The sequence below is a fragment of the Triticum urartu genome, chromosome 7 (genome assembly GCF_003073215.2).
Source record: "Triticum urartu cultivar G1812 chromosome 7, Tu2.1, whole genome shotgun sequence".
NCBI classification, from domain to species: Eukaryota; Viridiplantae; Streptophyta; class Magnoliopsida; order Poales; family Poaceae; genus Triticum; species Triticum urartu.
In genome coordinates, this window is record NC_053028.1 from 679,310,860 (window position 1) to 679,382,948 (window position 72,089).

General features: G+C 44.7%; 3 protein-coding genes across 10 annotated transcripts; all 3 read right to left on the reverse strand.

Moving 5' to 3' along the window:
- Positions 1-5,015: 5,015 nt before the first annotated feature.
- LOC125521806 lies at positions 5,016-11,714 on the reverse strand. Of its 8 annotated transcripts, none has more exons than XM_048686871.1 (7): positions 11,309-11,714; positions 11,060-11,232; positions 10,919-10,998; positions 10,730-10,826; positions 6,486-6,533; positions 6,063-6,245; positions 5,016-5,548 (listed from the first exon to the last, which is right to left on the reverse strand). In XM_048686871.1, exons 4-7 carry the CDS (start codon positions 10,772-10,774, stop codon positions 5,243-5,245), a joined length of 582 nt encoding a protein of 193 aa, XP_048542828.1. In that variant the 5' UTR covers positions 10,775-10,826; positions 10,919-10,998; positions 11,060-11,232; positions 11,309-11,714; the 3' UTR covers positions 5,016-5,242. The 8 variants fall into 8 exon arrangements, with proteins under 8 accessions (XP_048542828.1, XP_048542827.1, XP_048542823.1 ...); XM_048686870.1 differs by having other exon boundaries at positions 11,150-11,232; positions 11,309-11,713; XM_048686866.1 differs by having other exon boundaries at positions 10,919-11,014; positions 11,150-11,232; positions 11,309-11,713.
- Positions 11,715-18,035: 6,321 nt separating this feature from the next.
- On the reverse strand, positions 18,036-20,880 carry LOC125523433 (putative F-box/FBD/LRR-repeat protein At4g03220). The gene is made up of 3 exons (XM_048688468.1): positions 19,489-20,880; positions 19,091-19,244; positions 18,036-18,588 (listed from the first exon to the last, which is right to left on the reverse strand). Exons 1-2 carry the CDS (start codon positions 20,485-20,487, stop codon positions 19,119-19,121), a joined length of 1,125 nt encoding a protein of 374 aa, XP_048544425.1. The 5' UTR covers positions 20,488-20,880; the 3' UTR covers positions 18,036-18,588; positions 19,091-19,118.
- Positions 20,881-60,295: 39,415 nt separating this feature from the next.
- LOC125522938 (glycerol-3-phosphate acyltransferase 1-like) lies at positions 60,296-66,630 on the reverse strand. The gene is made up of 2 exons (XM_048687978.1): positions 65,743-66,630; positions 60,296-61,324 (listed from the first exon to the last, which is right to left on the reverse strand). Exons 1-2 carry the CDS (start codon positions 66,475-66,477, stop codon positions 60,464-60,466), a joined length of 1,596 nt encoding a protein of 531 aa, XP_048543935.1. The 5' UTR covers positions 66,478-66,630; the 3' UTR covers positions 60,296-60,463.
- Positions 66,631-72,089: the final 5,459 nt, after the last annotated feature.

The following is a 72,089-nucleotide window of genomic DNA, read 5'->3' on the forward strand; positions in this document are numbered from 1 at the left end:
AAACCTTTAATAGACAAAACTCTACATCCTAGCTAATTCACATCAAGAATAGAACAAGCAGAAGAATGGAAGGGTCTCAATCTCATCCTGTTCTTCTTGAGGATAATGGTATCGACGTCGATCAGACAGGAGATGTGCCGACTACAATGTCCAGATCAAAGAAATTAGTCTGACAATCATATATGCCGTGTTAAGAGGTCTGAATGTAACATCAATTTCTAGCTCCCAAAGCATTCAAAAATCTATTGAGATATGTCCCCATGTGATAAAAGGACTGCCTCTCAACTATGAAAAAGACAATCATAAAATTTATTCAGTTTCATAGCAGGTCTATTATTTGGATTTAACATTATGCCTTAAATATAATGCAAGAGTACAATTGTCCAGTTCATTCGTGTCTATGTCAGCTTCAATTGGCACTGCAAACATTACCAGTTTTAATATTTATCTTTGTTAATGTGAGCAACTGAGCTACGTTCCGAACTGTTCTAAAAGTAGATGGTTAATCCAATGTATTCTGTTTGTACATCAACATTTGACACGCCCAACTCGGTGTATATGTCATTTACCGGATGTTGAAATTACAGTTTGTATCTTTGTTCTGACGCTATACTTGAAATCTTTATGTTTTCAAGAAATAATCTATTACACTTCTACAAAGGAATGAAAATGTACAATTCTGTTTGCGGACATGCTTCTTCTACTTCTATTTAAGGATTGCATTTACTATTATTTTAGAAGATAACACCGACCAAATATCTGAGAATCCATTAGTACGTACATGATAATTAAAATGTAAATATTCAGACCAAAACATCAGATCAAAGGAGATTATATTCACTTAAACTTGACTGAAATTAAATTGGAAAAAGCCATGTAGTACAAGACGACAGCAACAACAGACATGTAGTGCTAGCTTCCAAGGATTCATTTCAGTACATGAAGAATTAAGGGGCAGTTTTGTTCAAAATAACAATTAAGGAGTGGCCGTTTACATACTGATGTACGCATACAAATGGACAACCAAGGAGAGGCCATATACTGCAAGTGCCATTCACATCCAGACGCATACAGACTGAATACAAACTGAACCAAAGTACCAAACCAAGGTGCTTATCCATATGTATGTATGTAACAGATGCTAGTGCCATCCAGATTTGGGGGTAGAGAGAAGGGAAGCTCACCACGTCCACGTTTCAAGTGTCGCGTACATGAGGAGGCGAATCCACGAGCGTGAGGATGAGCTAGACAACGCCGGATGGGTGGACGGGATTTGGGGACGGGGGTGCCTGAGCTGTACCGGTGCGTGTCCTTGGAGGTAGAGGACGAGAAGGAGCACCGCCGCCATCATCGACCGGGACAAGGTTGTCGTGCCCGCGCTCATCCCGAACAGCCGCTGCAGGCGTGCCACGTCAGCACATCCTACGGCAGGAGGGCCTCCGCGCGGCCCTGTTCCAGGAGCACCATCCAGCAGGTGGCAGGGGATGGAGAGAATCCGCCGGAGCCACGCCGGCGACGAAACCCTAGCTAAGAATATGGGTTGAGAGCGAGCGTTGGTGGCCGGGCGTAGTGAATCTAACCGGAGGGGAGGAAAGAGCGGAGCGAGGGGAAGATGGGGGTGTGCTGGGCGCCGGCCATAGCTGACAGAAGTCGCCTGAATCGGGCGGCGGCGCCGTGGAGTCGCAAGGAGTTGTGTGGGAGAGAGATTGGGGGCTGGCTGCGCGGGAGGAAGGGAGGGAGGAGTGGCCGAGCAGGTTTAGGGTTAGCATTTTATACGCGGGACTGTTAGTCAGGCTTGAGCGGGCTTGAGCGGGCCTGTGGGGCTGTAGCAGTCCATCCATGACAGTTTTCGAAAACGTCATCAGAAATCCGTCATGTATTAACAGCTTTCTTGTAGTGTGCGTGCAAACCATCAGGCCCGGGTGCTTTAATATCTTCAATACTAGAGATCGCTTTCTTCACATCCTCCGCTGTATATGGGGCCATGAGGAAATTATTCATCTGGTCTGACACCTTCCGCTGAACTCGCTCCATGATAACCAGATTAGTTTGCTGAACTTCAGAGGAGAAAAGGTGAGAAAAGTAGTTTAAGATATGGGCATTTAAGTCATCGGTACCTTCCAGCCAATTCCCAGCCTCATTCCTTAATTTCTTGATAAAATTCCTATTCCACCTCGCCGAAGTGAAAGCCTGGAAAAAAGCAGTGTTGCGGTCGCCAGCTTTTAGCCAAGTTGTTCTGGACCGTTGCCTCACTTCGATCTCTTCCAATTCCAACAAATACTCGACGAGTTCAGATAATTCTCTTCTCTTTTCTTCATTATCATCATCCATAGGTCCCGCCATAACTCTCTCAAGATCTCGTTGTGCTTTACGCAGACGCTTTTTTGGCTTTTTGAGAACTCTCTGGTCCCAGTCGTGGAATTGGTTATGCATTTTATTCAGCTTGTCATAAATATTAGTCACAGTTGGATCGACTGTAACATCATTCCACGCCGCCGTCACCGTCTCCTCAAAACTCCTCTCCCTCAACCAACGTGCCTCAAATTGTTTTACTTGTATGTTATTCTGGCCGGCTGTTGGGTGTGTGTAGAACTCTGTATCCACAAGAAGGGGTCTGTGGTCAGAGTGGTTAAATTCCAAGTTCTGCAATGCTGCATTAGTAAACAAGCTCGCCCATGCATCATTCACCAGGCCTCTGTCTAGTCTTTCCCTTATTCTTCCACGTCTCCATGTGAACAGGTCTCCGATGGAGCCCATATCATGTAATCCACAGTCATCAATTGCTTCTTGAAAAGCCTGCATATATTGTGCCGGATGTGGATTGCCTCCCTCCTTCTCATGAAGAAACTGGATTTCATTGAGGTCGCCAATCAAGAGCCACGACAAATTCTGACTCTGGTGAAGTTGCCGCATACGTGACCAGGTGAGATGCTTATTCGCCCATCTAAATTCACCATACATCCCCGTCAAACGTCAAACTGGATTGTTATTATTATCCTCCATTATTACATAAATGAACATAGTATCTAGAGCAAGCCTACGTACATTGATATGATTATTCCAAAAAAGAACTAAACCACCACTTCTTCCATTACTCGTGCACACAAGTTTCTGGTCCATCTTCATCCTCCTCCTTAAACATTCTGCCGGATAGCTGTCAAGGTGGGTCTCCGACAAAAACACCACGTCAGGGGAACATCTTCGCTGGACATCCAGCAGGTCACGCACTGCCGGGGCGTTCCCAAGACCCCGACAGTTCCACGATAATATTTTCATTGTGTCTGGTCATCCCCCTCTCGGGAGGATGCCGATATCTCATTGGTTTGCTGCCCTGCCGAACTGTCTATTGCTTCTCCATCAACTCCTTTATACTTCTTCCTGTTTGCATTCTTCTGAGGCGTGCTTGCGACCTCCACAGTAATCCCTGGCATTGTTTCTCCTTCAAACTGATCAACTATCGCTGCCACACTTGATGTCTTAGCTGTACTTGGGACCAACGCCAAAGTGTTAGGCTCGCTCGATTGTGTATCATCTGCTGTCCGCTTCCCCAGAACTTGAACCTGACGCATGTCTTGTTCCTCCGTCTCCTGTCCCGACCCTTGCCCCGGTTCCGTATGAGAGGTAACCGGATTGTACAGCGCGTTATGACGCCATCTCTGCATTGTATCCCTCCCCGCTGAAGCAAAAGGAGGGGCTCCTCGGCCACGTCCAGGGCCAAAAGTTGGTTCATCTCTCCCTCTTTCACCTCTCCCGCGTCCAGGGTTCCTCCCTGCACCGCGACCTCTACCTCGGCCTCTTCCTTCGTCAACCAAAAGGAAATCCCCCCACTCCAGCTTGGATACATCATGTTCCCCAGTGCCACACTCCTCGTACCAATGCCCCATTAGACCACAGTTGCCACAGTAATCGGGTAGTTTCTCATATTGAACTTGGTAGAAATCTGTTTGCTCATTCTTTGTAATTGAAACAAATCTGATGAGCTTCTTCGAGACCGTAAGCTCAACTCTAACCCTCACGAACTCCCCTACAAAGCCAGCAGGCAGAGTTGTTTGAACCTCTAGCACCCTGCCCATTCTGCGACACATACCTTTGATTGCTGCAGGAAACAAGTAGTTATCTGGCAGTTTCAGTATCCTTGCCCATACCACAAGCTTATCCAGCACCACCGATTCCGGCTTCGTGAACCCATCATATTCCTCTATCAGAACCCCCTGGTTCCTAAACAGCCATGGTCCCTTATGTATTGCCATGTTCCAGTCCCCTAAACAGCCGAACTGTACCATGAACAGGTTGTCATCAACCCTGCGCCAGCGGACATCCCTGGCTGGGTTCCACGCCGATCTCATATCTGCATATAGAGCAGACGGGCTGAACCCCTTATTGGTGTGCACCTTTGCGATCGCAAGCCACTTGGCCTCTATCTTTTCCTCATTGAGTTCATCTTCCTAGACAAATTGTTCCTCCTCGTCTTCCTGAAGCTCCAAATGACTCAGGAGTTCTTCCACAGGCTCCTTGCCCCGGCGGGTTCTGCCTGGTTCCTCCTGCGTCGCCATGATGACCCCGATCACAAAACCCTAACCCTAGATGGGCGAGGCTCCAAAGGTCAAAACCCACCTCAACCTTGCACTCGCAGCCTCCCAGGGATCAGATCCAAGGTAGGGGCGAAGAACGGGTGGGGATGATCGGCGGCAAAAGGCAGAAGCAGACTCTTGACGGCTGCACCGCCAGAGGACAACGAAACCCTAACAGGGAGGGTTAGTACTTGAGTTTCAGGTCGGTCCTGCAGCACAACCACAAATATGTTATGGCTAAATAATCTTCCAGTATCATTTCCATTAAACAGACGGCCAACCATTAAAAGAGTGCCAAAAACAGGAAAATATGTGACAGGCTAAAACAAAAGGCTTAAAAACCAAATCTTGACAACCAAACTGCTTATTACTGGACACCAGACACCCCCTTTTATCTAAAAATTACTGAACACCAGAAGAAACAAGGTGCAGAAGAGAAGCACATCATGCCAAAGATCACAGTCCAATCATGATCATCGCTGGAAGTAGGATTGTACAAATTACATCAGCCTCACAAATGCTGAAAAAGTCTTAAACAAGGTACTCGTATAGTTCAGTCTCACAGACACTGAAAACAAGTTCTAGAATTAAACAAGTTACAAAAGTTCAGTCTCACAAAAGTAGGCTCCGCTGAACCGACAACCCCACTACAAAGCGATAAAGTTGGTGCCCTAGTCAAATGAACAAGCTTTTCCATGCTGCAGGAATTCCATACATATTCCTGGCCTAGAGAAGCTTAACAGCTGCTGGCGAAGCTCTTTGGCCTTGCTTTTAGTCATTGAAACACGAAAATTTACTGTCATCCTCTTTAGCACTGTTGTCCAGTTGAATAACCTTTTCACAAAAGCGAGTTCATGTTCAGTTCCTCTCAGGCCACTGATTACTACTTCTTCGAGGCAATGGAGGACGAGTTCCTTGGTTTCCCAGTTTGATGGCTCGGCACAAATGCAACCTGATTGGCACGCAGAAGCGAGTGCCTGAAACAAGAGGCATATCAGCTAGAGATAAGAAAGATGAAACTAAGAAATAATTAGACAGCATGGATACTCTTAAATATGTCCAAAACAAAATTTACAAAAGAAAATAAAACAGATAAATTAATTTGGAGCCAGCAAATTGCAGAAAGTATAATTGCTCTATGCATATAAGAAATCGTACAACCCAACATTATTATCTCTACCTAATAATAAAGTACGGAGTGTCAGTGCTATATATCATCAACCAGTACAAAAGAAGTTTTTTATTATTTCAGAAGAAGATCAAAGGAGGGCCCAATTTCTTTGCTGAAAATAAGACCCCATCAGTTTATTTTGGCATTTCCAACAGACTGGTAATCTTTTCTACTAACAAAACTTACTACAAAGCCATGAACCCAAGTAATAGTATATTACTTCGTCAAGCTTGATAAGCAACACGTCAGTATCTAACCCTGACCAACAAGAGTAGGCCAACTCGTCACTAGGATTTGCCACAAACTAAGAATAGTGTTACCTCCTGTTCACTCGGCATGTCGACAAGTTTAATCTCCAGCTCTCTTACGCCACTAGACATACCGAGAACATGGAATGAGCTGGCTCCAAAGGAATGACCACATGCCACTACATGTAGTGTCAAGCTGGTAATGTTAGGAAAGTTTGTCATCTCCTCCATCAAGAATCGGCCGTTGACTTGAAGCTGTTGGATCACATGAGGTCATATAAGGATAGCGACAGAAACATCTCATTTTTCTACAAAGTGACTAGCTAGATGGTATTTTGTGTGCATTGATGTGAATTTTCAATTGTGTACATTTTCTTAGATATTCCAAATAACATATTCTTAATTAAGTTTAACACCAAGTTTTCTTATAATCTCTATTGGCTTGCTAGAATGCATGTTACAATAATCGCATAACTCAAATAAGAATAAACTCACCGGTGCATAGACAAGGTAGAGACCAAGTCTGCTGATGTGGTCAAAACGCTGCAGAAGCATCAAGCAATGACGATTATGTGCAGAAAATGTATATTGTCCATATACAATTAAATATTGCGTTGTCAGCTGTTGGAGATGTGACATCTCGCCAAGCAGGACAGAGCTAGGATCATAAGAACTCTTCCAATCAAGTGTCACCAGCTGAGGGGCTGAGATGTTGGCAATGTGTTGGCTCCGATTGAGAGCATCAGTGAAGCAACTCTGTACTGCTAAGTCTTTCAGAGCCAGCGCAACGACATTGAGCTGGTGCAAGCCAGGGAGACCACTGAGCACCAATTCTAGGAGAGACTCTGAGTGGATTGTGAACTCTTCCAGACCCTTGACACTGCCAACGCAAAGACGCGTCAAAGATGGACACCGTGGTGAAGAAACAACATCACCGAGGCTAGAGGGACCATGGAGCTGGATCCCAATCAGCACCAGATCGGCGAGCCGGGTAAATATGCCGGAAGGCGGCAGGGTGAGGCCGATAGAATCTAGATCAAGCACGACCTTGGTTGCGTTCTGAAAGCAAGGCAGCTTCAAAGGAGAGGCGGCGGAGGTCTCGTCCATGTTCCCCCTGTTGTGGAAATCTAGGACACCAGAGAGGCGACGGGCGTCGATGGGGAGCCATGCCGCGACGGATTCAGGGGTGGCCTCGATGGCGTGTACACCGCACGTCAGAAACACATGTACACTATGGAAGAAACGAATGTACTCGGCTTGGTGAAAGGGACCCAAGGTGGCGGCCTAATTAAAGGATTGTGTCCTGGGTGGTGATATGTGTTTACAATATGCTGATGATACCCTTTTGTTTTTAGAGAATGGCAGTAAGGCAGCTTTGAACCCAAAATGAGTATTAATCTGTTATGAACAAGTTTTAGGAGTGAGATGAGTTAGGTTTTTTTATATATTTTCCAGTGTGTGGTCAGTGAGTTTCTCATTAAATATTGGACACGACTAGGGAGCACACGTGTGCTCCCTAGCATTCCGGAGCACACACCCAAAAAAGGTAGAGTAAATTTTTGTCTTAATGCTATGATGCAAAATCCACTTCAAAAAAGGAAAGATTTTGTCCCATGTGCAATTATTTTATGTGTCCAATTTTTTTAGAAGTCATAACTTTTGAACGGAGCATCAAAATTATGATCCGTTTTTGCCGTTAGATTCTTGGTGGCGAGCTCTTCAAAACTAGATCCAATATCGATATGTTTCGACGAACTTTTTTTTCTTCGGGAAACTTTGGTGTCACTGGGAGGCAACTTTTGTACTACCGTAGGCAACTTTCGATTAGGGTGTGCATCATCGTCACCTATCATACGGATGTTCTTTTGAGTTGGTTATGATGACTACCAAATTGTCTAGCATCACGTGTAAGTTGCGTACCATGACTAGCTATCAACTTTGCTGCTATATGAAGCACTTGTTGCCAGTTTGCCTATCATGACTGTGTATCGACTCAATGCTCTTATAAAGTTGGCTATCATGATTGTCAAGTTGCCCGGCATCACCTATGAAATTGCTTTTGATGAACTTATTTTCTCAAGCAACTTTGTTTCCACAGAGAGGCAATTTTTGAATTACAATAGGCAACTTTCACCCCAATGTTCTTTTGAATTGGCTATAATGACTGCCAAATTTCCTAGCATGGCATATAAGTTGCCTAGCGTCAACTATGAAGTTGCTTTCGACGATCCTTTCTTTTTTTCTCAAGCAACTTTGGTGCCACGGAGAGGCAACTTTTGGTTAGGTTGTGTATCATAGTCATCTATCATCCTAATGTTATTTTGAGTTGGCTACCATGACTATCAAATTGCCTAGCATCACTTGTAAGTTGCCTACCATGACTACCTATCAAAGTTGCTGCCACATGACCCACCTTGTTTTTTATCATGATTACATATCAACTCAATGCTCTTATAAGATGGCTATCATGACCTCAATTTGCTTAGCGTAACCAATGAAATTGCTTCTGACAAAAATATTCTCAAGCAACTTCGTGCCACGGAGAGGCAACTTTTGTTTTACAGTAAACAACTTTCGCTTAGGTTGTGTATCATGGTCACTTATCATCAAAATGTTCTTTTGAATTGGCTACGATGACTACCAAGTTGCCTACCATCACCTATAAGTTGCCTACCAAGCTGCCTACCATCACGTGTAAGTTGCCTACCATGACTACCTACCAACTTTGATGCTACATAACGCACCTCGTCGCTAGGTTGTCTATGATAGCTACATATCAAATCAATGCTTTTATAAGTTGGCTATCATGAACGTCAACTTGCCTAGCGCCACCTATGAAGTTTCTTTTGATGAACTTTTTTTCTTGTCAGATATACAACTTTGGTGACGGGAAGACAACTTTTGAAATAAGATAAGCAACTTTTGGTTAGGTTATGTATCATGGTCGCCTATCAGCCCAATGTTCTTTTGAGTTGCCTAATATGACTAACAAGTTGTCTAGCATCACATGTAAGTTGCGTGCCATGACTACCTATCAACTTTGGTGATACATAAAGTACTTTGTTGCAATGTTTCCTATAGTGACAACCTATCAACTCAGTGCTCCCATAAGTTGGCTATTATGACGGTCAAGTTGATTAGCATCACATATTAAGTGGCCTTCGACAAACTATTTTTTCAAGCAACTTTGATGCTAAGATGAGCAATTTTGGTGCTACAAGAAGCAAATTTGTTGTCAAGTTGCCTATTATGACTATATTAAACTAATGATTTTCTAGTATGGCTATCATGACTCTCAAAACGTGCTTCTCCAGGCAACTACCTAGTAAACGTTGGCCACAAGATTAGAATGATCGACCGTAATGTGGGTGAGGAGGCGGTCGGGGCATGCTGGCGGACCCCATGCGTGGGGGAGGGGTCAAGGACCAGAACGGCGAGGTGGCCATCACGGAGCACGAAATGGTCGAAAGGTGTGGACACAAGTGGTCTAGGCCAGTGAACCGACATTCCATCATAGACCTCCACCCCCCTATTACAAAACACACAAGGGGCTGAGCTAGGTCCATGAATTAGCTCTTGATGTTTAGGCCTCCTTTGGTTCCTTGGAATATTGTAGGAATTATAAAGGATAGGAACTTTGTAGGAAAAATTTATTTGAAGCCCTTTAGTTTGTAGGATTGGATTCCTATTCCTATGTAGGATAAGAATCAATCCTTCAAATTTCAAAGGAAAAAAAAAACATTAGCCTAGACTCAATGGGAAAATTCCTATTCTATGCATGAAATGACATTTCTTTGTTTATAGGAATTGAGATGCATGTCATCTCACTTCTTATGATTTTCCTATTCCTATAATATTCATACCCTATGAACCAAAGGAGGCCTTAGACTCCCTGGTTGTGCATTCGTTTTGCTAATAATCTTTGGCAACTTGTGTTTTACATGCATCGGCGTCCAAAAAATCTGATCATACATGTAAGAAACTTTTACCGAGTGATTTAGGCAAGTAGTATTTATATTGAGGCAACTTATTCCATTGGAAATTGCAACTTTTGTGCAAATTAAAACAACAAAAGCAGCGCAGCCGGTGGAGCCATCTAATTCGTCCAAATTCAGCAATAGTGCATGCAGCCGCTGTGACAAATCAGACGAGTTACAGATCAACTGTACAGCTACAAATGGCAAACCAGCAAAAAGGTCAAAGGTTCAGATTTGTAACAGCGACATGTTCCTGGTTCTAAGCAAGTCTAATTGCAGGAAGGCAGGAGAGTACTATTTATATTGAGGCAAAAACTACATTCAGTACTTAAAAGACTACTATAATCAACCCTTTATGCTCTCTAGTATATCAATTTTAAAAATGCAAAATGTTGTAACTACTACAACACCTAAATCAACAACCTAGGAGGCACGTTATACCCATTTGGTTATTTATGCCAACACCTTCTATTATTTATTACAAGAAGAAAATGTGCTCCCAAAACACCGAGCACAAACCCATACCAAGTTAGTCTCCTCGATGCACCACGGCCAAGCTACAACGATGCAATCCTAGGCTGCATGCAGGATAATGCATATAATTTGCAATCTTTTATAGGCAAAATAAACGTACACTATGTCTACACTTTAATTTGCTAGGTGGTTTTGCACGACAAAAGGAAAGGGCAGCCTCCCTACTGACACATACTTTCCTAAGTGTTTTTTGAGGGAATACTTGCCTAAGTGTTGGTTACAACTTGCCTGATCCCACAGAAAAATTTGCCTGAAGAAAAAATAGCTGCTCATGCTGATTATTCACTTTGATTGGGTTACCTAGTGCGAAGCAACACACACCAGTCTGCATCACAAAACAAAATGAAAATGGGCAAAGTTCAGAATGCACCACGAGTTCTACTTCTATTACAGATACAAAGCCAGTTCAGAATTTACAGCGAGTATACGAACAGCAGAACTTCTCGAATTCCTTCACTGTGGGAGCACACTCCACCTTCTCAAGCAACGCTCACCACCTAGCAAAAAAGTGCCCTGCATCAACACACAGGCAATACAAATAAGTTCTGAAAATTGTACATTTCACAAATCTTTTCTTCTTCAATCTCATCGGTGGTCAGGCCCTTGTTTTTGAGGAAGGAGAGGAACTTGATGGCGTTCTGGACGTACTTCCCTCAACGGCTGCGTCTGCAGCAGCGCCTTGAAGGCTAGCTGCGGCTGCATCTCGCCACCGTCGTCGTCTGCTGCTGCTCCTGGTGGTTCCGGACAGAACTGGTTGATCAACAATCACATCAAATTGTAGAATTGAGAGAAGATGGTAGACCTTACGCGCAGAGCTGGCACAACATGACCGAGGGGGAAGCCGACGCCGTAGGGACGCATAACGGGCTGGCGACCGGCGGCGCAGGAGATCAGGGAGCAGGTCCTGCCGGGCGCGGCGTGCGACGGCCGAGCACTTGCTGGGTGCGGCGCTCATCGCCGGGACCGGGAGTAGGTAAGAGGAGGAGGCGACGGCCGGGGTTGTGCTTGGTGTGGCGCGCGGCGCCAGGAGGAGGATCGGGGCGGCAGCCGCGTAACCGGGAGGAGGAGCACGACGGCGGAGGGATGCGTGGCCTGGAGAAGGAGCGGGCAACGAGCGCATCTCAGGGAGGAAGCGCAGGGCGGCTGGTGGTGGGACGACGAGCAGGTGGGATGAGTGGATAAGGTGCGGGAGGTGGGCGACGCGTATGTTGTTTTGTCGATAGCGCGTGCGCTCGGGATGACTAACGAGCACATCTGCACTTTTTAGAATTTAGGTTAAATATTTGGGAAACCCACTACACCGACGACTTACAATTCCTGATTGATAAAATCCTAATTAGGATTGCTCGATGGAGAGGCAAGCTTCTTATTTAGGAAAGCTTACTCTTGGGAAGTGTTATTAGCTAGAGGTTGAGCGAACCAGCCCTCCCTCCTAGGGTTCTCGCGCCGCCGCCGGCTCCCCCGCGCGGAGCCGTCGCCGCTAGCCCTCTCCCGCTCCACATCCCTGTTGAGGAGGATGTGGATGAGGAGGTCGTCCGGCAGCGCGCTGAGCCGGTCCTCACCACCTCCAGCGGCAGCGGCGGATAGCTTTGGACGACGATGCTCCGGCATGCGTTCCATGGAAGCACGAGGCAAGAGGTATGTGATGCGCCATAGGTCACATCACATCGGGCCGCCGGTGGGTGGGGATGAATGGGAATGGGTCGGGAGGAGGGAGGAGGCTACACTCAGTCGATTTGGGGGCTAGGGTTTTCTTCTCCTGGGATTGGGGATCGAGACTCTGGGATTTTGGGAACTGTGGTTTCGTAGTCCTTCTTTTTTAAGCTGGATTGTGGTTTCGTTGGACCCCATTGGTTTTTGGAGAACATTTTTTTATAATACCATGAAAAGGGTCATGCGCTGCAACAGAAAAAAAAAACATAATCTCGAATGGCCATGACAACATTTGGCTACATCATTGAAATACACACTCTCAATTTCATGAAACCATGAACAACTTATGAAACCATGAACATTTTTTAAAAGACTCGTGAACATTTTTCGAATTGATAACCACTTTTACAAAATTTCAAACATTTTTTAAAATTAAGACCATTTTTTGAATTCATGAGCATTTTATACTATTTGCAAAAAAAAAATTAAAATTGCGAAAAAAATAAACAATTTTCTTGAAACAGCGAACATTTTCAGAATGGACGAACAATTTTTGAAATTCACGAACACTTTTTTCATTGAACGGACACTTTTTGAAATGCATGATTATTTTTTGAATCAGCGAGCATTTTATGGATGAATATACTATTTTGTAAGTTCTGAACAGTTTTTAAATTTTTAGGATATTTTCCATTCATGAACATTTATTGAATTGGAAAAATTATGTTTCATTTTATTAACATTTTTAACACACGATTTTTTAAAAAATAAATAACATTTTTATTTCCCAAGCATTTGTTTTAAAAATTTCGAACATTTTTTTAATAAGCAAAGATTTTTTAGTAAAATGGTGAACATTTTTTGAGTTAACAAATATTTTACTCCCTCCGTTCATTTTTGTAAGTCGTTTCAGACAACTCAAAATAGGCTGTTTTGCACATTGTCTGAAATGTCTTCAAGATCTTATAAAAGTGAACAGAGGTAGTACAATTTATTGAACATTTTATTTAAAATTCACATTTATTTATTTTTCGGATTTTTTGTGAAGTCCCGGATTATTTAAAGTAAAAAATGAAAAAGGAAAAGAAAAGGAGAACAGAAAAACGAGATTTAAAATACAAGCCGGTCGGACATGGGCCATCGCAAACGGGCGCGCTGCATATTCTCCCAGCGCGCGGAGCGCAGTATAGGAGGTTCCTACTCCATGGGTCGGCCCAAGCGAAGGATTCCCCTGTGTAAAACGTTATTTATGAGTGAGGGCTTTTGGCGGGCGACCTCCATGATGGTGGATACTTTAAAAAATACAATAATTACATTTTGGAGTTTAAAAAAATTCTGAAAAAAATCTACACATTAATATGGATGTATTCTGCATGTGTATAAAATCTCACAACGAAATACATTATGGTGAGAGGTACACAAAAAAGAGAAAATCATGCATTTCTAATGGTGAACAGTGTTTGCGCTGTTCATCAGTTTGAAAACCGCGATTTGTCTTTTTTGTGTAGCTCTCATCATAATGTATTTCATGTTAAAAATTTACACACATGTAAAATACATCCATGTTAACATGTATGATTTTTTCAGAATTTTTTGAAACTTTAAAATATGATTTTGATTTTTTCAAAATACCCATCTCCATGGAGGTCGACCGTCATTGGCATTTTGCGGTTATTTATCACTTATAGGGGGGACCCATATTTTGTAACTTTAGGGTAATTTTCATGACGTGCCGCCAAAAGCAATAGTCTCTTTATTGCTAGGTAGGTATAGATACTAGCACACATGCTGAAACTGTCCATGCAGAGGCATTCGCTCTAATGCACACAATCTCTCTTGCTGAAGCATAGGGAATGGGTCGGGTTGTGTTTGAAACGGACTGGTTAGGCCTGGTTAGCGCCATCTCCACCGATGTTTTGGATCGTTCAAGTTTGGGTGCCATATTTTGGGAGACGGGTTTCTTCTTCAACTAGATTTTATCCAGTGGAGCATTGTGCACTGCCCACGCTCTTGTAATATCCCAGCACACATGCTGGCATCTATGGGTAGGCAGGGTACACATGGGAGCCAATACGTGTGGCTCTCGAACTTTCCCCCTCTTGTAACCGATGCAGTGGCCGCCGATTTGGTCGGTCCGGCGTAAAGCCATGGAATGCAAGGTGTTCCAATTCAAGAAAAAAGGTATAGATACTAGCACCTACATCATGCATCTTGCAACGGGACAAAAAAAATACCGTATGATCTCACATGTGTCACAAGTTATACTTTTTCTCGTCCATGTCTATAGTGGTTGCAGTGCTCATCTGATTACAATATGTTCAAATATAGTCAAGCCCAAGATGGTGAGCTCGGACACAACATAACACACCTGCCATTGAACAAAAACTTTAAAATAATTTTTAACAAATTCCAAAAATGTATGACGAAAATCATAATTTTCAAAAATATGACCTGTCAGCCTCTCTTAAACCAAAAGGCATGTCTTCGTTCCTATGTAAAAGCTCAAGGGAAACTCTTCGTCCAACATTAGGCCCAAGAGGACATTTGAGTCCTGTGTGGGCTAAAGATAGACCGTTCTGGGCCGGAGAGTAATCTTCGATGGCCAATGGGCTGGAGAGATTAACTTCGGTCTAGCGTAGACCGAAGAGTTGTCTTCGTCCAACCTCCAACCGAAGAGACTAGCTTTGTCACTCACCTTTAGGGGCCTTCATGACTCTTAGGTGCTCGAAACACTAGCTATTCGGGAGGCGTTAGCACTCTCAGAGGATCTCTATCTCAACCAAATTATGGTGGCCTCGGATTGCAAGGTGGCGATTGATGCGATCAGGGAAGGAAGCCTAGCAAATTTCGGTGCTATTGTCCAGGAGATCAAGGCTAGAGCAGCAACCTTTATTTCATGTTCTTTTAGTCATGAGTATAGGACCTCCAACACAGAGGCCCATAATCTCGCAAAGTATACTTTATCTTTAGGGTTTGGCCGTCACACCTGGCTCGGCCAGCCCGGCGACCTTGTCTTTGTACCCATGAACATTCTTATTCAGTAATAAAGCTTTGCGAGATTCTAAAAGAAAAACCTCCAACCGAAGAGTTCAGGATAAGGCTGGCGCGGCCGTCTTCTTCCTCCCGACTCGATCCACCTCTGTTTCGCCACCTAAACACTGCCACCTACCAGATCCGCTAGAGGAGAGCTATTCCCAACAGCCAAGTACCAAATCTAGCCACGAGGAAGAATGTTGGGGTGTGGATGTTGCGTCCTACGGGAAGGAAGGGGTGGTTGCGGAGGTCGCTTGGGCAAGCTCCATTTGTAATGTCACATCCCAATTTTTTCACTAAATTTAGGATGTGCATTTAGAAGCATTGCATCCATTATTTCATTGCATATTTCGAGTTTGAAAATCAAATTTTGGCCAATTTTTAAACCCTGGGTCAAATTGGAGTTTAATTACTAGCCATAATGTTTTTTTGCATAAAAGTTTTTCCAAAATTGCATTAAGGGCAGGAAAGTAATTCCTAAGATTCACATTTGCCCTATTTTCTTGTTGTTCAATTTTTATAATAGTTTGAATTTGGGCGATTCAGACTATAAGTAAATCCTTGTTTAAAAAGAAATAAGAAGATAAAAAGGAAAAAACAAAAAAAGAGAGAAAGAAAAGCCCAACGGCCAGCTTGCAAGCCCAACACACGCACCGGAGAGAGAGAGAGAGAGAGATGAAACACATGAGATCGAAAGGTTGTCGCTTCTCCTGCATGCTCTCTCTCTCCCTCCTCCCCCCTCTCATTGATACCACGACCCGCCCGTCGGGCCACGTCATCGCCTTCAACCTCTCATCCACAACAGCCACACTCATGACCCGAGCGCCCCACTTGCCACGACCTCGCGTTCGTGCCATTCGTGGACGCGCACAACCCTGTGGCGCCATCCTATAAAAACCCTGGGCCCCTCTATCTCAAACCCCTCGCTCAATTCCACCAGAGTGCCACCAGGCTGCTCACTGCACCACCTCCATCTCCGCCACTACCGTGATCTCTAGCAAGCTCAGGCTACCGTTCGAGCAACCACTGCCACCACCACACCCCACGGCAGTTTATGCACCTCCTGGACATCAATCGCACACCCAACGACCACTGGAGCATAGACTTCATCGACACCCGAGCTTCTCCATCGCCGCTGCCGTATCTTCTAGTATTTATTTCTCTTTGTACTTCCAATATCTCTTTATTTTTTGTACTTCTTTTGTTGAAACAACCAGCCTCCGCATTGATTTCGATCAAAGAAACTGCCAACCATTACAAGAGTTATGAAAACAGGAAAATACATAAGGTAAAACAAAAACATGAAACAAATTTAAATACCATCTAGCTGGAATATGTCTACCCGCCAAGCACCAACAAAACTAATTACTGGACCCAGGGGATCCAGAAGAAACAAGGTGCAGAAGCACATCATGCCAAACATCGCAGTCCAATCATGATCATCGTAGGATTGAACAAGTTACTATGCTTTAGCCTCACAAACACTTAAGAAGTCTTAAACAAGTCAAGGAGCAGAGGAGGAGGCCGTTTAGGGGGAGCTCGGGTGGAGGAGGAGGAGCTCGTTAGGGGGAGCTCGTGCGGAGGAGGAGGAGCTTGGCTGGGGGAGTTGGGGCTGGCCCTCTTTGTTGTGTCCTATGGGGAGGAATTAGTGGTTGCGTGGAGGTCGTCGAGGCAAGGTTCATTTGCGATGTCACATCCAATTTTCTTTTCTAAATTTAGGATGTGCATTTAGAAGCATTGCATCCGTGATTTCATTGCATATTTGGAGTTTGAAAATCAAATTTAACCAATTTTAAACCCTGAGTTAAATTGGAGTTTAATTAGTGGCCATAATGACTTTTTGCATAAAAGTTTTTCCAAAATTGCATTAAGGGCAGGAAAGTAATTCCTAAGATTCACATTTGCCCTATTTTATTGTGTGTTCAAATGTTTAAAATAGTTTGAATTTGGGCAACTCAAACTATAAGTAAATCCTTGTTTAAAAAGAAATCAAAAAAGAAAAAGGAAAAACAAAAGGAGAGAAAGAAAAGCCCAACGGCTAGGTAGCAAACCCAACACACGCGCTCGCTCTCTCGCACGCTCCCTATCCCCCCCCCCCCCCCCCCCTCTCCCCCCCCCCCCCCTCTCTTATTGACACCAGGACCCACCCGTCTGGCCACATCATTGCATTCACCTCTCGCTGCGACCCACTCGCCATGACCTCGCCTTCAACCTCTCGCCCGCAACATCCGCAACCATGACCCAAGCGCCCCACTGGCCACGACCTCGCATTCATGCTATTCTTGGACGCACACAACCCTGTGGCGCTGTCCTATAAATACGGACCCCCTCTCTCTCAAACCCCTCACTCAATTCCACCGGAGCACCACCAGGCTCCTCCCATCTCCACCACTACCGATATCTCCGGCAAGATTCTGGCAAGCTCAGGCTGCCATTTGGCCAACCACCGCCACCACCACACCGCACGGCACTCTATGCACCTCCTGGGCATCAACCGCATGCCAAACGACCACTGGAGCATAGACTTCAACGACACCCAAGCCTTGCCGCGCCAACTATGACGTGTCTTTCAGTATTTCTTTCTCTTTGTACTTCCAATATTTCTTTATTTTTTGTACTTCTTTGGTTGAAACAACGAGCCTCCTCATTGGTTTGGATTTAAAGAAACTGCCGACCATTACAAGAGTTATGATGACAGGAAAATACATAAGGTAAAACAAAACAGCATGCAACAAATTTAAACACCATCTAGCTGGAATATGTCTAGCAGCGAATTAAGCACCAACAAACTAATTACTGGACCCAGGGGACCCCAGAAGAAAAAAGGTGCAGAAGCACATCATGCCAAACATCAGAGTCCAATCCTAATCATCCTAGGATTGAACAAGTTAGTACACTTAAGCCTCACAAATACTGAAGAAGTCTTAAACAAGTTGCTAGAGTTGAACAAGTGTAGAATTAAACAAGTTACAAGAATTCAGTGTCAGAAATACTGGAAACAAACAAGTTGTTGGACTCACACAAATTACCCAAGTTCAGTCTCACAAAAGTAGGTTGCGCTGAACTGACAACCACTGCAAAGCGACAAAGTTGGTGCGCTAGTCAAATGAACACGCTTTTCCACGATGCAGGAACTTCATACATATTCCGGGCCTAGAGAAGCTCCTTAACAGCTGGAGGAGCTCTTTGCCCTTGCTCTCAGTCATTGACACATGAAAATTTAGTGTCATCTTCTTTAGCATTGTTGTCCAGTTGCATAACCTTTTCACAAGGGCGACTTCATGTTCTGTTCCTTTCAGGCCATGGATTTCTACTTCATTAAGGCAATGGAGTTCGAGTTCATCGGTTTCCCAGTTTGATGGCTCAGCACAAATGCAAGCTGATTGGCACGGAGAGTGTGTCTGCAACAAAAGGCATATCAGCTAGATGAGAGAGATGAAATTAATAAATAATCAAACTGAATGGATACTCTTAGATATGTCCATAAAAAAATTCACAAAAGAATAAACCAGAAAAATTAATTTGGAGCCAGCATATTGCAGAAAGTATAATTGCTATATGCATAAAGGAATAATACAGCCAACTTATTATAAACCTTACACAAATTATCATGTATTGTGCTATCGTCAACCCATGCACAAAAAGAAGATCTTTATATTTTCTGAATAAGATCAGGGTTCCTATTTCTTCTTTGCTAAAAAGATGACCCCATCAGTTTATTTGGCATTTCCAACAGACTGGTAATCTTTTGAAGTAAAACCTATTACAAGGTCACAAACCCAAGTAGGTAGTATATTACTTCGTCAAGCTTGATAAGCAACACATCTGTATCTTGCCCTAACCAACAAGAGTAGGGTAACTCGCTGCTAAGCCATGGGCACTATAAACTAAGAATAGTGTTACCTCCAATTCGCTTCGCCTGTCGAGAAGTCTAAGCTCGAACATGGAATAAGCTGGCTCCAAAGGAATGTCCACACGCCATTACAAGCAATGCCAAGCTGGTAATGTTAGGAAACTTTGTCATATCTTCAATCAAGAATCCGTTGTCACATTCGATCTGCAGGTTCGGTGGAAGTCATACAATTGCATAAGGACACACACATCCGATTTTTTTTTAAAGAGTCACTAATACACAGTACACAAGTCCACCTTCCTGCGGACTGTTGTGAATTTTCAATTTAGCATCGTTTCAAAAGTACTCCAAACGACATAATCCTGAAGCAAGTTTAACTAGAAGCTATTTTGTTTATAATCTCTAGTGACTTGCAATAATGGCATAACTAACATAAGAATGAACTCACCGACATCCGTGGATAGATAAGGCTCAGATAAAGTCTGCTGATGTGGTCAAAATGCTGCAGAAGCATCGAGCAATGACGATTTTCTGTAGAAATCACATCTGGTCCATATGCAAAAAGAGGATTGGTGGTCAGCTGTTGGAGATGTGGCATCTCATCAAGCAGGATGGAGCTAGGATCATAGAAACTCCTCCAATCAAGTGTCACGAGCTGAGGGGCTGAGATGTTGGCAACCGGTTGACTTTGAATATTGGTGAAGCAATTGCATACTAGTAGCGTTTGCAGAACGAGCGCAACAACATTGAGCTGCTGCAAGCTCAGATCCCTCAGCTCCAATTTTACGAGTGACTCCGAGTGGATTGTGAAATTATCCAGACCACTCACACGGCAAAGGGAAAGGTGCTGCAAAGATGGACTCCGTCGTGAAGACACGACGTCACTGAGGCTACACGAGCCATGAAGCTGGATGTCGCGCAGCCAAAGATCGGTGAGCCGGGTAAATACGCCGGAAGGCGGCAGGGTGAGGCCAGTAAGACCTAGGTCGAGTATCATCTCGGTTGCGTTCTGAAAGCAAGGCAGCTTCAAGGGAGAGGCCGCGGCGGACACGCCGTACATGTTTAGCCAATTCTGAAGATGTAGATGTAGGACACCGGAGAGGCGGCCCGCGGCGATGGGGAGCCACGCCGCGGCGGATTCGGGGGCGGCCTCACCCTCGATGGCGTCAACGAAGAGGTGGCGGAGGGCCGGCGCATCGTGGGCGGCGAGGGCGGCGCGTATGCCGTCGGGGTCAGTGCCGAAGGGAAAGTGGAGCTCCGGGAGGAGAGCCCAGACGCGGCGCCAGCGGCGTGCGAGGACGCTGGCCCGAGCGGCGACGGGGGCGTCCCTGAGCTTGAGGAGGATGTGGATGAGGAGGTCGTCCGGCAGCGCGCTGAGCCGGTCCTCGCCACCTCCAGCGGCGGCGTCGGAGAGCTTTAGCTGCCGATGCTCCGGCACGGGCTCCATGGAAGCCGGAGCAGAGGGATGCGGTCGCCGGTGGCTGGGGATGGGGGATCGGAGTCACGATTTGGGGGCTAGGGTTTTCCAGCGATTGGGGATTTGTCCGACCCGCTGACCTTGACGGGCCTCATTTTTCTATTTTTTTAGTTTTTTATATGTCTTTTCTACTCCCTCCATTCCACGTTGTAGTGCTTCCTCTATCCTCGTGCTTCAACTTTGACCGTAAATTTAACTACCAAGACCGATTGCGGCGGAAGCAAAAGTTATATCAGTGAATTCGTATTTGAAAGAAGTTTTCAATTATACAATTTTTTCTTCCACCGTAGTCGGTCTTGTTGGTTAAATTTATGGTCAAAATTGGACCTTGGGAAGCGCAGGCGCACTATATTTTAAAATGGAGGGAGTATTTTTTAGTTGAGAGTACACCTTAGATGCACTATAGCTTTATATAAGACAAAGGTTAAAATTACAAGAAACTATCATCTCGCTACGAACAATGAGCGTAGCACACATATCACTTCCGAGCAAGACCAAAGCCGGACGACCCACAAAGCAAGTTACCATACAAAAGAGCTTATCCTCAGCTCACACACAACACCGCATCTCAACCAATGCCGGACGCCTATGAAGTGTTACAGATGGAGTGAGAAAATATTCGGGAATATTCTCCCGGTTTCCGGCATTTATCGGACAGGCGATCCGGAGGGGGGAGGTTCCACGTTTGCAGTGTTAAGAGACACGTGACAGATGTGTGGATGGCATATCCGAGTTCATCATATTTTTCTGAGCAATTTTTATAGAAAAATTATTTTTACCGAGTTACGTTTATTTCCTATTTTTTTTAAAAAAATTAAACAATTTCTGAAATTATGGATTTATTTAAATAATTCGAATTAAATAGCAAAAAGGCTATGTGCACCTAAAGGACACACAGCCAGAGAGACTGACTAGTGGGCCTGGTCAACTATTGACTTAGCAGTTGACTGATCAATGTGTTGACTGGGCCCATGTGTCATTGACTATTAGTTTACTAATTTAGTTTAATCTAATAGGTGGGGGCCCAGTGTCATAGACTAATTTAGGAGGGGGGTTGTCTAACCTAACAGTGGGGTTAGCCCCCTCCTAATTAAGCTCGGTCGGGGCCCACTAGGCAGGGGCACAGGGCCACCAGGAGATTGCTGTGCACGCGCGCACGCAGCACAGGATGCCGGCGGGGCGAGCAGTGCCCGCGGCCATGAGCAGCGTGTAGGCTGGGCTACGCGTGAGGGGCGGTGCGACTTGGTCGGGGCGCGCGAGCGCGCGGCCATGGGCGTGAACGGCACGCGGCATGCAGCGGGGTGTCGTTTACGATGGCGAGACAGAAGGGGGAAGAAGGAGGGTCGACGGAGGGCCTCACAGAGGGTCTGGCAGTGTGCTCGGGGAGGTCAGTGAGGTGCTGCGGGCGTCGAATCGAAGCGGCGATGGTGAGCTGGAGCTTCAGGCGCGGACGGATCTCGAGAGGTGGAGAGGGGAACAAGGGGGACAGGGATGCCCTATCCTCGCCGGCAGGGAGGGGCGCGGGGGGGGGGGGGGGGGGGGGGGCGGGGGGGATGGCCAGCGCGTGGCCTGGCGCAGCCATGGCCACGGGATGCCTGCCACGATCATCATGTACCAGGAAGGAGATGAGTGGGGAGGTGGGCTGGGCGTCTCGCAGCCCACATGGGCCTTTTTATTTTGTTTTTCAGTTTCCTTTCTGTTTTTCTTATTGTAATCTGCTTTGCATTATGTTTTAATATTAAATGAATTTTGTTAAATATGAGACTTGTCACAAAAGTACTTCGCAATATATTGGACTTTCACAAAAAGTTTGAGGGCAATTTGATTCTTCTAGAATTTATGGTGGAAATTAAATGAGATAATTGGCGATGTTTGGTCTAGCTTAAAATAGGTCACGGGCATTTTAATAATTCAAATAATGTTGGACTATTCCTGAAAATTATTTAGTGAATTTTTCAACCCAGCGAACATTTTTGTTTCACCGTTCGAACAAATAATAATTTGACTTTATTTTAAATTTGAATTCGGTTTGGATCAAAGTGAGGTTTAGAAAATTAATTGCTTTGACATGGCACCAGTGTGTGTTTACTGTAGCTTAACTACCGGAGTGTTACATGGCATAGCTACCGGGATCGTGAGCATGTTGGTTTCCTAAAATCGGCAGATTCTTTGAATCAGGTGACACTTTTACAGTACGAGTAACACTGTAGAAAAAAAAAAATGCAGTTTAGCATGTTCTGAATTTATTCACCAAGCTCCATTTAGAACTTACAGAGTTTACTGGTTTGAAGAGCCATCTGTGAATAGACCTCGGCGGTATCCTTGTCCGCCTGTGCAAAAACAGGAAGTCAAAGCATTCATCAGGGGCGATGCTAGAGGCCACGAACTACACCTGAGCCCGAAGATGAACCGTGCACACTTACATGCATGGCGATGTTGTGGACTTGGCAGAGCACCTGCGACGGGAGGCTTGTTGGATATTTGTGTGGCTTTCAACATTTACTAGAAGGGAACGCGCGCCTTGCCGCGCCGTTCTTCTTCCATTATAAGAAAAATGAGAAATTAGATATATACGTTTATATATGTGCATGTGCTAAAGGATTCTAGTTGCAATGATTTTGAAGTGTTTCTATGCATTAGAGAACATATCTGTCATCTTTAATTTCTAATATTCAAAAATGAAATTTACAGCGATTGTGTGAATATGCATGCATTAGTCACTGCATGTATACTTCAGGATATGTTTCTTATTTATTTGCATGTGCATGAAGAACTTACATCAGCAATCAGGAGACGCATGCATGAATATATATTTTTTCAAAATAAAGCAGGTAAACGACTACATATGGCATCTCCATGAGAAGCTCTGAACAAAATACAATTTCATAACCATCTCAAAAATAAAAATACAGGTTCATTGACAAACTACGACTTCTCTTTTGTTCCAAGTGCATGCTTTATTATTGGGGCAATAACGTTTGAACATGATTGCAGAGGTCAGGCTTCATTTCAGGAGGAATAAAAATAAGGGTGAATTCCATATATGCCACTCAAAACTTGTCTGTATCCGCATATGCCATTGAAAATTTCCCTCTGCCAAATATGCCACCGAAATTTTGCACCGCGTACATATATGCCACTACCGCTAGTTGACTGTTAGTTGACTGTGTAGAAGCTCTCACGTGATGTCAGTTTTTTCCAGTAAAGACCATTATACCCTTTGAGCCATATGTTAAAAAAATGAAACTAAGATAAAAAAAACTGGCCAGTTGCGCTCGACCTGCATCCATCCCCATCCGCACGACCTAGCGCTCGTTCCCTAGTCCACACGACCTGCATCTTGACCTAGCCGCCGCCGTCGACGGAAGCTGCCGCCGGTCCCGTGCAGCCTCTCCGCCGCTGGTCCCCCACGCCCTCCCCCATCCCGCATCCCCACCGGACCCGAGCAGCCGCAGGTGCCCGTCCCACCGGACACGAGCAGCAGCTGCCGCTCCCCGCCCCGGCGGTGGAGGGGCTGGTCTCTGCCGCGGCCCCCTCCACACGCGGTGCCAGCAGGATGGCGCCGCCGGCTGGCACATCTACATCGATGGGAGCACCGCAACAAGCACCCCCAAAGGCGGCGACGGATGGCAGATCGGTGGCGACGGGAGCACATCAAGTACCATCGGCAACCCGAATGGCAACGGATCCTCCTCCTTGGCTCCCAGCAGGGTATAATTAATTCTTCTGCACATTGTTTGTTCCCGAAATTTTAAATTGGTAGCAATCGATTTAGTTCATTGCGGTCTGAATGGTGGTATCCTGTTCATTCACAGGATGGATGCAGCTTCATCATTTTTAATGAACATGAAAATTGTTGGCTCTCATTTTAGAGAGGGCATCAGTGGCTATATGTTCAATATGGTCATTGACTCTGACACGACAAATTATAAAGACATTGTTGCTGAAATTGAAGAGAAATATCCGCGGCGTATGAATGAAACAGTGACACTTCATTATTTTGAAGAGTCCAACAGAACAATCCATGAATTAAGTACTGACCATGACATGCTTGCTATGTTTGCTAAGTTTGGTAGTAAAAAAACAATTGAGATGAGGATTACAGTCCATAATGTCAATGCTAGACCTGATAAACCTGAATGGCCAATAGAAGAGAGTGTTGGAGTGGATGTCCCTTATGTTGGAACTGACTTAGCAAATCCATTTGAGGAAAATGAGCATGTTGGTGTAAACGAGGAAGACATGTACTCAGATGATAGTGACAATGAAGGTGATGCTAGTGATGTGCCTTGTAAAGATCCTAACTTTGTGCCCGACGATAGGGAAAAATCTTCTTCTGATGACATATCAGAGGATGAGGAGGATGAAATTAAAGATGCTGAGCCCGTTGACCTTCCAGATTTTTCATATGATAGGGAAAATCCACCAATGACAGAGGGCACAGTATATAGTGACATGCATGAGTTTAGAGTGGCAATAGCTCAACATGCAATTGCACATGAATTTGATTTTCAAATTGACAAGACTGATCCTTCGAGATTCAGGGCCCATTGTTGTGATGAGAATTGCAAGTGGAGAATTCACGCCGCTAGGATGGATGAGGGTAGCATCAAGGTGGTGGTAAACAAACATGGTCACACATGCTCAAGCATAAGACAAGATGAAACATCCAAACATGCAAACCAGAATTGGGTGGCTGATAGAGTCAAAGTTTTGACAAGTTGTATAGCTACAAGGCAGAAATTGATAAGTCTTGCCCTGGTAGCTCTTTTGTCATTGATCATGAAGTATCGCTTGGAGCGAGAAGGTTCACAAAGCTGTTCTTTGCATTAAAGCCATGCATAGATGGTTTTCTTGCAGGTTGTAGGCCATATTTGGCTATTGACAGCACTTTCTTGACAGGCAAATTCAAAGGTCAATTGGCAGCCGCAGTTGCTGTAGATGGCCACAATTGGATATATCCTCTTGCTATTGGAGTAATCGACTCCGAGACAAAGGAAAACTGGGCTTGGTTCATGGAGAGGCTTAGAGATGCTATTGGCACACCAGAAGGTCTCACGATTTGCAATGATGCGGGAAAGGGTATTGATGGAGCTGTAGCTGACATATTCCCTATGGTTGAACATAGGGAGTGTATGTGGCACTTGGTAAAGAATTTTAAGAAGAAGTTTCGAGGCAAGGTATATGATGATCACCTTTGGCCAACCGCATATGCATGGAATTCTTATCATTTTAACAAGCACATAACAACTATTCAACAAGCAAGGCCAAAAGCAATATCCTACTTGCAAAAGAATCACATAAGGTTATGGACCAGGAGCGAGTTCACGACACTCTCAAAGGTGGACTATGTGACCAATAATCTTGCTGAATCCTTCAACAAATGGATCAAGCCTTACAAAGGAATGCATCTTCCAGAATTCATTGACAAGATGAGGCACGAGCAAATGATCATGTGGCATAAGAGAAGGAAGGTTTCTAGGAAATGGAAAGGCAGAATTATGCCACACATTGTGAAACAATTGCATGAGAAGAGCAGAGGTTTGACATTTCGGGTAACAAGAACTAGTGACACTGAAGCTGAAGTGCAGTGCAAGGCTGGGAGTGGTTATAGGCATGTTGTCAATCTCAGCAAGTGGACTTGCACTTGTAGAGAGTGGCAGGTTTGCGGACAGCCTTGTGTGCATGCTATTGCATTCATTGGGCATGTTCGAGGGTCTATAGAGGATTATGTTGATGATTGTTATAGTGTGGAAAAGTTTAGGGCTGCATATGAGCATATCATTCCTGGATTGGTTGACAAGTCTCAATGGCCCAAAGGTGATCATGGCTTCTTCCTAGAACCACCTATACTAAAGAGTGTAGCGGGGAGACGAAGAAAGAATAGATACAAAGGATCCGAAGAAAGGTCAAAAGGAGCTCACAAATGCCCAATCTGTAAACGATATGGGCACCATTGGCATAGTTGTAGAGATGGTGATCCTGAACAAAAGGCAGCTATGCTTCTTGAAAGGTATTTACTTTTCCTGTATTTACTGCATGTATTTACTTTTCCTGTATTTACTTTTCCTGAATTTATGTTTTTTGATTTTATAACCCTGTTTTGTTTTAAGGGGGCCACCAAAGAAGAGGAGAAAGAAGAAGAGTGCCATACAAGACCCTGAGACGGCCATGGTAGTTGCATGTGCTTCTACAAACTGCTCCGGTCATGGTATACCCATCTAGGTAAGATTGCATTAAACTTGCGTGTCCTTATATATATATATATTAGTGAGGTATATCTCCATCTATATTTGTTAGTTGCTGATTTGCACCTTTCAGAACCATGCAATGTGCTTACCAGATAAACATTATGTGTACAGATCTATCAAGGGTTCTAAATAACCAAAACATGCTTCTGGGGAACAAAAGGAAAAATCTAAGAAGAGTGCGCCGTGAAAGGGAAAGGGTAAGGCTGCCAAAGAGAAGATTGCCTCACGAGTTGTTGCTATTGGAGAGCAGACACCAAAAGGCAAAGAAAAATGCACCGAAGTTGCTCCACATGATAGCCCAGCCATGGGTACAAGAAGCAAAAGGGCATCTCATAGCCCAGCTATGAGCACTAGGAGCAAAAGAGCACCTGTTAGATTAGACTTGTAGTGCGTGCTCTGTTTCGGTGTATGTTTGACATTAAAACATGTTGAGACCTCTCTGTTTTGTGTTGTGATGAACCAATATGGTCTTGTGATAACTTTGATGTTTGTGAGGATATATTGCTCATGAGATGCAAATTGTGATTCTATGCTAATTAAGCGGAAATGCTGCCGAAATTTTGTTTTTTTGTGCTAACATTATTTTACTTGTTTTGTACTTTCATGCTGAAATTAATTAAAAAGTTCATCGCTCATCTTATATTCACGTAAAAATTATTGAAATGGAATACAATAGAAATCAGTATATCATTAGGCTAAATGGTCACAAGGTATGTTCAGGGGTAAAATCGTCTTTTCAACTGCCACTTAACAGTCAACTAACAGTCAACTCGCGATAGTGGCATATCTGTACACAGTGCAAATTTTCAGTGGCATATTTAGGGGAGGGAAATTTTCAATGGCATATGAGGGTACGGGCAAGTTTTGAGTGGCATATATGGAATTCACCCTAAAAATAATCATTGTAAACTGGGTCGGGGTTAATTTCTTGCAGACATCTTAATCACAATGGTAATCTTTGTAGATTCCTCCACATGCCAGGCAAAAGTCTTGTTTGTATTTGGTTCTGTCCCGAAAAGTTATTGTGTGACGATCCTTTAGAATTTAAGTTCCGCCATCAAAACCAGCCCACACCAACTGGCTGTAAGTGGCGACTTGTGGTGAGGAGCACCAACCTGCTGCAGAGTGCATATAGTAGGAAGAGAGAGCGCCATGGGGCATGAATAAAATGATGAGAAGCAGTGGCAAACCCACCGCTGGAAAGAACGGTTCCCCCGGCAACCGACACGCATAGACGCCCTCCGCCCCTAGAGAGAGCACATGCCGGCCGCATCACCGATTCCCCCTCCCTTTCCCAATCTCTTTGACCTCTCCACAAAACAGCAGTGACACATAGTGAAAAAATGGTTGAACAAAAAGTGTGAGAAGGTAGAGCTAAGTAGTAGATTGACGAAAAGCCAAATAGGGCGGCCGTAATGCTCGATGCACAAATTAAACAGATGCAAAGTTACTCTTAGTAATTGTTGGATGGACACATTAGCCGGCAAAAGGAAGATAATCATATGCCAAACAACTAATTCAGGCTAAACATAGTATCTGAACAAGATATATGGTGCCACATTAATAGATATTATTTCTACAGTGCCACATTCTCATATATATGGTGGTAACTGTAATTCTTGGGGCCCATCGGCAGCATCTCAAGCCTTGAAGAATCTGAGACTTGTCACAAACCAGATATAGGAAGTTTCAGAAGTCACTAAACAAACTTCTAGAGTTTCTCGTTGACAACTAATTACCTGGTTGAGAAGGAACCACCTCGTGCATGATCGATCAAGAATAGACGACTCTGGTCTTCTGATGAACAGGCTGTTATTCAGGAGCATAACAACTCGATAAAGATATCCAAAGGACATGATTGCTAGACAGTTAGGCTGGTAAAATTTCACAGCAGTTTAAAGAGAGATAATTATATCTCTAGAGTTTACGAATTTGTGAAGGCGAAGTTAACCCATCCATGAACAAAATCATTATGAATTTAGGAGCAGTAGCAATGAATAATGATTGAGAAAATTTATATAGGAAGGCGCTAACCACTGACATACACAAACCTGAATCATATGCCATATGTATTGCTATGCGTCTCTTAAACATTCTAAAGCCATTAGTTTTAACAAACATGCAAACACAGTGAAGATGCTCAGCTAGATAACTATGTAATAGTAATAGATGCTTCTCTTTTGACATTTGTATCATTGGAAGCACCCTGTAGGTAATAACTCGAGTAAAGACGTCGGTTTCACGGTGTATGGCCAGGCATAAGGTGACCTTGTGTACAACCAAGGGTCGGTGTACTGGCCCACACGTGGACGTGAAGGGCGTGATGACAAGCTTGTGCGCTTTGACCTGGAAACAGAGAAGATCATGTTGGTGGCGGCCAAGCACCTGCGGCCGCCGCCGGAGTTCCAGGGGCGGCCGAAGACCGTGAAGTTTTATAGGCCGGCGGACTCGACATCTTGCGTGATTACCTATGGCCGATGCTGCGAGTCACTACCGGAATAACCCTATATGCCTACGGCCTTATCTATGCCGACGGCTTTTTGTCGGGGCCGTCGGCATAACTCGAGCTACGCACACGGCCTGGGAAAAGCCGTCGGCATAGAGAAGCCGTCGGCATACCTCCATCTATGCCTACGGCAGCCGTAGGCATAGTTAGGCCGTCGGCATATATCGATCTATGCCTACGGTGGCCGTAGGCATAGTTAGGCTGTCGGCATAGATGTGGCCCTGGTGGCCCAGGGACAAACGGCGGGCTGACGCCGTCAAATCTATGCCGACGGCCCTGACGGCGGCCGTCAGCATAGATATTATCTATATTTTTTTACTAGGAGCTGCCACGTGGCAGAGCTATGCCGACGGCAAAGCCGTAGGCATTGCCGTAGGCATAGCCCCGCCACGTGGCACCTCCTGGCAGCCCCTGGCCGAGAACTATGCCTACAGCATGGCCGTAGGCATAGATATTATTTGTTTTTATTTTAAATTATTTTTATTTTTTAAGTTAAATTTTGTTTAATTTAAATCTAACTTATCTAAACTTAAACATACACAAATTATACATCGATTTAGGGTAGAATTTTCCATAGATTATGAATATCCAGTTTGTTTTTGTTTTTGAGTATGTTAGAAATGTGGCCTCCTGTACTTTTGCATATAGGTCCTTCTGCTTTATTAAAATCATAAGTAATTGATACTTGGATTGATTTTGACGAAATTCATATGGTTTTTTATCAGAATCTTGAAAGTAATTGTCCAGGGTTCGGCTGACCGGGGGCCTTGGGGGGGGGGGACAATGCCACCAGAGCATCGCGCCGAGTCCTCATACATGTCGAAAGATGTGGTGCCATGTCTAAAGAGGCAATACGCGGCTCCGGTGTGAGGTTTGCCCTCATGAACGGCGATGCAATCGAAGTAATCCTTCTGCGGTTTTGGCGTTGCATGAATATTCCTGAACACTTGAAGCGTAATCAATTCATGAGATTTTTACACAGTGCAGACACATATGATATAATATGTGTGGCAATTTCTTATATTTTTGTAAGATGCAGGAGTATGTGAAAAAATCCCCCACCATGGATTGTTCTTCGCATGTCTACGAGTGTGGTCGGGGGCCTTTGGGGGCTAGCTATGCCATCAAATCTTGCGCCAGGTCCTCTTACATGTCTGGAAGTGTGCTGTCAGGTGCAAACAAACGACACGCGGCTCCGGAATGTGACCCCCTTCACGGAAGGCGCTGCCGCCGACACTTGCAGGGGGGGGGGGGAATGGCCGCATCGGGTCGACACGAGGGGGGTCCGCTGGTGTGTTGGGCCCAGACCTTGTTTTGAAATGTTCCTATGGGCTGACCTATCACAACCAGGTGGAAAAGTACGTTGGTCAAAGGCGGTTCGGTGAAAGTCAAAGGCCTAGATCTTCGGGTCAACCGGGCTAGGATTAGGTCGGTCGGGGGCCTTGGGGGTATCAATGGTACCCAAACTTGCATTGTGTCTTAATATATGTATACAAGTGCGATGGAGGGTTGAAATAGCCAATGGAGGAACGGGCAACGCATTTCATTCACAAACCAGACACGTTCTCTCTCGATAGATAGATACTAACTCGAAGATGCTGCAGTTTACAAGCGGCCTCCGGTCAGGCTTTTGCGAAACGCGCTCAAACTTTTACCACACCCTACAAGGGGCATATGAAGACACTGTGCCCGGTCCCGGGGATTTCCGGCATCGTATGATTTTCCACAGATTTTTACGGCTTGATCTGGCATGCCACCAAGGTACATTCGCCCCCCAGTTGTGGGGCTCCTCCTTCTTTGGTTGCACTAGGCCTATGCATGCTGCAAATACATCATATATGATTTTACAAACCACTTCTGGACATCATTTCAGGTGGCTGTCGTGCAGATCTGCAATTCCCCGCATTGAAACCCTACAGATGCAGTAAATTTCTCAAATAATCCAGGCGGGCCCGAAAATTGCCATGTCCTGGCACGTGTCATAAAATGGCCCCCTTTGAGAGCATGAGAATTTTTGAGGTCAACGGAGCAACAGGCAGCGCAGTTCCTTCACAAACCGAAACATTCTCTCTCTATAGCAAGATACTAACTCGAAGATGGTGCAGTTTACAAGTGGCCGCCGGTCAGACTTCTGCGAAACGCGCTCAAATTTTACCACACCTTACAAGGGCCATATGACGACACCGTGCCAGGTCCCGAGGATTTCCGACATCATATGATTTTTCGTGGATTTTTACGGCTAGATCTGACATCTCGTCAAGGTACATTCGCCCCTCCCCGTGGTGGGGTTGCTCCTCCTTTGGTTGCACTAGGCCGACGCATACTGCAAAGACATCATATATGATTTTACAAACCACTTTTGGACATCATTTCAGGTGGCCGCTGTGCAGATATGTGATTTCCCGCATTGAAACCCTACGGATGCAGTAAATGTCTCAAATATTCCAGGCGTGCCCGAAAAATGCCATGTCCTGGCACGTTTCATGAAATGGCCCCCTTTGAGAGCATGAAAATTTTCGAGGTCAACGGAGCAACGGGCAGCGCAGTTCCTTCACAAACCGAAACATTATCTCTCTATAGCAAGATACTAACCCAAAGATGGTGTGGTTTACAAGTGGCCGCCGGTCAGACTTCTGCGAAACACGCTCAAAATTTTACCACACCTTACAAGGGCCATATGACGACACCGTGCCAGGTCCCGAGGATTTCCGGCATCGTATGATTTTCCATGGATTTTTACGGCTAGATCCGACATGCCGCCGAGGTACATTCGCCCCCCAGTGGTATGGCTCCTCCTCCTTTCGTTGCACTAGGCCTACGCATACTGCAAAGACATCATATATGATTTACAAACCACTTATTGACATCATTTCAGGTGGCCGCCGTGCAGATCTGCATTTTTCCACATTGAAGCCCTACAGATGCAGTAAATGTCTCAAATATTCCAGGCGGTCCCAAAAAATGCCATGCCCGGGAACGTGTCATGAAATGCCCCCCTTTGAGAGCACGAGAAGTTTCGAGGTCAATGGAGCAACGGGCAACACACTTCCTTCATAAACCGGACACGTTCCCTCTCGATAGCCAGGTACTAACTCGAAGATGGTGCAGTTTACAAGTGGCTGGATCCGGCATGCCGCTGTGATCCTCCTCTCCCCTCACAGATCGCCGGCAGCCGGGTCCGCCGGACCTCGTCCTGCCGCGTCCATCCATGCGTCAGGATCCGCTCCTTCCGTCCACCCACAACCCTACCTCGTGGCTAGGATTTCGATGGCCTCCACCTCTAGCGCTGCTCCGATGGCGGCGAGGCCAGAGGACGCCAGACCCTTCACCGGCGTGGACGCGGTTAGCACTTGCCCTCCTTCAGCGGTCCAAGAGAGTAAAAACATTTAGAAGAAAAACAAAAGGGAGAACACAATTGCATGAGCTTGATTCCTATTGGTGGAAACGTTTGTGCCACGGATCGATGACGTGGCGCATATCCATCCATCTAGCTCTCCACCCCACATCCATCCAGCCATCCATCCATCCATCTAGAGAAAAGGACAAAAAAAAGAGCCCACAAGATAGAGCCCACCCAACTCCACCGAACGCCTCCTCCCCCTCTCTGTCTCGCGACCTCGCTCCTCGCTCCTCTCTCCCCCACGAACCCCTCTCCCTCGCCGCCGCCACCACCCACGCCGGCCTATTCCGGTGAGCTCCGGCGACGGGAAGCACTCCCCCGAGCTCCCCAAGCTCCACGCCTCCTTCCCCTCCGTCCAGAATCAGCGCTCCCGCCCTCCATCGTCCCCCGTGCTAGCTAGGGTTTCGGCCGCCACCTCACCTCCGGCGACGGCGAGGCCAGCGGGGGCGGGTCAGGCACCGGCGAGCTCCCGAGCCCCTCTCTCTCTCGATCCAAGCCCCTCTCTCTCGATCCCGAGCCCCTATCTCTCGATCCCCTTCTCTCTTTTGTCGCCTCACATCGCCGCCTCGGTCGCCGGCCGATTCCAGCCTACACCGGCGAGCTCTGTCGCTGAGCTAGCTACCCAGGGCTCCCCGTTGAGCCGCTCTACCTCCTCCACTCATTCGATTCGCTTCTCCCTGCCGCCCGTGGTCGCCCCCATCGGTTCTCCCTCTCTAGGGTTTCGGTGGTGGGGAGAGGTTTGTCGTCGGCGTGCTCTTGCTCGTGGATCTAGTCGCCTGCGCCACCTCCCGTGCCTCCTTGTGCACCAGCGCCTCCTGGGTTTTGCCTGTGGTGCTACTGCCCCAGATCCGTCAGCGTCGACTACCTTATCGCCTGCCACCGTGCGACGGCGGTGATTTGGCCACACCGCAACCATGGTGGTGGCGTTGCTTATGGTAAGCTCCTCAATCCCTCTGCTCCCCTGCTCGTACTACTCTCTTCGGGCATGTCATGGTCGATTTGATGCTGCTCCGCGTGTCCTGTTAGTGCTTGGTGAAGGTTGGCTCACCTATTATTAGCTCAATTGATTACTGTGCTATCTTTATGGATTTGGCAATGTGGACTTTGGTCTACTTATGCTCCTGCTGCTTTACATGTTCATATTCTAGTTCTAGTTCATGTCTATGGACTGATTACAAGAAATTCTATGCTACTATTGGTCTATCACTGTAGTTATCTTGGTCTTATAGATGTTATTGTTCCTGTCATATAGCACATGCTAGTTTCTTTATTAGTTGGCTGCTGGTTCTATTTATTCATATGTACAAGTGCTACTGTTTCTTTGTTATCTTATAAAGGATATAGTCCTTCATTTTTATATAGCTGTAACATTCTTGTTGATCAACATATATTGATTCATCTCTTTACTGCAATTACTCTGTGTTGTTCATGATTTGCTCCTGTAGTGGTATAAAATTATAGTTTCTCTTTCAAGCTGGTATGTGTGTTTGATATATACTAGTCTTTATCTAAATACCATGTATTGGTATTTCTTGTATGGTTTAGTACATCATCTACTGGTGGTTTAGTTGTATATTGTAACAGGATATAGTCCTCATGGTTGCATCTAGTGTTAACTCTTTCTTTGCTTTAGCTATTTCAGATGTTTCAGATGATTTTGATGCATGCTTATACTCCTATCTATACCAGGTCCATGTGTTGTGCTTGTGTACCTATATACAGAATAGTACCCATGTGTAAGTGGGTGTATGTGTTCTGCACTTCTGCTTACGGCAGATGTTTAGTAAATGTGCTATCAATGGCCTATTTATTCTTGCAGGTTATGGACTGTATCTTTCCTTGCCAATTCCCTCTCTTAAATCTGATTTGAACAGATGCTACACTGGTCTCTTCACTTTCTTTCTCTCTCTCATACTCTCACTGATAAGAACAGGTGCTCCTTAATCTTGCCATGCCAATGATGGTGTCCTGAGGCTCTCACCATTACTTAACAGCAGATGCTGCACTACTTGATCCAATGATGCAATAGTCCTAGCACTACTAGGTTGCCTGAGGACAATCCCTACTTCAAACCCTACCTCTGGGTTAGTTGGTTAATAGTGGGTTAGTTGGATTTCATCTGAAAACTAACCCAAGCTTAATCGAGGGATCCCCTAATCATGGAGTTAGTGCTAATTTGAGTTGATCTTTGGGTTTAGCTTTGATATATACTTTGCTGGCTTTACTTCTCTATTGGGTTATTCTTTACTGCCAATTGAACCTATTCCTTTTGGCCTTGCTGGTTACTGTTCCATTGGCTCCATTTATGCAGTGTTGGCTCTCTTCTAATGTTTCTTTTATCAACTTAATCCGATTGGGGTTTGACTAATGTTTCCAAACTCCTAAGTGCTAGCTCCTACAGCAAAGGCATTTCCATAAGGGGAATGCTACATTTTAACCTTAATCAAGTTTTTCCTATTTGTTGTTTCTTGTTTTGCAGGTTGATGAACTAGAAGAAAGAAGCAGAAGATGAAGTAGATAGTTTAGTATAGGTTTAGTTTAGGACTTTTCCTTTCTTCTTTTATTTCCTTTTCCTCTAAGTGTAATTCCTGAATGCTTGTAGTTGACATTCATATTAATAAAGTCTATTGTTTATTATTCAGGCCAAATAATTGCAATGCTTCATTTATTATGAATATAGTTTCTTTTATTCAGTTTTTGCAATATCACTTGTCTTATTTATTATGAATATAGACTTTTTATGCCTACAGCAAAGCCGTAGGCATAGCTGAAAATCTATGCCGACGGCTTTGCCGTAGGCATAGCCCTGCTGCCAGGAGGAACCAGGAGATGACACATGGCATAGATATGCCTACGGCAAAGCCGTCGGCATAGATTCATCTATGCCTACGGCTTTGCTGTAGGCATAGCCCTGCCACCAGGAGTACCAGGGGTTGCCACGTGGCAGAGGTATGCCGACGGCATTGCCGTCGGCATAGCTCTGCGACGTGGCATTGCGTGATTCGTCAGCGCTTTTGACGGCGCCGTCCGTTGCCGTCAGACGAAAAACACTGCCGACGGCTATACTATGCCGACGGCTGACGTCAGGCCGTCGGCATAGGCCCCTATGCCGACGGCTATACTATGCCGACGGTCTGACAAGACTACGCTGACGATATCTACGCCGACGGGCCTATGCCGACGGCAACCGTAGGCATAGATCTATGCCGACGGCTTAGGGGCCTATGCCGACGGCCCGTGACCGTAGGCATAGACCGCGAGTCCGGTAGTGAGAGGATAGCAAGCACATACATATCACAAGATAGAAGATGAGGCTCAGACTACCAATCTGGTATTTCCTCTCATCCTGCAACATCATAAGTTGCCATCCTCACTGCATATATCAAAGTAAAACCAATAGATTCTTTTCAGATTAGAACTGATCCAGCTTTTCATCAAACATTCCACATGTCAGAACATCTTCAGCATGCAGAGAGCAATGATACACAATACCTCAGTAGTACCCAAGTAAGCACCTACCTGCGCTTCCACTGTAGTACCAAGTAGGGGAGCTAGCGGGGCGGCGAGCTCTGTCATCAGTGTCAGTGGCACACACAAAGTGTAAATATTTCTTGTAAAGATTTATGAAACACATCCAGCCAGCCATCTGTAGTTTTATTGGGACAAAATAAACAATTATCATTGATCAATACATTGGACCATTCCCATGAATAAATTAGTATCTGCAAATCGCTAGATTGCACCATTTCCAATAATCTAATCACGTGGCTCTATCTTATGGTTTGAATTCAAATGAAATCAAAGAGAAAGTATGTTGCATGATAAATATATATAAATATAAATAAATAAATAAATAAATAGTTATTCCTCACCCCACCCACTCCACGGCCAGAACTACAAAACGTAAGGAATAAAATACTTGAGGTAAGATTACACCGGGGAAGAGAGGAACCAGTGTCTGGTGCCCCACGTTAACAAAAGAGAGTGGGGTAATCTTACAGCATGCATTCAAGTAAATTACTGGAAACCTTTATGACGCATCACAAATGGTATCCAGAACCCCAGGTGCGTCCGCCGGCCAGCACGCATACTGTTTACACTCCCCGCCCCTCCTCGCCCCTGTCTATGTGCCTTCTGGTCTGGTCGGGTCGGTTTGGTCCTCCAGAAATATTGGATCTTGGTCTACTTGTCTTGATTATTGTGGGTACTAATTGTTCGTAGCTGTGTCTAGCAGATCTTGTGGCAGATTTTTGGGTGGCAGTTATAGGCCTGTAGATGGGGAGTTTCAGTGTTGTTTGTCTTGCAACGTATGAAGATTTAGAGATGTCAAATGTGCAGTGTCCGCTGTGTGAGCTAAGGCTACTGTTACAACTTACAACAATTTTTTGGGATACCAACGTCTATATTGGTACTTGTTTCTGGTGGTTGTCCTAAGAGCTAGCTAGCCTCTTCGGATTGGGACAATGAAATCATTAGCAATTGTAGTCGCCTTAAAAGTTCAGCTTCAGTTTATTGTAATTTTGATATTCCTATAGCATTTTACTAGCAGAACATGTGGCATTGTGTATTTACTTCTGAGTTTTCGTCCAGGCCCAGCAGAATAAGTTATCTTTGATGTCGATACTGTGGATAAAATTAGGGAAACTTGTGCTATTTCAATGAGTGTTTTGAAATTTTCATGTTGCTGGTGTGCCAAAAATTAGCCTGCATGCTGCAATGCCACTATTGTGCAAGCTGTAAAAATGTCTGGTTTCATATTCCACCATGATTTCATATGATGTTGCCTTTTAGCAAATGTCTCGCTAATAGCACGCTATAACATGCTAATAGCATATTTTCAGGGGCGACGCTATTTTTTGTAGCGTGTGATTTTTTCATTGCAAAACAAAGATATAATGTAAGTGCTCAGTATGTAAATTTCCAATATCAGAACTGAAGAACCAGAAAAACACACAATGTCATATGCTTGCTTTCACCTATATAGAGTAAAAGAAAGGACACCACCCACCACATATGAATTGAATATGTGAATTGATTTCCAGTTTGAAAGACCAATTAGCTAGAGCCAAGACCTGCATCTGCAGAAAATAAAAGAACAATATCAATTAGTGTCTAAAACAAAAATAAGTGATGGATTTGCTGCTGTTGGTATGCCTTCTCTCCCAGGGACGGTGCAGGGCGAGCAACAAGGACATGATCTTGCGGGGTCACTGCATGGCAAGCACGCACAACAGCAGCCCAGACCCACCATACACACAATATGCACGCCGGCTGCAGCCTGCAGGCACTCACACAACCCACCAAATCCTCCGCCAGCTTTCTCTCTGCCTCCTCATGCGGCTGCTTCACCAATCACCACCACACCCCCTAATTCGCCGGGGCACAGCGCCACCAAATCCTCCGGGCCGCCGGCCCCTAAACACCGCCCGTCATCACGCCCAAAGCCGCAGCAGCGCACATCCTGCTGGAGCCGCCGAGACGCAGAGGATGCGAGAGGAGAGAGGCCGGAGGGAGGGAGGAAAATGGAAGGCTAACATCTGCCACCGTCGCCGTCCTTTTACGGCTGCCGCCGCTGCCGTAAGTCATGCGAGAAAGGACTCAAAGGAGAGAGGAAGACGGTTCGTAATTTCGTAGACAAAGACGGTTCGTGAATTCCTTCCCAGTTCCTACGATAGATAGAGAGGGAGTGAAGCACAGCCTTACAACCGGGCCAACAAACGAGCCCCCTAAGCCTCGAGCCATCCTGGGCCAGCACTTATTGGGAGCTTAATAACTGTACTGATTCAACATAGATATTATTTATGTAAAATCAATTTGGAATTATTCATATTATTAATGTTTGTGGACGAGGAATAATTGATGTGGAATTTCATTCGAGGAAGTAATACTCGAGGTGCTGAGGACGACTGTGATGGAATACAGTAGAGCAATTAATAGGGATCCGTTCTACTAGAATTTACATGTATGCATGTATTTTTTCGGGATAACACAGGGTGGAAAAGCTCTGTTTGTTTTGCAGAATCGGCTGTACACGTTGTTGACCCACATGATTAAGAAGTTGACCTCACACATACAATGTAATCATAACATATGACTCACACATGTGTGCTAGGGACTAGTATATTTAGACTCCAAAAAATGATATGTTTTATCGTGGTTGGTAACATTGCTGAGTCATACGGATTTTTCCAGAAACAGGTGAAATAATAGAACATCTGAAGTGGGACCTGATTCTGATTGAAGGGTTAAACGATGGAGCCTGCGTTGTTATTTTGGAACATGTATACATATGCACCCAATGTCTGAGCCTCAACTCGTATGGATTGAACTATAAAATTTGTTCGCCGAAATCACCACTGGTTTAGGAAAACATGGTTTCTGTCTTTACTTCCCATGCTAGTGGGGTTCTTGTGATGCACAGAAACAAGTGGAATGCTTTGTTATCACTTATCACCCAAAAAAACAAAAAACAGCCTAATAATGAGGATACTGAAAGCAAGTTCTAGACTTAAACAAGTTACAAGAGTAGAGCCTCAGAGATAATGGAAACAAGTTGTTGGACTCAAACAAGTTACCAAAGTTCAGTTTCACAAAAGGAGGCTGCTCTGAACTGACAAACATTGCAAAGCCACAGAGTTGGTGCACTAGTCACATGAATAAACTTCTCCACGGTGCACGAATATCGTACGTATTCCTGGCCTAGAGAAGCTTAATAACAACTTGCGGAGCTCGGCCTACTAGGAAATCCAACAAGGAATCCCTTGCTGCAAATAATTTTTTTTAAAAATGACTATAAACATGAACTGTAGAGTGTGTTCCAAATCCTCTTGGTGCAATCTCTCTCAAAATTGGATGATTGCAGCAATGCTGAGAAGAAGTAGCTCGTGGTTTTCATGTTCTCGTACCTTCTGTTTGTGCCAACCTCATGGAAGAGTGAATTGCAGAAAACCATCACATTTGGGGTTAGCTTTGCGGAAAACTACATAGTCCCTAATTATTTACAAAACGTGTCGCGGATTCAGTAAACTTGTTGCAAATAGCAATGATGAGGTGATCTGGCCTGTTTGATCACTTTCTGACAAGTGGGGTCAGATTGTAAGAGCAAAAAATTTACACACACACCCCTTGATCTAAAACAGAAAAGCAATCAGCCCCCACCCCTCGGGCAGAGGCGCGCTGGGCGTCGGGTTCATGGCCTCCGCCGCGCTGCTTGGCCGGCGACGCTGGAGCGACGTGCTGGGCGGAGGGCCGGCGACCTCGTCGTAGCCGACAAGCACGCCGGCGACCACCGCTGCCCCGCCATCCTCCTCCCATTTTCTTTCCTTCTCTGGGACGACCCGCACCTCGCCCCTACCTAGCCCAGCCGCTGGCAGCCACGGCCATATCGACGGTGTCGGAATCCGCGGCGGCCTGTATCCCCTGCTGCTCTCCAAGCACGGCCGAGGCCATGGCCGAGCAACCGCCCGGCTCCAACCGCGCGGCCGGCGCACGGGCCCGACCCAACCGGCACGGTCGAGGAGCTCTTCGCAGGGACCTCCTCCACTGCGCGGCCGTCTGCGCCGACGAGGTCGGCCTCGCTGGGGAACGCCTCCTCCTTTCCTCTCTCTGCGTGCCTCACGGGCGCGAGGGCGTCATTGATGCCAGGTCCGTGCGCGCGACGGCGAGATCCACAGCCATGGCGACCCGCGTCGTCAATCCCAGCCAACGCGGCCTCACCTCTCGCCTTTCCGGCCATCGCCGATGGTAGACGAGGCAGCGGTGGAGAAGAAAAGAAAAGGGAGGAGGAAGGAGATGGTAGACAGGGCAGCGGTGGTCGCCGGCGACGAGGTCGTCGGAGTGGCGTGGGTGGTGGGTAGCTCGGGGGCTCTGGCTCTCCCGATCTAGACGGGGTCCAAGCAGGGGGGCTCTGATTGCTTTTTCTTTTTAGATCCAGGGCCTGTATGTCAAAACTTTGCCAAGTCAGCTTCTTACAATCTGACCCCACTTGTCAGAAAGTGATCAAACGGGCCAGATCACCTCATCAGTGCTATTTGCAACAAGTTTACTGAATCCACGGTGCGTTTTGCAAATAATTAGGGACTAGGTAGTTTTCCGCAAAGCTAACCCCAAATGTGGTGGTTTTCTGCAATTCACTCCCCATGGAACTATCCAAATGCTGGGAGAAATGGTTAATAACAACACTCAAATTGTCGCCATCAAATAGTAAGTCATGAGAAGTAGGGATGCTAATGTGCCTTTTTTACATGCATGCTTCCACAGGATCATATTCAGATTAGCCTGTGGCCACGGTGTGCATTCTCTTGCTTATTCAGAGAATCTGGCACTGAGATTTCCAGTCATGGATTTGCTCTTCTTCTGCCTACATATGGGATCACGAACCTTTTGTGTTCCGTCCATCCATAAACAAAAGATAGTAATGTATGAATGCAATTGGGACCTGATTGAAGGATTAAACGATGGAGCCTCGATTCCTTATCTGGTTTTGTTTGCTGAAATCAACACTGGTTTAGAAACATGTTTTTCTGTCTTTACTTGCTGTGCCAGCAGGCTTCTTGTGATGCACAGAAACAAATGGCATCGATCTCTACATGTGTGACTGAACAACATGTGGAATGCTTGGTAATCACCTGAAAAAACAGAAAACAACCCAAGAACGAGGGCCTGTAATTAGCATCTTTAGCGTCGTGCGAAATCGGTACCTGCAAGCAGGCTTCAGGAGGATCGATGCAAGAAGATGCACCTCGTTGGACTGGAGAAATACAATAACTTGCGCTATGAATCGGCACCACGCTATAAATTTTCCTTCAAATAAATAAGTAGAGAGGGGTCAACATAGGAATAAAATGAGGTCCAAAACCACCACCCTGATCCCCGATCTCCGGTACACAAATCAGCTCAGTTCTGCCTCCTCAATCATGACTCTGACCCATTCGCTCATAGAGCATTAGTCAGCATACCGTAGTGGTGACCTAGCTCTGCTAAGTCAGTGAATGGCAATTTTCTCCAGCTTTTCGAGTGTGGTTTTGTGTAGCTCAAGCTACGTGGTATCCCTTATCTTAGCTATTCATTTTTGCATCATGATCCGTGCAGGCATATTTGTCATTTTTGTTTCTCTCAAACGAAACAACGTATAAACTTCAAACTTTGCAGGACAACCAAACATTCTAATTACTATGTGGGAAAAAACTTTCAGATTTTTTCATGCATTTTAAATGCTAAAATTTATTTTTTAATATAAAAATCCTCATTTTGTATATTTATGTTGGTCCAAAAAATCTAAAAGTTTTTTCACACATTGAAGTTGTAAATTTTGTTTGATCTGCAAAGTTTGAAGTCTATATGTTTTTTCATTTGAGAGAAACAAAAAAGAGAAATCTTCTTGCTGTAAGTTAGTTGAAGAGTATGGATCTCAAAGCAATGTTGAAGGGATGGAGATAAGAGGTTCCATGTAGCCTGAGCTACAGAGAAACTTTACCTTTTCTCCAACGCAACACACATCCAAAACTCATAAAATACGATTTCAAAAACATACAGGAGAGGATTCTCTACCCTTCCTCAGTTTGGACAACCATCCAGCAGGACCATTCCATGATTGTTTTGAATTCGTTCATCGATCGTCAACTCTGCAACTTATCAAACTCTCTCAATAAGCTACTTGCATCACATAGGCTAATCGTAATCCTACACTCCCCCGGATCTGAATATGAGCCTGTAGTACAAGCTTAAATGAAGGCGGGACGGGCATCAAGCTGGAAATGCAGGGGGGCACTCCGTTGTATATGAAATTCTGTTGGTTTCTTCCATGCAGAGTATACAACTTATCATGCTTCTGTGTTCTGTTGGATATCCATGCTCTTCTTGGTACCTCTGCAGCTAAGCCACAAATTAGTGATGGCAGAAACAATCACAAATGAGCCAGGAAAATACGCGAGAGTCTAAAGCAAAACAGCACGCAACAAATTTGAACAACCAAAGCTACTTATTACTGGACACCACAAGAAACAAGGTGCAGAAGCACATCATGCCAAACATCACAGTCCAATCCTGATCATCGTAGAAAGTAGGATTGTACAAGTTACATCAGCCTCACAAATGCTGCAAGTCTTAAACAACTTACTAGAGTTAAACGAGTTTCCTATAGTTCAGTCTCAGACACTGAAAACAAGTTCTAGAATTAAACAAGTTACAAGAGTTTGGTCTCACAAATACTGGAAACAAGTTGCTGGACTCACAGAAGTTACCCAAGTTCCGTCTCACAAAAGTAGGCTGCTCTGTACTGGCAACCAATGCAAAGCGACAAAGTTGGTGCCCTAGTCAAATGAACAAGCTTTTCCACAATGTAGAAATTTCATACATATATCTGGCCTAGAGAAGCTTAGTAACAACTTGTGGAGCTCTTCGCCCTTGCTTTCAGTGATTGACTCATGGAACTCTACTGTCATCCCCTTTAGCATCGTTGTCCAGTGGAATAACCTTTTCACAAGAGCGAGTTCATGTTCAGTTCCTCTCAGGCCAACGATTGCTACTTCTTTGAGGCAAGGTAGCACGAGTTCCTCGGTTTCCCAGTTTGATGGCTTAGCACAAATGCAAGCTGATTGGCACAGGGAGTGTGTCTGGAACAAAAGAGATATCAGTTAGATGAGAAAGATGAAACTAAGAAATAAGTAGATTTCATGGATACTATTACATATGTCCACGACAAAATTTACAAAATAATAAAACATACAGTATAAATTAATTTGGAGCCAGCATATTGCAGAGAGTATAATTTTTCTATGCATATAGGAAATCGTCCAACCAACTTCATTATAAGCCTTACACAAATTATCATGTATTGTGCTATTGTCGGCCCATACAAAAGAAGTTTTTATATTTGCTGAAGAAGATCAAAGGAGGGTTCCCATTTCTTTGCTAAAAATATGATCCCATCAGTTTATTTTAGCATTTCCAACAGACTGGCTATCTTTTGAAATAAAACCTATTACAAAGTCACGAACCCAAGTAGTATATTACTTTGTCAAGCTTGATGAACTACACATCAGTATCTAACCCTAACCATGGATTCACCATAAACTAAGAATAGTGTTACCTCCAGTTTGATCGGCATGGCAAGTTTAACCTCCAGTTTGAGGAGTCTTCGTGCTACTTGTGTTACACATGTTATGCGTAGTCAGAACTCTGTTAGTGACAACTTGGCTAAATTTGCTAGGAGTAATGGTAGAACCATAGTTTGGTTAAACTCTGGCCCGTCAGAGGTAATTGATCTTTGTATTGCAGACCGTAGCATTTCTACTACTTGAGTAATTCATTTTTCTATCCGCAAAAAAAAATAACCTCCAGCTCTCTTATACCACTAGACATCCTGAGAACATGGAATAAGCTGGCTCCAAAGGAATGTTCACATGCCACTACGATACGACCAGTGTCAAGCTGGTAATGTTAGGAAACTTTGTCATCTCTTCCATCAATAATCGGCTGTTATTACATTTGACCTGTAGTTTCGCAGGAAGTCATATAACAGTTGGATAAGAACACAAACATCTCATTTCCTACAAAGTGACCAACACACAATAATCAAGAAAATCAACTTTTGTGTCCATAGTTGTGAATTTTCAATTTTGTATGGTCTCTCAAGTATTCCAAATGGCATATTCCTTTTAACTCCAAGTTTCGTTACAATCTCTATTGGCTTGTTGCTAGAATGTTACAGTAATCGCATAACTCACATAAGGATGAACTCACCGGTGCATAGACAAGGTAGAGACCAAGTCTGCTGATGTGGTCAAAATGGTGCAGAAGCATCAAGCAATGACGATTATGTGCAGAAAATATATCTTGTCCATATACAATTAAATATTGTGTTGTCAGCTGTTGGAGATGTGCCATCTCGCCAAGCAGGACGGAGCTAGGATCATAAGAACTCTTCCAATCAAGTGCCACCAGCTGAGGGGCTGAGATGTTGGCAGCTAGTTGACTTTGATCAGAGCACTGGTGAAGCAATGCTGTACGGCTAACTCTTGCAGAGCTGGCGCAACGACATGGAGCTGCTGCAGGCTAGGCAGATGCTACAGATCTAATTCTAGGAGAGACTCTGAGTGGATTGTGAACTTGTCCAAACCCTTGACATTGTAAATGGAAAAGAACCGCAAAGATGGGCAGCGTGGTGAAGAGACGACATCGCTGAGGCTACACGGACCATGTAGCTGCGTACAGCTCCACATCGGCGAGCCGGGTAAATATGCCGGAAGGCGGCAGGGTGAGGCCGATGGAATGTAGATCGAGCACGACCTCGGTTGCGTTCTGAAAGCAAGGCAGCTTCAAGGGAGATGCGGCGGAGGAACCGTCCATTCCCCGCATGTTCCTGAAATATAGGACACCGGAGAGGCGGCGCGCGGCGATGGGGAGCCATGCCGCGACAGAGTCGGGGGTGGCCTCGATGGCGTCAACGGAGAGATGGCCGAGGGCCGGCGCATCATGGGCGGCGCGTAAGCCGTCGGGGTCAGTGGAGGCGGGGAAGTCGAGCTCCGGGAGGAGAGCCCAAACGCGGCGCCAGCGGCGGGCGAGGATGCTGGTCCGAGCGGCGACGGGGCCGTCGCAGAGCTTGAGGAGGCGGTCCTCGACGCCGGCGGCGTCGGTGAGCTTTGGCCGCTGCTGCTCCGGCATGCGCTCCATGGAAGCAGGAAGCAAGAGGGGGTGCGGTGCGCCTCAGGTGTCAGGTCGCATCATTGCAGGCCGCCGGTGGGTGGGGATGGGAATGGGTCGGAGCCATGGTCGGGAGAGGAGCTGAACTCGGTCGATATTTGGGGGGCTAGGGTTTTCTTCTCCCGGGATTGGGGATTGGTTGGATTGGATTGGGGACCTTCCTCCCGGACGGGTGTATAGGGTGTCTTCTCTTCTTTGTATAAGCAGCCTAGAAGGTGATTTGTCTGCTCCCATTTTTCGAATCTCATATGTATTTCCTGTGGATGCCACCAAACGATTGAAGAATACTGAAACTATGGAGTAAGATAAGCGCACCAACACATCAAGAAAATACATGTCAATGACCTGAAATCCGCTCTACGCCGCCATGCCCACACCAACGGCATTGACCACACTCCGGGCCAAAGCACCAAGCCGTGAGATACCTTCTTGGTATCGGCGTGCAAGTTTGCTTCTATCGCGAGCACAGACCCGACCGACCTAAAACTCCCACCATTGAGAACTGCCCCAGGCACGCCACATATTGAGCTTGATGTGGTCTTACCACCGGCTCTCCGTTTTAAGAAGTCACCGACGTGCAGCTGGTGAATCCTGAAAGTACCTGTCGATGTCCTGGAATCTATTCCCACTCTTCCACGCCTGGTGGTGCAATTCCGAGGAGCGGGGCCATATTAGGCAGACCATCCCCTATATTGACCATGTTGCTTGAGTACACGTGCAACCACTACCAGATATTGCCCACCTTCACCATTGGTGTTGTACCTTCTCATCGACCACCGACAATAGTTACACTTTCGATATAGCCGTCACACCGCTCTAGACATTCCATGTGTTCATGCTACTAGGGAGAACATCAACGACCAAGCCCTAAAGCATCGGCTCTGTGCATAACGATGAAGGCTTGGGTAACTCCTCAAGTTAGCTCTGTGCAGAATGATCAAGTTAGGTCATGTCAATCTCTTTATATCCTGTCGTTCAACATTTATTAAATTGTCCACACAAGTAAACAAATCAAAAAATATAAGAAGTCTGTGTGTGAGAGAGAGAATAACAAATCAACTCGTGCCGTTTCCCTTGCCTGCAGCAGCAGAGACCACTCCCACTTCTTCTCCAACTTTGGGATCTCAAGGCGAGCACTTAAATTTAAGAAATGAGGACACAACAAACAACTCAGAACACTCTGAAATAAAAGCCAGCTCCATATGTGAAGGAAATTAGCCAAATCAATGTTATGCCATATTGTTGAGAAACTGATAAATAGATACACCATGTAGAAAGGACAAATGCTCAAAATTTAATTCCGGTTGCCATTTGATAAGAATAATCGATTGGTATGTACGTCGATTGCATGTTTCTTGGGAAACTTTAGGAGCGAAGTTGTTAATCGACTATCTATGTCATTTCCCAATGTTGGCGGGGTTATTATTTAGTGATTCTCTTTCATCATAAAACTCAAGTGTGGCCCTGGAGAGAACATATATAAGAACAGTTGACAGGACGTTGAAACATTGCCTAGTGTAAGCATGAAACTGTATGAACAATCATAGTAAAATAAATCAAGTGTGGCTTGTTCTTGAAAATGATTTTACATTTGATCAGATAGGCTCAATGTATGGACAATCCCTAAATAGGACATGCATTTGAAAAAAATCTGCAAATATGTGCATCAATTAGGACAGAGTTTTCTAGGGGAATACATGAATGCAACAAATGCTCTTACCAGTGTAAGCATGAAACTATATGAACAATCATAGTAAAATAATCAAAGTGCTGCTTGTTCTTGGAAATGATTTTACATTTGATCAGGTAGGCTCAATGTATGGAGAATCCCTAAAAAGAACGTGCATTTGAAACAATATGCAAATATGTGCATATATCAGGATAGAGGTTTACGGGGGAAAACATGAATGCAACAACTACTCTATGGGGGAAAATATGAATGTAACGACTACTCTTACCTTCTTATTAGTACATTGAATATTGCCATGGTAGTAGGAAAAGGGTAGTAGAACACTAATCCTATCATCTATTCTTAAATAGTTGCAATCCACTACCTATTTTTTCTCTTCATGCATCTATGCCACATCAAGTCATGCACGTTGTCATAAGTAACAATTTTTGCACTAATCTATTCATGCAACCATGCCATCTCAGCAATCATGCATGTTAATTTGTTTTGCTTATTTTTGTGCGGGCATAGACGGTCATGTTTCACATTTTTGTAGAATGACCTACATATATTTATACGTTGGACGCTTGGAGCAAATATGTGTACGTCATGTTACACATTTTTTGTTTAAAATGGCACCCCATTTGATTTCAATCCAATAGGTTTCTCTTTTTATGCAACATTTGGTCACATGCTTCATATACTTTACTAGATCAGGAATGCACGCGTTGCAGCGTCCGTCAGTCTCAAGGAAAGAATAATATAAATATGTAAGGAAATTAAACCTGCAAATACTCAACTGGTTTGTGAATGATTTTATTTGAGTGACATCCAGCAAGCCCTACTATCTTTGGGGCATTCATAAACATTGAAGTAACTTAGAATAAACAATTAGACATGGTAAATAATACATGCCTAATCATGTTAGGTGGACATAATAGAAATACCTAAAGATATGTAAATCAATAGAATGTATTGATGCCACTGGAGCAAACACAACCTTAATTAGTTGCACGCTTAGCATTATAAGAGACAAAGACCTTTACTTGAATTATTGTCATGCTCTTATCTACGAAAACATGTGGTTCTGTCATATTTTCTACATGCTCATAGTGAATTTACAGAGATATGTTCATTGAAAGCCTGATGTACAATGAATTGTCTTAATTATATTACAGATCTTTCTTAGTCTGCACACACAGTTGTGCTTTTTCTTACCATATGATAGTATTTATATCTTACAAAATCGAAGATGCCACACCAAAACTGAGATAAGATGGTTACCTTTGGAACATTTGTCACTCAACAACTGGATAGTATTAATATAGGTATTTGAAGCATGCATGAAGGAGTAAGCGAGCAACAACAAACATGTGAGGAATATTGAAACAAGAAGTGTTCTGAAAGTCATTAAAGAAGTAGGCCTATATATATATATATATATATATATATATATATATATATATATATATATATATATATATATATATATATATAGGGTCGCGCTATTCGTCATCCAGGGTGAGGAATAGTTATTCCTCACCCCAACCAAGCCGTAAGAAAAGGGGGGCTGGGAGAAAAAATTACAACGTGGAAAAGGAATCGGTTCCCGCACCCAATCCAGCTTATACGAAATATAGATGCGTGGTAATCTTACGAACTCCCTGGGTAAGTTACATCGTGAGATGAGGAAACATACCGGCTAGCCGAAGTGGCCGACTGGCCGTAAGTGAAAAAAAACTTCTTATATAGTATTAATATACCTGATGTGCAGCTGGGATAAGAATGTACTGGAGTAAATTTGGACCATGTAAAACGCGTGGATCCAACCTATTAAATCCCTTCTTTCTTGGAACACCTCTTTCAAAATATGTCCCTCCTTTTATACTAGAACATTTCTTTCAAAATGTGTCTACCTGCATGAGCTTTAGCTACTCTAGCACATATCCCTCTCATCTGTTTAATTTCTTTGAGGAAAAAAAGAGAGCGTATGATCAACTCCAAGAGAAAAACGATAGAGTGGAGATTTGAGAAAAAAAGAGCTTCCGATCAACTCCGAGAGAAAAACGATATAGTGGAGAGCGGTCAAGCCCCGTCTCTCTTTAGAGCATCTCTAGCAGGATCCAAAAAAAGCCCGGCCTGATCAGATACGGTAAAAACGGCTGGGCCCGTAAATTTCTTACGGGTGGCACGTAAAAACTCAGCCGAACCCACTATATATACCAGAACTTTGCCAATTTAGGGTTCGCATCCGCAAATTTTGTTTCCCCTCGCGTACCCTCCGATGAGAATCGAGTTCCTTGGGCCATCGTTCGCCGAGCGAACAGCCAAAAAAGGGCCGGCCCTGATGATGGACACAGGCGGGGTGGCCGAAGGGGCTGCGGCGGCTCGCCACCCCGACATGACTCCAAGACCGTGAGCTCCTCCCTCCACCCGCCAATGGAAGAATGGCGCCATGTGCAGGCGCGTGAGCGCGGCGCACCTCCCGCAACGCCGGGAGGCGGGCGTTCGTATTGATTTTTGTTTCATTTCCCCCCTCCATTTTAGTTGGACATGTTCACAACCATTTTAGCTGGACATGTTCACAACGTGCACAATGCTTAGCTTCTCGGCGACGTCCTGCTTCGCGACCACAAGGACATCGTCCATGGCGGACCGGGAATGGCTCGGCGTGCTTCTCCTCGCCACCCCCCTCAACAATGAGGATGACAGTAACGCCGAGGTGAGATACTGAAATACATGGCGACATGAGTGCTCTCTTTAGGCAGAAAATGCATGTGCTGTGCCTATTGATTCTTTGCGTCCTTTTTGAAGAAAATGATTCTTTGTGTTTTCTGACATTTTTATCAACAAATGAGATGTACTTCGTGATTTGTTTAAAATTGCATCAATGGAATATTTTAAATGCGATGTGTTTAATTTGAGGTTCAGCTCTTGGAGTAGTCTCTTTCTTATTTATTTTGACAGCAGGCTTATTTTTGATAGGGCGGCAATGAGTTGGAGCTTGAGATTGATGCAGAGGTTGTGCGTTTGTTCCAAAGAATTTGAAATGATTAGGCATGCTCATGCTTTTTATGAACTTATAATTTTGTACTGAGATTGAACATGGATGCTCCAGCTGAGAGATGCATTCATAACAGACATTGTTAATTAAAAAATGCATCGACAAGGAGACACTGGCACAGACGTGTATAACATAGATGTGTAAATGCTGGTCTCTTTAAAAAAACAGAAAAAAAACACTCGCAACTAAGTAGTAGAGCAATAACATGTATGACATTAACATGTTGATAAAGTCAGTTGCAATTAACCAGCAGCCAGAACAAGAAGTTTTCTTCTTCGACTGAATATTCTAGTAGGAGTAGTGACAATGACTTCTTATGTATCTTTTTTCTAGACTGTAGAACACCGGCTCTTTAACTAACGCTCCCAAGATTGATGTTTGTTACAGATGAAGAAGCTTGTGAGTGTTGGACTTGGACCTAGGCAAGTTGATAGAGTCATGGCCAAGCTATCTTGTCATTTATGGTACTAGCTAATGCCTTGTTTCTCCTTTGAGGCGGATTCAAATGCTGAAAATTCAACCAGCGAGCATAACTAGGCAGTGCAAATGTATATAGTTCCAATACAAGCAAAATTCAGAAGAAAAAAAATCAAGGTGAGATGCGTGACTGCATAAATGTGTTTCAAGTAATGCTGATACAAGGTAGTAAATGAGATGTGAGATGTGGAAGTACAGTAGCATTTATCTAATTGACCTTTAACTTGCCTTTTGATCTGTCCGAACAATTGGTATGCCATGGTACTGGCAGTACACTACGGAGTACTAAGATACAACAACTATAGACACAGAGAAAAATTTCCTCCAGACCCAATACAAGGTGCAGGTTTCAATCAAAAAAAAATAACCTTCTCTCCTGGACAGAAAAAAGGGCGGAGCTCAGCTTCCTCCTCTCCTTTCTGTGATTTGGTAATTAGACCATATGACCTTGACCTTGCAGACTCATCATTACTATCGCGAGTTCAATCCTTACTGTGAGTGTATGTCAACATAAAAGAATGAGTTAAACCAGTTTTTTTACTTAATCAAGAAAAATATTCAAGATGTAAACATGACGGCACACCGAGAGGTGCTCGGGTGGTGTTTTTTATGTGAGCCAAAGCTAGTGTAAACTCAAATGAGGGCAAGGAACTTCTTTCTGTCGGAACCCTTGGTACCGGTACCAGCACCAGCCTCATTCCCCCACAATACCCCTCGCTCTTCGCCTTGGCAATGTCCATCTCCACCTCGGCGATCTTCCTCTCAATCCCTCCATCCTCCAAAACCAAACAACCCATTTTGAATCAACAAACCAGAAGAACAAGTCACACCAGAAAGGAACCAATAAATTACGTGCATCCCAGGTCCTTCGGCTTGTCGTCCACCAGGATCTCCTTGGGGAGCTGCAATCAAGTGCCACCTCCAGGAAAAATTGAGAAAAACGAGAGGTGGGCAGAGAGGGGGATTGAGAGATCCGCACATTGCTGCTGCTCTTCTCGAGGAGGCCGGAGAGCCTGACCGGAGAGGGTCGCCCGGGTCTGCGCGTCCTGCCATAGCCTGCGAACGAATCAAGGTGAGATCAGATCTGCAGAGTGGAGGAGAGATCTGGGAAGGAGAGGGAGGGCGCGAGCGTACCGGCCGGCGACGTACAGCCAGGCGAGGCAGGCGAGGAAGGCCATTACGAGGGGGATCCTGCCGGTGGAGGCGGCGGCGGAGGAGGAAGACGGGGGCTCACCTAGGTGATGGAGTGGAAACTTGCTATCAAGGACTTGCTCCTGAGCAAACCACCGAGCACCTCTCCGTCGTCTACACGTCGGCCACCCACATCGTGCTGGTCGCCGTCGAGACTGACTCTAAACTGCCCGATGTTGATTAGAAAAGGATGTGGGGAGTGGGATGGATCCTTAGACTAGCGTAAAGGTAAAATTACTTCGTCGGCAATATAATTTTAGGGAGTTGGGATGGTGACTTGGCTTGGTTCTGCCTAGCTTGGTTGAGCACAACATCTGGCTCGATGAACTGACCAGGGAGAAGAATTACTTATTCTTCACCCTGGGTCTCAGATAGACTTTCTATATATATATATATATATATATATATATATATATATATATATATTCGCACTGTTACTCGCAACAACCAATTTGTTGGTCGAATAATTAATAATATGTCTAACCTGTATTTGAAGGTTGTGTATTTATTAGTGAATTATGCAAACACAAACTTCTTCCTAGAGAACATGATGCCACAAAAACATTGGAAATTTATTGCATCTATATTGTGAGGCCCCGCTCACTAAAATCTATGAGGCCCTGAATCAAGCTCTAAACAAAAGTCCAAGTTGAAAACAAAAAAATGGAGACCAGAGTTAGCGAAAAGCATATCTTGCCTCTAAAATTTCTTGAAAGAAACTATTCGTAGTGAAATAAAAGGCACTGTAATACCATACAAAAAGATTATACAATATTAAAAGACAAATTTGGGTAGGAGGCTAATCTGATAAACAAATCCTCTTAACTATGTTCAATGCTATCAACATTCAATCTTCACATACAGTAATACCAACCACTGCCTTGTGAGTGACCTGCAAAGAATAGTTGAATCCCATTAGTATATATGGCATCAACTGTAATTACTGTTAAATTGGTAAAAAGGGCACCGTACAGAGAAAACTGCTTATGATCTCTAAAATAAAATCATTAGTTCGTGTTTGCCGGGTCACCTTTAACTCCATTGAGATTTATCAGCAACCCAAGAAGCCAAAACTTTCATCAAGTACAACTTTATCAATTGTGAATTTGTGATCCTAACCTGCAGATTTATGTAGTAGAATGTAAAGAACTAATATGCATGTAACGGCTTCAATCATATACATGGAACCCAGAATTTACCTGCTATGTCATGTCAACTGATGGAAAATTCAGAGAACAAAGGCCAATGAAAACGTGGCTAACTCCTTTTAATCAAAGAAAAATCATGAAGTTGGTAAATTGCTTGAAATGAAGAATGCATAACAACCTGAATCACCTTAATTTAAGAAAAGCAAACATCACACAATCAAAGTGTGGTGTACTGTGAGGATGGTAGTGGTTACGTGGATGAGGTTAGTATACCTTTGGAGGTGCCAGCACCCAGCAGAGCAGATCCATGGGCCATGGCAACAAACGGCAACAGGCTCGCAGCTGTCCCGACGGTGAGGAGGGCAACAACTCACGAGCAGTTCATGAGAGTTAGAAAATAGGGATCAGTGATGGAGGTGGTGCCGTGGACGGCGTGGCGGGGTCACTTGCCAGAAGAGACAGCGCCGGCGGTGGCTCGTATGTTCCTCGGCGGTGAGAGGACGGAGGTAACGAGGCGACGACATGAGGCGGTGACTGAAAAGGGCTGTGAAAGAGTATGGGTGAAGAGGAGGAGAAGATCGCCGCGAGGGGAGCGCATGGTCGTGCTCAGGGGATAGGAGCCTGTTGGAATTAAACACGACTTAATCCCCCGTTGGCCCGGTGTGTGTCCGATCCATGTACGTGCATGTATCCTAGTAGAACTCTAATTAGCAAACCGAGTAGTATTGGTAGTATATATATGCGTGCACCCTGCTTGTAAACAACACAACCGTGAGACCAATAAAGCAAAGCAAGGCTCGATATGAGCCTTTGGCAATAAGCCAAGTGCGTACGTGCGTGGAGTTTCCGGCTAGAATCAATCAAGTAGATTGGAGGCTAGCTTTGTACACGCTCATCGCAAAGTCTACGGTGCTATCGATCAGGATAGATCGAGCCAGCTTGGGGCAGGAACCAAGACAGTCAGCGAGTTCCGTTCGTCGCCGTCGTTCGTCATTGTTGATCGTTACCATCGCCGGAAAGTACTCGGCGTCGGGACTAGGCCAACAGAGCCGCCGCAGGTGAGGGGAGAAGAGGCGTCATCAATCGATGGGGTAAAAAGGGGAGAGATAGAGCAACGAACCAAGGAAGTTGTGCTGGATTCGCAACTTCCACTGGACCTGGGCCTTTACAGCCCGATTACGCACAGAAACCGCAGGTTACTCTGCGGAGCAGCGGCCCGCGAAACGTTGCGGGGAGGTCTTAAACGACCTGTGGATGACCGAGCTGATTTAAAACGTACGTTAGAGCGATCCAACGGATGAGAGTGCCAAATCACTGAGAGGCTTCGTAGATGGCTCTATTATACTGTTTCTCAATTGTTTTCAATATATATACCGAAAGCATTCTTAAATTTGTTTTTGCAATAGTTTTAGTCCTTTTGCATCTATTTCTGCATATGTTTTACCAAGGTTTCCACACCAATGCGCGGGGTATCATCAAGTATACATAAGAGAGTCATCCCACTAATTTAGTTATCTCAACATGCAAGCATGCCACAACACTATACAATTATGGATGGGATAGGATCCACCTCAACACGCAACCATGCATGGAAAGAACCACCACCACGTGCAACCATGCATGGAAAATATTTTTTCATTCTATTATTCTACCTATATACAATAGATGCTTTACAAGTTTTTAATATAAATATTTGTATTCCACGCAATCAAATCAAATCGAAATATATTGCAACTCATTCCCGCAACAATGCTTGGGGTATCGTCTAGTTCAATATAAACACAATGCTATATGTATATCACAATGTATTGGCTCAAATTTGTCAACACCCTTGATACACCACATATGTACACACTACTAGGGAAAACTCTAGTAGTAGCGCGGGTTTAATGCCCACTAGTAGCGCGGGCAGCCGCGCTACCAATAAGGTGCTACAGCTATTACTTAGCAGTAGCGCGTGCGACAAGCTCTACTGCTAAGACACATAGCGGCAACGCTTGTTCTATCCCGCGCTGCTGCTAATCTAGCTAGTTGTAGCGTGTTTACTATCCATCGCTACCAGTACTCTTTTTTCATTTTTAGTGTATTTATATGCCGTTATACAAATTTTGGTACAATACCAATTATGAGGTTTATATCATTATGTCCATAACAGTGTGTCAAATGAAGGTGGATTAGGTTCAAGTGGAGGCAATATGTGGTGCATGTCAAAAGTATACCTTGATCTAGTTTGGACTAGTAGTACTTTCGATGTGCACCACATGTTGCCTCCACTTGAATCTAATCCACCAGCACAAGCTATTTAATCATCATCATAGTCATTACCACCAACAGTATTTATTTAATCACCATAGTCATAGTGTAGCACATCATCATCTTCAAACTCATTCTAGCTAGCTAATCACCACCAACACTAGATGCGGTAGCTATCTAATCACCACCAACACTAGCTAATAATAATCATCATAGTCATTACCACCAACACTAGCTATTTAATCATCATAGTCATAGTGTAGCACATCATCGTCTGAAACTCATTTCTAGCTAGCTAATCACTCCTGCTGCTCTCTCCCAGGTAAAATAATATAAAACATGTGTAGCTCTCCTCCTTAATCAAGTTGGAGCATGCAGATGAACCTGTCTCCTAATCGTGGCCTGCGCTTCTGATTGCTGCCCCCTAGTACTTTTCTGCGCTCCTCCATCACAAATTTGGTCCAGTCTTTCACTATTAAGACTTCCTCGCTCTTAGAAACTCTGAATACACTAAAGTGCATTGTAGGATATCTTGGTTGTAAGCTAACAATACTCATGGTACCATTAGTCTCGATCCCATGAGGCACAACATTCATCGGGAGTCCCTATTGAAGAACATCGTATAGTAACATACTTAGCAATGAAGTTTAGCTTAAAAAATAATGTATGCAAAAGATGCACTGAGGAAAAATAATAAAAATCTTATCATCTTTCCTAAATAGATGTGACCGTAGTTCATTACGAACACTATTGGTCGCACGTTTTTAGTACTAACATTTCTAAGTGCAGGAAGAAAATTTGTCTTGACAGTATCAAGATCCTCAAGCCATGAAACATAATGACTTAGCTCCTCGCAGTTTAGTTCAGCCCTGGGACAGTAGTAGGTCCTGTCTACCAAGCGTTGGACATGTTTGCTTGAACCGAAATAAGCTGAGAATAGAAATTAGTTGTCAACTATTTTTGAGTAAACAATATCAAAGACATATGGTTGAGAAACTCACATAATGGTATAACTGGAGGCGTCTGCACATCGACCCTGATGTCGGTATTATCTTCAATATCATCTTCTGAACGAATATCAAAGGTGACAACCATATCAGGCTCAAATGCATAAGTCTTGCATAGTGCTCGCCAAGTTTTGCATCCAAAATAGATGTAGTCGTCTGCGTTGTATAATTTTGCGTGGAAAATATAACCATGCTCGGTCTTCAAGTAAACTTTCTTTACCTCCATAGTACGAATGAAACCTATCTTATCCAAGACAAAAACTCTTGCATGGCAGAGGATACGCTAGTAGAATAGTAAAAAAATTATAAGTTGAAGCAAATGAAGCAGATGTCATGCTTAATTACGAAAAAGACTTGTCGTTGTGACTTACTGTATCCAATTCGAAGTTCACGTCCAGCTTGATGCTGAAGTGCCTATCATCATCTAGGAAGATTCCGTCGCATAGGCCGCGCTCGTCTACGCAGTATTTGCAAATACCGAAATCATTTTCGTCGTCAGACATTTCCTCTGTTCATAGTTGAAACATTAATTGAAAATCGATCGAAGACAACTCCAGGATACTCAAAATATTTTATAGGACTCATATTGCCATGAGCATTCAATAAGCAAAACCAAATCGTAAAATAAATAAGTATTCAAATTAGCATGCATTTAGTAAGCAAAAGTAAATCATCTCATGCGTCCGTACATCGTCGAATATTATCACTAATACATCCTGAATAGTACCATACATATAACATCACTAATACAACTAAAACCCTAGCGCACGATGGGTATCGGTGCGGGCGGTGGACACCCAAAGAGAAGGAACCATCACAGGATAATAGCTCCAGTGAGATCCCTGGAGAACATGCCAGGTATTGAAGAACATGTGCTCCAACGCAAACAAGTATCGACGGACGTGCGTGTCCTCCTCACTGACACGGTGACGCACCACCTCTGTGGGGTCCTCGAGCTTCTGGACTATCACTGGCCCACACGACCGCCACCAAAGAAGGTTCGGGTCAACGAAAGGCTGGCTCCTCACCAACCTGCACCCCCCGGTAGGTAGCGCCTCCCAGTACCACCCCGGCGGAGCCCAGTCCTGGACATGGCCCATCTGGTGACGCAGGTGTCCTCCGCCGACTCGACGACGAGGATGCGGGATAGGCATCGTCGACGTCGATGCGCGAAAAATTGCTTTAACTAAAAAAATAACAACAAATGTGATATGTTCAACTAGTTCTATTAATTCAACTAGTTCTTACGATTAAATCTAGTCAATTAATTCTATACCTAATAAAATGAATAATGACATAAAAAGGCCTATGCTTTGCAGGAACGTTGACTCCTTCCCGGTGCGGCAAATCCCGGGCACTCGATATGTCCTAGTTTGTAGCACAAGTCATGCCGAAATTCACGGAAAATTTTGGCATGACTTTTGCTAAAAAGTGGACAAATCGAGAACCTGAAATTTGCCGGAACGGAAATGAATCAACATTCCGGCAAAACATAGGCCACTCGGCTTCATTTCCTGGAAACAACAAAGTTACTTGGGCACAATCAAACCACTTCAATAATGGAATATGCAAATGAACATCAATGACATATATCATATAACAACAATATGCGAATGAAATTACTGTTTAGGCATTTTCATAAAAAAATTGCCCTAGCTAATTTCCTAAAAAAATTGCTAATCATTTTTCCTAAATGCTAAAAAATGCCTACTGCCCTAAACAAATCTAGGGTTCATATGAACACCTAGGGTTCATATGAACATCAACATAGCATCAACACATATATAAATTGCCCTAGCAGAGAGAAAGAGGAGGGTAGGGGAGAGGAGAGGCAGAGCCTTACGGTGACTGCGCGAGGGAGGGGCAGGCGGCGTCGAGGTCGGGGTCGGGGCTCGGGCGCGCGCCGGAGGGCGGCGTCGAGGTCGGGGTCGGGGGCGGCGTCGAATCTGCGGTCGGGGGCGGCGTTGAGGCAGGAGAGCGATGGGAGAGCGCGCGGCGGCCGACGGGTGACGGCGGCGGCGACAGGGGAGTAGTTGCGATTTGGGGGAAGTGGCCGTTGGGAAGAACGAATCGAGCGGTTTAGTCAGAAGTAGCAGTAGCGCGTTCCGGGAAGTGCGCTACTACTAACATAGCTACAGCGCGTTCCTGGATACGCGCTACTGCTATACCATTCTCTTTTTCCCATTTTTTTCATTTATTTTTCTTTACATTTTATTTTTTCCTTTCACCTTTTTGTATTTCTTTCATTTTCATTTACTTTTCTATTTTCTTTCCATTTAATTTATTTACTTTAGCAGTAGCGCCTCTCAGCGTAAACGCGCTGCTACAAAGCAAATAGCGGTAGCGCGGTTCGGCGAAGATCGCTACTACTATGTGCAGCCTATCGGCTAAGCCGTGGGAATTTTAGTAGATGCGCTTTTGTACTCGGGCGCGCTACTACTATAACTGTATCTATAGCGCGATTTAAAACACCGCGCTGCTGCTAATTAATACCAACGTACATTTTTAGCCCGTGCTACTGCTAATGTTCTATGTATAATGTTTTTCCTAGTACTGACAAAATCTAAATGCTAGCATAGGAAGCAAAATATATCTAGGAAAAAACTAACTTGATTACCTCACTTTGGTCTTTGTAATCTAATGGCTGTTCTTGGAACACGAAAACTATAAATATGGGCATAGCTCGCAAGAGATCAATTTGTATATATGAGAATTTACTATTTCTATTTCAAGTTCAGCAATTTTTAGCAGGTTTATGATAGGCCGAGAGAGTGCGATGGGACAAGGAAGAGAGGGTGAGGTTTGGATACATGACAAATACGAGAATGGAGAAGTATCATGGAGACAGTAGGCGATTCAAGGTCAAAACAAGGTTCCTTGTGGCATCCCATCCTTAGTCACGAAGTTCCATATAACAAAGACTTTAGACTTTACCTCCATGGCGATTGGCATCTGTGTTGCTCCCTCTTCTGGAGCCCTCAATTCCACAAACGTTATGTCCCCTATCTCCAATGGTCATGGTGGCTGCATCTTGTGCATGTGTATAGGGTTAGGATCTTTCTTCCCTCATAAAGAAAATCCGAGTCCATGCTACCTCCTCTTTGTGATTTCTGTGGCGGCCTTAGTTGCTACTGCAAAGCTCACCATAGTTGACCACTGGAATTGATCTGAGGCCCTCCTCGGTGTGACACCACTTGTGGGATCCTCTTCTTCATCCCGTGTTTCTTCCGCCTCCACGCAGAATAGATGATACATGAAAGGGGAGAATATGATTTGGATTTAGTGTTATGGTCGGCCGGAGCGGCATCTTACCATGATGGCACATTGGTTTTTGCTATGCTACTCCCGATCTCTTGTCTCCTTGTTCTTTCAGTAGCTTGCCACCAGTGCTTGCGAGTTGCAATCGGTGGTCGCCATCTGCATCTTCTAGTCGTTGTGTGTGGTGGACGACTATGCCAATGAGTAGATCCGACAATGGCTCCAAGATCAAGCATGCCTTGGGGATTGCTGCTCGCTTGGATGCTCCTTTGTCATCTTCTTTTGATATCTCGAACTCCGCAGCTGGAGCTATGGACCGAACAAGGATATGTGTCCAGTGAGAGACAAGGGTAGTTAGGGTGGTTTAGTGTCCTCTGGTGGATTTGCTAGCTATTTCCGATGCCCTCGTCTTCAACCTCCATTTGGGAGGCCCATTGCTCCTTGCCTGATGCCACGGTTTTGGCCGGAGATGGTGGAAATGCATCTCTGGCGAGGTTGTCGGTTGATCGGGAGTCCTTTGTCTTGCTTGATTTTTCTTTTGCGGACTAGAATGTAAATTAGGAGGGCATGTTTGCATTTATATCATTCTTTCAGGACTTTTGTGCAAGTGTTGTAAAACTTCTGTTATAATTAAGCCAACCTTGGGACCCTTTACTCCCTTCCCCTTGTTCAAAAAGAGTTACACATGCTGCATACCCACCGCATGACTCTGTGCATTGATTCTCCTTATGTGAGGGCAAAACAGAAAGACGTTCCCTCGTCACACAAAAAAATAGAATGAAGTTTCCGACGAAATTGCATGTGCTGGTCAAAGTCCTATAATGCAATCCAGACATCCATTTGAACAAGGGATCCAATCCAAACAAGTGCTTATTGACTTTGACAGCAAACAAGTTTCCTTTGCACACGAGCAAATTGAAAAGAAAAAAAATCAAACGATCCATTTCGTCCATGCACAGTGCGTTAACTTTGGCGAAATTGATTACAGGACGCATGCATTGCATAAAACACACTCAGCTGCTAATTGGAGACCACACCGTTGTTGCCAGCGAGCATCATGTACTTGTCGCGGCGGCGAAGCCCGGTGCATTCAAAACCGAGCGCCTCACCGAGCCGATGTTGGACCCAGTTTGCCACCTCAACACCGGTCCTTCCCCCGGCGCACGTCTGATCCCGTGGTACAGGGCCCAGGAACTCCACCCGGTATGAGGGGGCTGGGTTGGCCAAGAACGCTATGGGGTCGAGCCACTTGCGTCCGCTCGTCGTTGTGCCATACAATAATGTCACTTGCGCGTCCAGCGCCACGGGCACCATGTCGTCGGCCAGCTCAGCGAAAAGCGGGCTGAAGCGCAGCAGGTAAGGCTCGCGACAGGTCGTGCCCTCGGGGCAGACCGCGAGGTCCCCTTGCTCTAGTAGTTGAGATATGGTTTTGGCATCGAGGTCGCGATCGCGGATCAACCGCACTGTTTTCATAGGCGCCAAAATCTCTGAGAGACGGCTTAGACTATATGTCACAATGGACACAGGCTTCTGTAGTGCCCCAGCGAGCATGACTCCGTCGACCAACGTCCGGTGTGCACACACGAACAAGACTCCCCTTGGCTTGGCGCCGGCCCCTGTGGAGGGACACCCAGAGGTGCGGAAACGGATTCCAAAGAATGCGCTAGCTGCAAAGCTGATCTTGTAGGGCAAGATGATGCAGATGGAGATGCGGATGACGGAGAGGACGAGGCCGAGTGGCAGAAAGAGGAAGAATGCATGCATGGCGGATGAGGTAGGGAGGAAGGCGAGGCGGCCGTCATGGAAGATGAGCGGCCTTGGGTACCTCTCCCGTGGCAGCTGGGCAGTCTTGGCGCACTCCGTGCTCACCACATAAAGTTCCTTCAGTAATTATTTCAAAATTAGATCCATAAGCCAATTATAACAACACGCTAGGATAACTTGAAAAGAACAAAAGACATTTAAATGATCCCTAAAAAGATGTCTGCAAACTATGAGCCTTAACTAATAAAAACCATAATTCTTAGCAACTTATATTTTCTCAATTTCACATATAAGTGATGATTCATATATAGACGCCAGTTTGTAAGATGTAACTTTAACCAACCGGAATTTTCTAATCCTTGGATGATATGATCATCATGTAGCGAGCTTCATGTAGCAACTTCATAATAAAAATCATATATAAGTTCCAAAATATTGCAAAAAATACATGCACACATACTGGTAAGTAAACACATATATATGCATCTCAAAATAAATATAATAAGCTACAGGTTTTTAGTAAAAAAAATAAGTTCGTGCACACCGAGCTATTATAAACTGACCAACAAAGAGAAACTAGTGGATCCGTCAATTATGATCGCAGTTGTCTGTGCTTTAAAGTCTCTAACTATAATATCTACTCTCGTGTTTTTTCTAATTAGTACAATCTAGCATTTCGAGCCATCCATGCTTTTTTCTTAACATTCAACATTTGGATGATAAATTCAACTTAAATTTTGGAAAGAATTATAATCAAGATGAATACCCCTGCCATTCTCTTGTTGCCCTCTTCCATTCCTTGCTCCAGTGTACAATTGATTTAAAGATTTGAGAAAGTTTGGTTCGTGGACTAATGCTGATGTACTTTGTTATACATATTGATAGAAAATTCAAGGTGCGTAGTCCACCTACCAAGGACCAAGCAATAGTAATCACAACATCAAGATTCATTAACGAGTTTCGCAAACATCAGCCACATCCCGACGGCATGACTATGGGCGCTTCTCGCCATGAACCCGCTACAATAGCGCACAACGACCACCTAGGCGCCATCACATATCACTGACTCCCCTGTGCATATGTGATATTGTGTCGGCATATGTTACATAGTTTGTCTACACACACACACACACACACACACACACACACACATGCACACACGCACGCACGCACACACACACACACAAACACACATAACATCAGAGCCTTAGGATACAAGTGTCCTACGCAAACATGAACTGTAACTTAAATTTTACAAATTATTTGACACAATTCAAACACATACACATATGGTCTACCTTTGTACACACTTTATCATAAATCTTTCCACACATGATGTTTTGCTAATAAATTGTTTTATTAGAGCTTGGATTTGTTAAGTTCAGTTGTGGGTTGTATCCCTGGAAATACATGTTGGCTCTCAGGTCTTGTCCCCCCTTTAAGAGTTTGATGTTCATAAAGTCATCCTGGAGTCCGACTCTCAAGGGGTGGTGCGCAAGGTTTCAATTCAACAAAAAGATCTCTTGGGGAATGGTATGGTTGTGCAAGAGGTGAAGGAACTGTTAGAATCTTTTTAGGAGTTCATGGTTAATTTGGTGCGACATTCGGATAATAATGTCGCCCATAGTTTTGCTAAGGAAGGCTGCTCGAATAAAAGAGGTAGGCTCGAAGTGTATCACAATCTAATTATATCAAGGAAGCAGATCCAAGAACAAGGAAACTGCGTCGGCCAGACCAGGGTCCGCTCTCTTGCTGTGGGATGGGTTTCCCTTTCGATTGACGGTTTGTTCTCCTCAGGCGGGACCGCGGGTTCAGGGCTGGTCCTCAGGAATCCGGATGGAGGCATGATCATTGCTGCTTGTCGACACCTTTTTTTCTGCAATGATGCCCTTGAAGTGGAACTACATGCAATTAGGGAGGGTCTAGCGCTAGCTTTGGAGCGATCAAACCTTCCCGTGGTAATCCGATCTGACTCTTTGACGACACTTCCTTCATTCTCCTCAGATATTGTTGATCGATCGGCTTATGGTCATTTAGTCATAGAGATTAAGCACTGCTTAGCTGGTAGAGAGTTTTTCCTATGGAAATTTCTAGAGATCAAGACAGAGTAGCAGGTCGCCAGGTCGCCTAGCGAACCATGGAAGAGTAGAGTGTAGCACGACTTGTTGGCTACAGAATTGCCCATCTTGTATCAGTGAGCTTTTGCTAGCTGACTGTAACTCTGCATCTATGGAATAAAACACTTTTATCCCCGCAAAAAAAAATCCAACTAAAAAAATCATTTGGGGATCTCCGCCGTACTTTATTTATTTTATGTAAGAGTCGTGCTATACATGCTAAACACACGACGCTGCACAGAAGATTTGCAGAGACGACGCTGAAGATCATGCCATCCCATGCACCGGAGCAGCCAGGACTGCTCCACCGTTTGACATGAGCGTGGGGTGCATGTCGTAAGTATACTTTTGTGTGCACAGCAGTTTCGTTTATGTAACATGAGATTCTGTTCTAACATGTACTATACACATGAGAGGGACTGGATGCATCACACATACAAAGCATTATTTCTTTGCAAAAGCATGTGTATTCAATAAATGTTACCTTAAGTATGAACAGTGATGAGCCTATGCGTGGTCCCGATTCCCAGCTTGTCTACTGGTAGGTTCCAAACTTCCCTATCCCTATTCCCTCAAATAAATAGTTGTGGGTTGTGAATATGCTTAACACCAAACAAGCATGCACCTTCAATATGCTGACATTATCATTAGTAAGCTTAATTATGCATATACTATGATGTTTCACAGTGTAGTAGTTCTGTCCTGTGGCTACACATGTTGGCGTGGTATAATAACCTCACTTAATTCCCTCCAAATTATAATAACTTCCATTGTCTTGCCCAAGGCGTCTCGGGGCTTTGCCGGTGCTGGACGGCGGATCTGCTCCACCTTGTCCGGATATAAAATGACAACTACTGGCGGTGGGCTGCGTCGGGTGGGCGGAGCTCGTGGCCCAGACCTGTTGGCGTTGCATCGATCGTTGCGGCTGCAATCAAGATGCGCACATCGGATCCAATGGTTGGTCGTGTTGCACTGGATTGAGATCTATGGACGGTGTCTTGAGGCAGAGTTCATGGATATGCAGTGGCGCTGGTGGATTTTCTTGCCGGGTCGGCAGTCTATGAGTGAGAGGTTGGTGGCCACGATCCCATCAATAGGTACGCGGACATCAGTGTCAGCCTGTTGCTTCCCTATATGGTGGTTGTCCACTCGGACACACAGTTGACAACGTGGTCCTGCGCTACTAGATGATTGCCAAGACGGGATTGGAGGTCTTGGGTCTCTTGATCCGGCAGCTATGTCGAGTTTCTTGTGTTGCCAGATTATGCCGGCATGGACGGCGATGGCAAAGCATGATGACGGTACGACACTGTCGAGCGTCCCGAATTTGGATTTGGCAGTATTGGTGATCTTCCTCCTTCAATCTCCGCTGCAAAAGGAAACGGTGACCTTCGTTTTTTGGAGCTGTTGGTGGCAACCGGCTCTTATCGCGGATTGATTGTCTTCTTTGTGAGCATGCTCTTCACTTGCGTGGCATCTCACGTCAACGTCATGCTCTGTATGTATCTGCTGGGATCACGGGAAGTGGTGTGAACTTCACATGATGACTTCAATTAGATGGTGCTTCTCAAATACTAGTCTCGAGCTCTGTGGTGAAAACCCGAGGTCTGGCCCTTATTGGTTACATTCGGCAATGATGGTGTTTCTTATGTCGATATCTTGTTGGACGCGTTGTTCGTATTTGCTCGGACTTGTTCTTCAGGGTGAAGACTCATGATCTGGCATTGGATAGTTGGATCTAGCGACAACGGCGCTTGAATGTCGCTTCCTTCCTAAAGATGTTTCCTTTGGAGAATCCTTCTCATTCTATTGGTGATGTCAAGAGATGTTGGTGCGGATATGGTTGCTGATAGATTATTGATAGTGTTTGATCACTTGGGAGTTTTTTTTTCCTTTTTACTCCACCAAATATCCGATATTGTTTGACTTTGCTAATTACCTGCGTGATTTGTGTGTGTGTGTGGTGGGTTGGGGGGGGGGGGGGGGGGGGGGGGGGGGCATCTTAACTATACAGATAACGGACGAGAACTTAATTAAGAACTATTGAGAACTTAATTATGTCATTTTCCAACTGTAGCCCGAGCATGATAGTGATGTAATACAGCCAAGTATCTTTCGGCTTTACACCAAGTGTTTTCCCTTAAAGGACGATCTCACAATGCAAGTGTGTAAGTTAGGCATCTGTTTTAATTTAGATCTTTAAGTTGATTAATTTGACAAACAAAACATATGAAATGCGCCAAAAAATATATATGGTAAGAAACTACGTATTTATTTTGCTAGTCAAATAGATAGGCTAAAAACTTGTGTCCGACTTATGTTCCCATCTGGAGCGAGTGCTAATAGAGGAACAGAAATCTACAGAAAGCACGCTAATTAAAAGAAAAAAATATAGAAAACACACACATGCGTACGGACCTTGCAGTAGGGGATGAAGAGGTGGTTGAGTGGGTTTGAGGTCCCGACGACGGCAACGTCGGCCATGGCGCCGTCAGCTCCGAGCACCTCCCTCAGGGCCTTCTGCCTCATGCCCGGCCCTGGCCTGCACAGTATCCCGGTGTAGTAGCAGCCGTGCCTAATTTTAACCATCTGAAGTTCACGCCCGACCACCACGTCCGCGGCCATGTACTCCTTCAGGAACCACTCCGCCATGACCCTCGGCGCGCTCGTCACGGCCGCCTTCCTCCTCGCCGGCAGCCACAGTTGGTCGTACACGTGCGCGTTGAGCCTCTCCATGTAGAACTTGGGCAAGACGGCCCGAGCGACGAGGTCGGTGTCCCTTGGCCTGATCCCGACGAAGGTGACGAACGCCATGACCCCGACGCCGGCGTCCGTGTGCTCGCCCAGGATCCATACGAGGGGGAAGGAGCAGAGGAGGAGCAGCGCCCGGATCAGGCTACCACCCTCGCAGGCCATGAGCATGAAGTAGGGGAAGAGGGCGGTGGACCTCAGGAGCCCGCCGTCGAAGTCGCACACCACCGTCGTATCGCCGGCAGACGGGATAGTGCACAGGGAGGCGGCACCGGTGGATGGCTTGGTGGCGCAGGAGTTACGGTAGTTCGGGACGCCATTGCTGCCGAGCTTCCTGGCGGCGCGGTACAAGTTGATGACCCAACTAGTGGCTATCTTCGGTAGAACGGTGTGGAAGGCCATCTCCTGCAAAAGCGGTACTTGTGCAAGCTTCAGCAGATACCTGCCACTGCCAACCTATGCTCCAGCCAGAAGCTCAGTTCTCTACCACAAATGGTGAAGTGTTTGGGGCACAGAGACAGAGACAATGAAGAAGGGTGTCAGTCGCACTGCGGGAGGCGGGTGCGTTTTGTACAGAGAATCGTCGGGAGTGGATGGATATATATGGGGTGGGGAGCGTGCGAGGAACGTGACTACGGAAAAGAAATTAAACGGGGTGGATGGGAGAAGCCAGGGAATGGTCCTGGAGAATCCAAATAACTCTGCAAACGGTGGATGGCGGACGAAACTCGCACGACACTATTGATCGATGGCTGTAGCTCACTGAACAAATGGGATGCATGGCTGATATTCTGTGTCGTTCATGGATCGGCTGCAAAAATATCGTCCATGTAGCAGTAAAAACATGTCTGCAAAAACCAAGGTTTCTCCTATGTGCAAAATATTCAAGAAAACATGAGGCAAAATGGAGGCATGACAGGCTCACGGGGCCTTCCCAATCCCAAGCTCTCCTCGTGTCCTTCATCGCCTACCTCTACCCCCTTCATCACGGCTTACATCTCTTAGTGAGGCCACTACCTCTGAGAACCATGATTGTTACAACTTCATCGGCTTGCCACACCCTCTCCCATTAAAGCCGACTTCGATTGTTGCTAGTGTTCAGAGCCCCTGACGTCTCTTCTCCTCATCACACCATCCATAGGTTTAATATCAATCACGTCGGACGAGTATGGAAGGCATAGTGGGTTTCTTGAACTCCGATGTAGGTACACCTCCTATCATGAACCGTCATTTGGGAATAGAGTTGTTCGAATCTGCGCATGCTTAGGGTTTCTTTACAGAGGTGAACAATCGTCAGGGACTGATAACAATTTGAATCAACATGGGCTGAGGCAATGTAATCGCGCTGAGATTCCTCTTGGTCTAAAGCGGCAATCTCCACTGTTGTCATTTTCCGTTGCCACATCTCCCATTTCCATATTGTGTGAGCTAAGAGCAAAATCGCGTTGAAAACACAAGCATCAATTCTGATGAGTGGATTTTTCATTCATTTTTACCCGTGTTTAAACCAGATATTCTTAAAAAATAATTTGAGATAATCAATTTGGATTGCCACTAATGACTAATAAATGCAAAGGATTGCAAATCTCCTCATTTATTTTGTTGCTTGCATACATGGTCCATTTTAGGTGCAAAATTAAGTCATATATGGAACTAGACGATGCCCCGCGTGATTGCTGCGGGAATCTTGCTAAAAATGAAGTGCTAAATAAAGTAAGACAATGTAAGAGTATTTTGCATGAGTAAGTTTATAAAAAAATGCATCCATGAGTTGATGAGGTGGCATGCTTTGCATGAATAAATTAATGCAAAAAAGTAACTTATGACTATATGCATGACTTGATAATGTGGCATTGTTGCATGAAGAGAAAAGTTAGATAGTGGGTTACAACTATTTAAGGATAGACGATATATGAGGTGCGATGATCAATTCTAATCGACCGGACACACTCATCCCTCTCCAAGAGAGAAGATAATGTGCGCTATGAGCACCCAATGCGTGTACCGTTGCTTGTACTAGGTGCCACCGCCTCTGTGACTTCATAATTGAAAATTTCCATGGAGGGACCTAGGCTGGATGGCATAGAAGGCGGTCAGCAACCCTATTCCTCTCGCTTACAACTATACAGAGGGTAAGAAAACCATTCGCGGGGGGAGAGACCAAAATTCTTCCTCCAAAACATAGTAACCGTCGTCACCATTCCCATCTACAGTAGTGGTTATCTCCGTATCCGCTATCTCCACCAGCACATCGCGATCAATGGCATTGTAAGACTTACAATCATTCATCTTAAAGTACTTTTCGCCATAATATCTTTTGCTTCTGATTTATTCACGACGTTTGAGTAGTCCCCTCGGGCTAAGAGCAAAGGCCTAGCCTCATAACCACTACGTGCATCAAGGGGCTATCAGTTTGCTTTGAGTTAATGTAATTTCTAGGTGTTGTGCAATGATTTTGTCCCTTGTCTCTACCTTGATCGTAGGACTTGCAGGTACCTGAGACACCGTGATCAGAACAAGGAGAGGTAAAGGTGAATAGAGGAGTGGAAGTCTATGCTGAACGTCAGTGACAATAAAATTAGTATGGTAGCTGGAATTAAGTCTCTAGGGGTAGATAAGATGCAATCGTCAAACGCTCAACCTATTGGTCTGGTTATGCTTAATAATCGAGGTAACCCTATTAGTCTCATAGAGACTTGGTTGGCAATAGAACCTCGATGTAGCGGCAGTCGGCCGTGGGGTTATTTGGCGGCATCTCCGTATATGTAACGTTGTTACCAATGCCATGTTGTTTATCTAGATAGTATCGTTACCAACGCCATGTTGTTTATGTAGATAGTATCCTAACCGCACGTACATGTCTACAGGTGAAATGGTTCGCCCTAGCCTATTACTTCATTAGTCTTTTCAATCACCTATACAATTATGATAGGGGGTGTCCTCGAGGACAAGACCATGACCAACGCCTGCAGGCACCATGAGCATCATCACAAAGGTGAGCTCTAGGCGTGGAGGTGCTATGTTAGGGTAGTAAAGGTGGCGTAGGAGTGCGAAGAGATGCAAATTGGCAAGTGAAGCAGAGGAGAAAATCGCCAACTACGAGTGCGACGACCGCGAACCAGAATCAAAGGCAGATCTGGGACTCGTCGCGAAGAAGGGTAGAGAGAGAGAGAGAGAGAGAGAGAGAGAGAGAGAGAGAGAGCAGTGTGTGTGAGCAAAACTAAGCATAATCTCTACTACTTAGAAAGAATGCAAGGTTCCATGTTTCATTTTTCTTCTAACCATCCCTTCACTCAACCTCGCCGTAAGATAATCAATCATCTTAATTTACTTACATTTTGAACCAATTCTATTGTAATTTACTTATCAAACTTCTCATCAAACTATAAGGTAAATCATGGACATAATTTGATAAACATTCATTTAGATCAAACTAAAACATGTATATCTCGCTGCAACACATGGGCATTGTCCTATATAGAGAAAAGAGTATACAAGAAATCATATTTCTGTAGTAGTCTACGATGTAGACCGGGCTCTCTCTTTTGGTACAATAAAATTGGGCAGACCTTTTATAGGTCAAGTTTCTATTTAGCCTCGCCACGGCCTCCAACTGCTACTCCCTTAATTTTATACTAGGGAATAGCAGTATTAGTTATCGCTCAAGCCATAAAATATGGCTAGATGCATCCATTTCAACGACAAATAATATCAGACGGAGAGAGTACTACAATTGTATATTTTAGAACTAAGTTTAAGGACTGATTTGCACCTTTCCAATAATTTCACGGGTGCATTTTACTCTTAAATTAATGTGGGAAAGCTAGAGAGGTGACCATATCATCAACATACAAGTAAATCTCTACTACTTAAAAAGAATATAAGATTCCCATTTCATCTTGCTTTCCACTATCCCTTCGTCCAACCTTTCATGTATATAATAATCAATCACCTTAATTTACTTACCTTCTGAACCAATTCCACTTTAATTTACTTACCAAACTTCTAATTCTAATCACGGTCAGAATTTGATGAACATTTATTGACACAATCACATTATTATTGACAAGTAAATCATAAGTTAACGTACTAGAAGGAAAAAAATTATATGAGACCAGGTCTCACGATTAGCAGGTGAGACCCGTCCTGATGGATGACACGTGGCATTCACAAATCACAAAGCATCTAATCTCTCCCCCCCTGATTTTAAGTGGGGGTGGGGGATGCTTTGTGATTTGTGAATGTCACGTGTCAACCATCAGAATGGGTCTCACGTGAGACCTGGTCTCGTAGAATTCTTTTCCGTACTAGAATATTTATATCTCATTGCAACGCACGGGCATTGTTTTAGTATATCTTTTAAAAAAACATACAAGTACTCCCTTCGTCCCATGATATAAGATGTTTTTAGACACTATACTAGTGTCAAAAAACATCTTACATTATGGGATGTAGGGAGTAAGTATTAGTTTTATTTTGTCACACATTTTGAATGCGAACTAAAATAAGTGCAAAAGACCAAAGCAACAATCCCGATCCTCAATTCCAGGAAAAACCCTAGCCCCCAAATCTAGGGAGTTGAGCCTCCTCCCATGCTTAGCCGCGGGCGGGCCGCAATGTTGTGACTTCAGGCGCACCACATTCATCTCACCTGCTGCTTCCATGGAGGGCACGCTGGAGCAAGGGCGTTCGAAGCTCTCCGTTCCCACCGCGAAGTCGGTGGAGGCGGCGACGACCGGCTCAGCGCGCTGCCGGACGACGTCCTCATCCACATCCTCCTCAAGCTCCGCAACCCTTCCATCGCCGCTCGGACCTGCGTCCTCGCCCACCGCTGGCGCCGCATCTAGGCTCTCCTTCCGGAGCTCCACTTTCCCACCGGCACTGACCCCGACCACATACGCGCCACCCTCACCGCCCATGATACGCCGACCCTGCACCACCTCTTCGTTGCCGCGGTCGAGGCCACTGCCGACTCCGGCACGGCATGTCTCGCCATTGCTGCAATGGACGAGGTCTCTTCCTCTCCCTTGAAGCTGCCTTGCTTTCAGAATGAGATGGTTGTGTCCTTGTCCAACTGTTGTATGTCCTGCGAACCTACTAGTCAAAGGAAACTATAGATTCTTGATGCAAGAGATGAAAAGTTACCAAACATTACCAGCTTGGGACTGTTTGTATCGGCACATGGACATTCCTTTGGAGCCAGCTTATTCCATGTTTGCAAGATGTCTAGTGGTATAAGAGAGCTGAAGCTTAAACTTTTCGATGAGCAGAGCGATTCTGAGGTAACACCAGGGCCGGTCATGAGATTTCGGGCCCCGGGGCGAAAAGTAATATGGAGGCCCTCATCTCCCCTCTTATATATGTTCACATATATCAATATCAATGGTTGAGATCGATAAGTTGGACCTCTCCCAGCCGGTATATGTGTGTATGTAGTAACCACTCTAAAAATGTATGTATATAGTATTATAATACACACCAATTTTCAAACGTATCATACACATCAATTTAGAATTGCAATGTTCAATGCACTAAAATAATTTCTACAAAACATATTAATGTTGATTCAAAGAACAAATAGTATCATAAACACTTACTTGATTCTTAACATCATTAGTTGGTTCGTCCACGGAAATTACCGCCAACTCGTCCAAGCCCCCGTATTATTCTGCAAAAAAATTGTCAATAGTTCCTCTCTGTAATTATATTAACTCATCTACAAGTCTGTTTTCTTTTTCATGCTCATTCTCAAATGGATACTTTCCAGATGATATAATATCCGGTAGTGCTGAAAGGCAACAATTACAAATGTGATGAGCTAAAATAATCTAATTGCCAACATACATGTAGTGACAATAGTTAGTGAATTAGTGATTAATAGTATACCTAGGAGATCCAGCCGGTGAAGCAAATAGGGCTGATTGGTGAACTGGTGTGACCGACTGCCTGATACACATATCATGGGTGGAAGGAGCTTTGTGGCAGAAGAACAAAAGAAGTCCTGGAGCGATCAG

Bases quoted from the DNA above. Each gene is read 5' to 3' on its own strand.
- LOC125521806 (XM_048686871.1), bottom strand. From the start codon at position 10,774: ATGAGCAGCTATTTTTTCTTCAGGCAAATTTTTCTGTGGGATCAG. The intron at 6,246-6,485 runs GTGAGTTTATTC...GTGATCCAACAG, and splicing joins TCTACCTTGTCTATGCACCG to CTTCAAGTCAACGGCCGATT. The intron at 5,549-6,062 runs GTAACACTATTC...CTCTTGTTTCAG, and splicing joins ACATGCCGAGTGAACAGGAG to GCACTCGCTTCTGCGTGCCA.
- LOC125523433 (XM_048688468.1), bottom strand. From the start codon at position 20,487: ATGGAGCCCGTGCCGGAGCATCGGCAGCTAAAGCTCTCCGACGCCGCC. The intron at 19,245-19,488 runs GTGAGTTCATTC...CCGAACCTGCAG, and splicing joins TTATCTATCCACGGATGTCG to ATCGAATGTGACAACGGATT.
- LOC125522938 (XM_048687978.1), bottom strand. From the start codon at position 66,477: ATGGCCTTCCACACCGTTCTACCGAAGATAGCCACTAGTTGGGTCATC. The intron at 61,325-65,742 runs GTCCGTACGCAT...TAATTACTGAAG, and splicing joins TCTTCATCCCCTACTGCAAG to GAACTTTATGTGGTGAGCAC.